The following is a 72,089-nucleotide window of genomic DNA, read 5'->3' on the forward strand; positions in this document are numbered from 1 at the left end:
CCACCAGTCCAGTGGCCCCACGCCATCAATCTCCATTGCAGTCATTCAGTGCCAGAAGCATCGCTAAGCGGGGCCGTCTCGCCAACGCAGATGCTCTGTCCTGACATCTGTGTGAAGAGGAGCAGTGTCTGTCTTTTCAGCACAGTGACTCCCGATAGCAGCTGACCAGTGTGGCAGTAGATGAGCAGCGATGACAGCAGCCTCTGGACTTCAGTGCCAGGCGGCGATGACAGAGGATGGGCATACTGTACATCGGTCCCCAGCAGCGCAGCTCCAGAGTGACCAGAGCCATGGTGCTGCTTTCTCTCTCTGTCCATGGCCCACTGTCGCAGCACTGGGTCACGAGACCGAGGCCCCCTACTTGCAGTGGCCCAGCTTCACCACCAACACTACCTACTAACACTGTACTAGCGCTACCAGACTCCCGAGGGCCATCTTGAAATCCTGCACCTTATGGCGCCTCACTGCCTGAACTCCAGTTGACTCCTCCAGCTGGTCCATGGCTCCGTGGGGGTGAACCAAACGTGTTCACATTCAATTGCAGCAGTATCTGGTGGGGACATGCATGGAATGCTCTTGACAGCCATTGACAACTTCCCTAGCACTTAAGAGCCTTTATTAAGAATGCCTGGGTCATAGTGGACAATTGACCAGTCAGGTGGGGGATATGTATGTGCAACGGGGTTGTGCACTTCTGCAAATGTGTATAATATACTGCTCAAACAAATTAAGGGAACACTTACAGTTTTCCACAATTGTTAAAACACATTTTTTGAAACCTTCCACCCTTTTCTCCATTCTCAAACTACATTCACAGAATGTTTTTGCAAAATAAAACACTCGCCTCAAAAGTTTTACTTGTGTTCAGAGCCAAACAGTTTTAGAGTACCGATCCAGTGTATGATTGAAGTGTTCCCTTAATTTTTTTGAGCAGTACACTCCATGTTGTTGTTGTTGTTGTGTGTATGTTTGTCTGTGAGAATGTTAAGGTTTAATTTGGAATCTGTTATTTGTTTGCAGAATATATATTGTGTTAGCTTGACAGCTTAACATTAGTATATTTCAGTTTCCTGATCCTTGTGTTGTGTGATAGGCGTGATAAGCGCCATTGACGCTTGCAATTCCCAGGCTGTTGGTCTATTTATCCTAGAGAATCATGTAAAGAAGATTAGAGCCCCTCAGCGACTCTACTTCTGCATCTGAGTTTCTGTGTTCCTGCCATAAACAGAGCAGATCCATATGGACATGTATATCTACATTCATACATCACAGGAAACCAAATCCATGCTCAAACATCAACATTTTCTTGCTTTGACTTATCCATTATGTATTTTTAAAGTGCATTTAATCTAAAATATAAGTTGAGCCACAGCCGCTACAGCTATAAGCAGCTCAGTATATTATCACTTAGATCCAAAATGTCTAGGTGCCTTGGTAATGCTCTGATTACTTCTTAAGACTTTAAATCTGCAAGGATAACTTGAGTACTTAGGAGATAAACTCTGGGTCCATATATAAGAGGTAAGAACTGTTAGATTAACTTTTGCATTGCACACACTTGGCCTTTCTCATTCTGTATCTGTCTTAGACACACACACACAAGTACACATATGTAGGTGTAATCATAGACATAATATACATATAAGTATATTATGTCTATGGGTGTAATGGGGTATAAAACAACTGAAAGAAGACCTGAGTGATCAAGCTGTTTGCTATAGCTGTGCTAAACTCGACCTTACCGGCGGTTACGTAAATGGAGTTGAAGTGTTCAAGGTATGACATTTAGAACCAACAGGAGAGGGAACTTCATTAAAGGAAGATTTAGCAAAATGAATCAAGAATAAAAAGTTTGCTCAGCTCTCATTATTGCTTTCTGTTTAAAAATGAAATTGAACAGCTGTGAATGGTAAATTACTTTCACTGACTAACACAACTGTTCTTGTATTATAAAATACCCAATGCCCCAAAGTTGTATTACCTAAAAAAACTAAATGTCTCTGAAATGCTTGATTTTTGTAACAGAACAATGAGGATTTATTTCATTGTATCAGTATATTCTATTGAAAGAACAATCATTTTGTATTTCAATAATGTGAAATGAGGTGAAAATACTGTCATTTAGGATACATCTACTTCTGAATAGCTTTAGATCAGACTAAGCTGAAGAGCCATCGTCCATTTACTGTACCTAAGAGTGACCTATCTACTAGCATACAGTTCTAAATGGCTGTAATTTTTGGGTAATTTTAAAGTGAAAATCTATAGTGGGCCTCTTGCATTACAGGTGCATTGCAAACTTTTTCATGGTACCTGAGTATCAAAGATCACAGCTAGAAAGAGTAATCCCCAATGACCGTACTGAATATATGGGATGGGAATGATTCTTCCTATCAAGGAAACATGATAAAAATCCAGCCTGAGAAGGCAAGTCAGGGAAACATGATGATATCCTGTTGCATTCTGTGGGTACAGCAAGGCTGTTACTGTTGTAAAATAATTATAAAAATATTATGGGAAAAACATATCACAATTTGACACAAAAAATTAATGGATGTCTGGTTGAGAATTGTTTTGTGATGACATTTTTGACTAGGTTATGAGGAGATAGGAAATGGCTGAAGCTAACTAGCTTCAGCCTGCCTGGCAACAGCTGGCCATGCAGCCGAATGAAAAATCAAACTGAGCTTCTCGTATCTACCTGATCAGTGCACCTGACACTTTGTAGCCATGTGTCTCACAGTCACTGCACATGACGCCACATCCATCTGTTAATGCTTTGCTCGACTGGTCTGTGGCACTTCCTGAAACCCAACAGGAAGTGTGCACAGGTGGTTGCCTAGTGTAGCACTTGTTAGCTTTGAGAGCTTAAAGCAAGACAAAAAGAAGACAAGACAAGATTCCATATCACAGCATTCAAGGCTTGGATATCTTGGTAATTTAAGAATTTCTTTGTCACATACTGTACTCTACCAATTTACATTTGTTGCTGTGTGTTTTAAGACTTTCATTACCATGGTAATGCACATTTGTGTACAGTATGGAGACAGGAAGCTAAGCCATAATGTATACACTTGGTATGAATAGGCTATTTCATTCAAGTGTTACCTAAATACAGTATATTTATCTAAGTACAATATAATTAGGAGGTATTTTACATAATTTTAGGAGATTGTCATTGTAACCCACCACTCATTTAGAATAAAAATAAAAATAAATAAAATGGTCACAAGTGCTCTCCTCCTGAGTGGTGTAGTGCTGTATTAGGTATTGAACATAAAGGTGGACATAAAAATAGCCTTAGGTGCAGGTGTTGAGTGCTATGCGCTCCCTCTCATGCCTCAGGTATCATGACAAGAAGAACACTCACCTCTCTACACACTTCCAAAGTTGCACTAAAATGTTTTCAAGAAACTGAAAATGCACGTCTGGCTCTTGAAACTGTCACCAATGTGAATGGAGAGATGAGTCAATCATAAAATATATAACACGTTGTTCCAGCTGTTCAGATTGTTTTTTTCCCCCCACAAAGCGATAGGGAGGAGGGGGCGAGAGAGATTTTTCTGACTCGGAGAAATCGTAGTGAGGATTTACATCAGTTGAAAAAAGTTGAGAAAAGCTTGAGGAAGTTTTCAAGGGGAGTTTGGGTCCATGGGTCCAAATTTCCCCCAGCATGGAATCAGTGGATTTGAGACAATACTTTAAACTCTATCCCAGTTACAGAGGCAGTTGCTGTTGGAAATCTTCATCCGAGGCAACAAGGCCTGTTGATTTCTTCAAAGTCTGCAAATGGCCATTAGTACACAATCGAGAGTTGGTCTTATCGAGCCGCAATTGATTTTGTACATGAGAAAAATCTTCTGGTGCTATGTGATTTATACACCAGAAGGTCCAGAGCCAAGTTTTATTTTTTGATGGCTATCAGTGATGGGAGATTCTTTTCCCCATTTATTGGACCATCAGAAGAGATCAGAGAGTCGGCCAACGCTGCTTGACCCTCCATGGAATAAACCCTGAATCACGAGCTTAGAGTATTTACCACACAGTGCATATAGTGTCCAAATCATTTCGCATAAAATGATAGAGATTCCAGGAAAAGAGAAAGCACCATGTCTACGCTGGATATGTTGATGCCCCCATGTCCTCTAACAACAGTGGATGAGAAATAGGGACATACATGTATGCGTTAGCTGTCTAAGGCTTTTTTATCAGGTACTCTTTGCAACCTTTACTCATACTATTACTTTATCCTTGGAGCTCTGACATCCAGCATAGATGAGTGTTCCCTCTGCAACAATCAATTTAGTGTTTACGGCTTTGGAGATGCAAGCAAGGATGATCATCTGTTACGTTAAATGTATTCTGGACTGTTGCAATGCACTTGTCGATAAGTTGAAAGTGGGGACGCGCAATAAACATAATTTACCCCTCCTTAGCAAAATCCCAGTTGCAATATACCCAACACTGACCTTAAATCTGGCTGAGAAAAAAAGGCATGCTGGGTTGTATATCACAGATCTTTACTTTGGTCATGAAAATATGTATGCTCGTATGATTTATGATTCATAAACAGCGGCCTCTGATATGCTGTGTTTTGTTATTGTGAAATAATGGCAGCCAAATGATGGTACATTTTCTCCACGGTTTCATTTGAAATTTCTCAAAGGACTTGGAGGCATACATGCTGATTGCGCTCTTGAGAACGCTGCGTATAGAGCTGGCAATAGAATGAAGATGCGGCACATTTCTCAGAGAACTCTGCAGCAAAGAGGGAGAAAGAGGTGGAGAGAGAAAGAGAGCAAGAGAGATGAAATATAGATGGATACTGAAGGATTACCATCTGTTTGTCCAGACTCTTTTTTGAATCTGCAGATTGTTACACAGAGCCACAGCGACAATGAGCACAGAGCTCTGGATTTGGATTTTCCAAGCAGAGCTATGCAAATATGCATTCATTTTGAGCGCAATAAATTTTAATAACCTGATCGCATCCAATTTATTAGACAAATCATAAGGAATGTACACATGAGATTATATCACTAAATATGAAATTAGTTTCGAGCTTGTCATCATTTATAGAGGATTTCCAATTAGCAGATCACAATATTTAAAACCCAGATCTTCCATGTACATATTTAATGGCAAAAAAGGGGAGAAAAAAGCAAATAAACACAGTAGGCGTGTGATAAAATGTCTGGCATCTCAGCCAGAACCTTCAAGCTTGCGATTAGACAAGGGAAAGGTGCCATTTTTCATTTTCGTTTCATTCATGTCCAAAATCGCCTTGATTTGCCATCTGCATTTGTTTGCTGTGTGTCGGGGGGGTGGATGAATCCTGTTTAGAGCTCTTTCCACAGATCAGCTAATCAAAGTGAAATTTTCAAAAGGCCACTCTTGTGAAGCACGGCTACAGTTGGCTACAGTAACGGACACGTGGCAGACTGACGTCGTCTCTATAGCTGGGGCGGGAGAAGGGCGGGGGTATACATCCATGCCATACCTCACATCTCAGCAAAGTCGCCATGTTTCCATTGATTTCCTTTTTATTTTTTTCCACTGAAGCCTCAGACATCTCTGCTGTGTTGAAAGCCTAATACGACTGTTGTGGATTAGTCTGCAGGATTTCAACTGAGCAGTCAAAGTGCCCTCACATTTATGGCGTCCAGACTTCACATGGCCTCCGAGACCATCTGGCCAGTGCAGTCAAGCAAAACAGATATGGAGATGACCTCAAGGAGGAGAGTGTCAATCAAACGGCTCCTGTTTACATGGTTACGTTTGTCTGTCCACAAATTTCAGCAGTTCCCAGGGAAGCTTCAAAAGGTTAGTGGCAAGAAATTGGCTCGTTACTATTCCGGCGCTCCAAAGTTTCAAGGTGAGGCCATTGAGGCATCAGGTTTTCTTATTAGTTTCTGAGCGTGGCCATCTTATTAGGGATTCAAGAAGGGACAAGCTCCTCGAAGAATGTTAATTAGTGTGACTTTAACAAAAGACGGCGGATTCAGCCATCTGCCTACCATAACAAGGATTCCTTGCTAATTAAAACACCTAGGCCTGCTATTTAAAAATAATACCTATGGAAGGCTAGTAGAGCAGAGGTTTGCAGGATGGGAAATATGAGGAATACCTTTTATGTGCCTAGAGAGCACTGTGCAATATTGCTTTTTGGCTTGGTAAAGCAGTACACTACAAATACTGCTAAAGTTGTTCATCTATCATTATGTAATTGGTGTTTAATATTCTGCCCGATAATTCAACATCACTCATTATCATATGTCCTCCATGACGGCAATCTATTTTTAGTGTAGTCTTCCCACACAGTAAGAAGTGGTGTAGAGCTAGCGTGGAGTTTTGTAGTTTGGGACTCACAAGTCACACTTTCAAGGTAACACTTAAAAGTATCCCAGGCCAAATCATTGTCAAGGTTACTTTGCACTCATCAAAGAGCAGCTTTTAGCATGACAAGACACCCAATATCCATCAGCCTTAATCTTTTAGTGAGGTGTGGGATTTCTCACCTCCATTTTTCTTCCATCTCACTGAAACTTAGCCCGTGCTCGGTCACCTATGAAGGCACAGCCGCTGCCGCTACCCCCCCCCCCCACCAACCCAGAGCCGCCGCTGAGGGGCAAACCCAGGCGGAGGCTGGCAGCTAAAGGCCCGCTGGGGACAGGCTTCTGGTGCCAAGCCTCTGGCTTTAATTGATTGTTGAGGGAAATATAGAAATCTGCTATGCCTGAGAAGGCAATTTGTCGAGAATGAATTTGTCACGGGGCGCTGGGTTAGTCTTTATGTGCGGTGTCAAGATAAGGGAAGAGGGGTTGACTCGCTGTGGAGTCATGATAGCAGTGAGATGTCAATCACAATGAGGCTCAATTGCACACACCCACTCTCTTGCCATGAAAGAAAAAGGACAAGAACGGGCGGTTAGCAGTTTTTAAGCGTTGGTTTACATTTATGGAGTTCAGAATGAACGGTTCGGGCCCTGCGGGACTGAAATTTTCAAACTGTGCTTCGGACGAGCTCTACAGTGGAAAACATCAAATACCAGCCTGCTCCAACCCCCACCCCTCGTGAAGCTGCCCATATCATCATTGCTCATGACATCCCTCTTTTTGTAGTTTAAAGTCATCCGGACCTCGGGCAGAGACGGCGAATCTATAATCTCTTTACCGCACGCAGCAAACGCCCTCCAGGCACTGGTTTCATTTCAGCACACTCATTACCTTTTAATTGCCTCTAAATTGCATTGTGACCCATCACATCAATAACACTATCTGCATTAAAAAACGCACAAAAATTAACTTGATGGAGTGAACATCTTTTTTTGAGGGGGCTCTTTTGAACCTAGACCTCCTTGGATAAAGAAGGAGAGTAGAGAGTGGGCACGCAGGTATTTGGGCAAAGGCAGTTATGAAATGATTTTATGAGAAGAGGTGCAGCCAGGACCGGGCACTGCTGGCCCTCGCCGTCCCCTTTTAATCCCTTTTGATTGGACGCTTTTGTTTATGACCCTAGGTTATTGGCAACTGCTGGTCTCAGCTTTGCTATGACCTTCATCAGAATATACAAACCTATTGCCTGCCTGAAAGCTTTTCTTGCTAATGCTTGATGACTAAGTGTTGGAGGCAATCTTTCAACGAACATTTTTGCGCTATTGAGACGCTATTGCTTTTGGGCTAATTAGTCATTAAAAAAGCCTTTTAATGAGGAAATTAAATACCAATGATATTTGAAATGAAATGATATACCAACACACTATGTCTAAACCTAGACTACCACATCTAAATTACCTGAAAAAAACAGAAGTTGGACTGAAAGAGAAAAAAGAACATTGAAGTGGGCCTCACAATCAAATCCCAGCCTGAACGTTCACAACATGAAGGCAGCCCCTCTTTTCTGTTTAGGTCTGCGTCTGATGGGAGTTACTGGCAGGGCTCCATTTAAATGAGTCTTGAATACTTAATCCGTTTCTTTCGGGGTCCCTGTAATGTAACGTCAGTAAGACGGAACGCGTGGCGCGGCGCTGCCTCGACAGAGCTCAGCACATTTTAAGAGGCTGGATTACTGCATCAGATGGATCCCTGAAGACTTCAGTGTTGTGCGTTTTGGAAATCGCAGCCAGAAGCACAGCCATGTGCTGCCGCCGTCACAGTGATCAAAAACAGAAGCGGAGGAAGAGAGAGAGAAAGAGGGAGGGGGAAAAAAGATGCTGAACTTGTTCCACCCCTAATTGCTTTGAAAATACACAATCTCTGCTTAAAAGTGTGCCTAATGGACTCAGTGCAGTGCGCAGTGGGCAGGGCATTTAAAGAGAGATAAACACTGCAACAATCAGCTTTATTTTCCATAGCCATTTTCCATGGCCATTAATAAGCTACGAAACTATCCACTATCGCAGAGCAATGCGGCAGCTGAGTATAACTCATCCCATCAGCTTTGTATTCAGCAGGGGCCATTTGATTCAGTAGAAGATGAATGGAGATTGCCAAAGAGGTCCTGAAGTCGACCTGATGTGCCTCTCTCCTGAAGGACATTTACGATCACCCCTCTGACTGCAAAGAAGTGCTGCAACATAAAAACAGCACTTTTTTTATCTCGGTGAGAAGAGGAGCGCATGTAAAAGAATGCCAGTGCTGATGTTTACAATGCCACGTTATTGTTATTGGCCCACAAGCATGTCACCAAACACAGATGAAACTCGGCCCCAGCCGTGGCGCAACTGGCTGTACGCCGGCGAGCCGGGTTCGATTCCCGCCCCGCGGTCCTTTCCGGATCCCACCCCGACTCTCTCTCCCACTCACTTCCTGTCACTCTCCACTATCCTGTCGCATTAAAGGCATAAAAGGCCAAAAAGATATACTTAATTTTTTTTTTTTTTAAAAACCCACAGATGAAACTCAACGTCACCAAGGCAACATCGATATACATGTCTGGATTGACCAGCCTGCTGTGATGGCTGATTCATATGCCAGCTCAGTCAATACATGAAGCGTCCACAGCTGGGAGACGCCAAGCTTTAGGTCTAGTTGGGCACCTGCTTCAAACCCCAACTGGCTTTATTAATTAAAACAGCCACCTATGCACCAACTCCCCTAGGGACTCACAAGTCATTGAATTAATTAAATCCTAACATACCCCTTGTCTGTGAAAGTGCTAGTCCTGTGGGCTGTTAGAAGTAATTCAGACGTAGCCACCTCTCAGTGGAAATGATCCTTAACTGTTAGATCCAATTAAGAGTAGGAGAGGTGATGGCGTGGAGGCAAATGAGTATGTACTGATTGGGGAGCTCTCACTTTACTTGTGTTTGGAGAGGCTTGTTTTATCTTCCAAGATCATGTGTACTTTTGATGTTAAGTTGATTGTTCTGATCTTCTCATTAAACTGGCAAATCCAAGTACTCACTGGACAAACGGCATATTAATTCAAACAGCCCTTAAGTCTCCACTGTGCACCACAGACACTGCCCATCAAAACAATAGCTATGAGAAACTCAGCAAACAGATACAACATTCTTCTAAAATTCCCACACATCTTATTCAGACGGACCCTATAGGTTTTGAACATGGGAACCCAAGAGTATATTCTTGGTGGTAGTTCGACTCACCCAAAGCCTTTACACAGGAAGGGCTGATTTTAATGGATCACAGGGAGGAGAGAAAACCTCAGATCTCCAGCCAGATTTGAAGTGAGAGAGCAGTGAAGTGAGGAGCAGAGCCGTATGCCCCCGTGCTGAGGAGAGGAGTCCGCAACTCGTGCCAAGCCTGGAGTATGGCCTCCTGTTCTCTGTCAGAACAGAGGCAGTACATGCACAGCACGCACCGAAAAGTGCAAGCTGAAAAATGCAACTGTCGATCTGTCGTGTCACAGGGAGTGTTTTTGCAGCACTGGCATTCAAGGATATGGAAATCTCTCACAGAAAAAACAAAGTGTTATCAGAAGTCTGGGCTCAAACCACATTTCGCCGTTTCTTTCCAGCACTTTTTCTTATTATTTTCTGATTCTGATGAAAGATCTATGTGTCTGTGAATAACTTATCACTAGGAGGCATGCTTGGCCGTTTTAACATGCTGAAGCTTTGAGATAGAGCCAAGGTAAAAGCAACTGTATTTGTTCAAAAGTCTGCAAGGGCTTTCATGTTTTCTAAGGAATACAAAGGTGTGGTTCAAGTCCAAAGCAGTGCATGTAATTAAAAAGGTTAGTCAAAAGGAATGCAAACACAAGCAAATTAACAAGCTTTTGGAGAAAAAACACACACTTTCCCCATTCTGGGTAGTACAGGGGTCAGTCAAACTGCTCATAGTAAAAGCTCACTGCAACGGAATTCATGGTGGTTTGTTGTGCCCTCAATACAGAATGGAATGGAATTCTTAAATGGTAAGTAGACTGCATGATGTTATGGAATATGCCATCAACTTGACTCCGCCAGATGGATTGCTTCGCATTTGCTCAACATATCCATCTGTTGGCCATCATCCGTTGGAGAACTTTTGGGAAGGGGCGGAAATACTGGTTAGCTGATTGGATAAACCATCTGTCTATCACCACCTATGTTGGTGATATAGACGGGCCAAATCAACCAATTAGATCAACGAAGCGTATGACGTACTAACAGAGCATTGACGAAAATACCACAACCTAGGCTGCCATCAGTGTTGGGAGTAATGCGTTACAAAAGTAATGTAATTACTGTAATATATTGCTGTTTGCGGTAACGGGGTAATGTAAGGCATTACAAAAAAAAATTGGGTAATATTTACTCGGTACAAACTTCAGTAACGTGCGTTACAATGCATTTTAACCCAAAATTAAGCGCTTGTTTTGGTTTGATACATATTCGCAAACACCATGCGAGAACAACAGACGAGGAAAAATCTGTGCAAAATAGTATAGAACGTATCTCCTGATACTGGTTGAAGATGACTGTGGCTGCAGCAGACTCAAAGTCGGACTCTATTTGCGGGATGGACATACGCTCATTATTTTTAGCTTGTCAGAGACAAGGATATGAAGAACATAATAGTTAGTGCACTTTGTGTGCGAAACCGAAAGATCTCACTATGCCTCGCGAAATAGTGAGTCATTTAATGAAACATCTAAAGTGGTGCCACGCTAATCTTTTTTATTCTTGATAAAACACAAACTATGTTCTTCTAGTGCATGTCAGCTTTGAGCTGTGAACTTGAATTAAAGAGAATAAAGGGATAGAAATGCAGAAAAAGATTGTGTAGCCTGGCAGTGCCACCGCTCCCACCATGCGCATCACGCACTTTGCGTAGGGCAACAAAAGGACAGAGGGGGCACCCAAATGTAACCAATGAATAGTAGCTTTACTGCAAACTGCGTTTCACTCTTCATCAATAACGTTTACAATGTCAGAATGCACTAACACCATGGAACGTAAAGATCAATGCAAAGATCAATGCTCTTTTTTCTCTTTGTTTTGCATCATGAGCACTGGGCCTATTGCATTCTTACTGTATGTTGTTAGACTTAAGCCTAGCTCAGTCATTATACTATACCACATCTCCCTCCATTGGAAGAGCAATGAGATGCATTGAGCGTAATAAACTGCATTTAGAATGGCAAAGCCATATTTCTAGATATTTTGGTGAAAGTAACTTAAAAGTAATGCAATAGTAGTGTAATGCCTTACAATTCAGAGACAGTAATATTATAATGTAACAAATTACTTTGAAATGACAGTAATAAGTAATGCATAGTACATTACGATTTTGAAGTAACTTGCCCAACACTGGCTGCCATTAACCTAAACCCGCCCAAAAACCAACGCTGATTGGCCGTTTGTTTGGTGAACGGCTGCAAATTTTCTCCATCGCAAATAGCCAGACTGATCTGCGAGTAAAATAAAATGGAGCTCATGAGATCAGGATGGTCTCACAAGGTTAATGAAACATACCAAGAAGGAAAAAATAGAATGTCAAAAATTGTTCTGATATACTTGCTCTTTGATGTTGGCATTAGTATATTAGTATTAAACAACCAGCCACAAAGCCATAATTTTGTAAAAGTGAAGTGAAAATGTAAAATATTTGCACTTAGATAACCTGTCACGAAGACTTCAAAAGCTGCTTTTTTTAAAAATGACATCTGTCGGTAATAAAAAAAAGTTTCATGTCCGAAACCTCAGACCTCCCCCTACTGTATGTCTGCCATGCATCCTCCGGAGGGTGGTCAGTGGGAAGAGTTGAAGGAATGTTCTGTCAGGTCTCTCCTTTGAGCCGGCCCTGTCTATAGCTGTATTGATCCATGAGGAAGAAGAACTTTGCTCATCAAAGCGTCCGAGGGCTCTTTGAAGGTGTGCTGATCAGTGCGCCCTTATCTCTTACCACAGACAGGACAGCACTCCAGTCGAGATAAAACGGAATAGTTCCAGCAGTCTCTCACCCCCAACCAACTCGGATGCAGCACACCTATGTTGGTGTACAGCCGTGATGAGATAAAATACTGATCTCAGATCGCAGATTGAATTCAAAAATTGAAAAAAAAAAAAAAAACAATCTCGAATTGATATCACTGGGACAGGACCTCTGGCGACTTCAGGAGAATACTTTTTTGGCACTCTAATGAGAAATTATGTCTTGCCTCTTCTCCAAGATATTGCAGACCGTTACTGGACTCTGTGGACCTCATGCTGACAGATCGATGGAACAAAACAGGCTTCTAACTCACAAAAGACAGGCCTAAGGTGTCCACCCGTCAATATAACACCCACTGTGTCAACAACCTCACATGAGAAAGAGACAAATATTGTGTGTAGGAAGTTGCCCCCCCCCCACACACACACACACCACACACACGTCACTGATGCCACCCGTAAGGGACAGGCTATAATGGTGTTCCAAAAAATGTGGAAAATCTGTCCTCACATCTTGTGTCTTGAACTGACAGGAAACATGTCATGGTTATTGTTTTTGACAAGGGCTTGGCAAAACGTCAAACTGACACTGATGCTGTGTGTTTGATGCTGTCTGTTCTCTCTGCCCAGTCATAGCACATTTAGATGATACACACACCTGTCTTTGGGACGGCAGATACTTTAACAAACCAATCAATGGAGGTTAACGTCAACAGTGGCCATGTCACGGCTATTACAACGTCAGGCCTCACTGACCCTGAAATCGATTTGGCTCCAGATATAAATTATGAGCGTAATCTTTCATTGTCTTTGTTGCCACTCCTCTCACAAAAGTTTGATTGACGAGCATCAAGCGAGATTGCAGTTAGCATGGCATTATTTGAATTGTGTTCTGACAACTTTCTGTCTGTTCCCCCGGCCGCCAACACATGCAAATCGACTATCAAAAAGCAAAAAATCTATCATATGTCAATTACAATTTTTCACCAACTCAATCTCCGTCAGTAACTGGAAAAGGGTAACTTCTTTTCTCTCCTTCCTCTTCGCTCTGTGGACTGCATTTAGAAGGTTCTCATTCAGTCAGGCATTATTCTCAAGGATAGCCTGTAATGAATGAGTGAAGTGAACATTTCAGGAAGTTACAGACGTCATGCTGTGACTAGCCTTCCATTACACTGGCTTAGTGGAAATATTACTGGCATATGGAAATATCTCCCATTTGTGGACCTCAAACAAACGGATCCTATTTATAGGGTGATGAATGGCCATCCATGGGAAAACAGCCTCTTAAATATTTTATTGATATATTCAGAAGTCTGCAGCTGACACAATGAATCCTGTTCCTTTTTCCAGAATTAGATATGAAATGTAGGCCAAAGAACCACTTTATTATGTTCCTAATGTCCCCTCTATTGTTTTATTCACTTCAAGCAAGTGCAACCCAGACACTGAGCAAAGATTTTCTACCTGATCGCTTCGCAGTGAATAAAAGATACCAAGGTTAATACATTACAGTATAGCACAGTCCACGGTACATGCTTTGCCATACGTTTCTAAATACCCTGTTATGGACACGACATATGAAAATGCATTCCTGTGCCAAGAAATACAAAAGGCTACAGGTGTTTATTTATTTATTTATTTGTTAGGCATTTGATATCACTTGGCATAATTTGCTCATTTCCATAAAATGAACAATTAACATTTCCGATGAATATTCAGCCGCATGAGCAAGCCGCTTTCCTTGCAGTTGGTCCATATTCAAACAGCAGCCGAAACCATGCAGACAAAATGGGTCCCGCGTATACATACCATATGGTCAGTTCTAATGACTGCAGATGAGCCGTCAATCATCTCATTCTCATGAAAGTCGATTTCTCCTCCTTTCATCCTGCAAAGCACAACCACATGTCATTTACATTTAGACCATCCCACTTATGCCCCCATCACCAGTACACTTGCACACATTATTCTGTTCTTTTTATTCAGTTTTTTCAACACTTGTTTTTCCAAGTGGCGTATAGGTGGTCTGCTTCTGGTCGGGCCCGGTCCAGCTGCACTAATGAGCCTCCGGTCCCCCGCGGTAGCCGGCGCACACCCTAGCAGTGCCAGAGCGATCTGTGAGCACAGGTAGCTCCTGGCCAGGTGAGAATGACATGAAATCACACTCACACTCGGCAGCAGGCTCTGATTCAGACGACGCTCCCCGCTGCTTCCACCCCCCCCCCCACCTCCTCTCCTCTACTCCCCGCCTCTTCTACTCCCTGCACCAGCCTGTCTTCAGACGGCTGTTGTTTTGTAGTTGTTATACCAAACCTAGCTAACACACTGCTTCATCGAGAGCCATGGTCCAGATGAATGATGCCCCTTGTCTTCGTCTGCGTCCTCCCCTGTCGTACAGCTTACATTACAATCTGTTTTAGTGTGCTCAATAATGGAGGGATGCAAGGTTTTGTTAGTATTGTTGTGATTCCTAGACTACACTAGTCTACCTGCCGAGACAAATCTTGGTAGACCACCAAAATGGTTTTGGTGCAAAAAATAGCATTTTGATTGGCTCTGTATGTATGCTGTTATTGAGATTGTATATGAGATTGTGTTGTTTGTGTGTTTGTGTGTGTGTGTGTGTGTGTAGCCAATCACAACTAGACATTTAGACTAATGTAGTGTGTGCCAATAAAAGCTAGAATGTCAAAACACTTGAGGGGACCATTTGGAACCAGGTGCCAGTAACTCAGATGTGAAACACACACACACACACACACACACACACACACACACACACACACACACAAACACACACACACATACAGACGCACACATACACACACAAACACACATACACACGCACACATAGGCTATGTGTAACTGCATGTAGACGTTTGTCCACGTCCTTGTGATTATTGTTCAGTACATCTATCACGATGGACTAAACATGTTGGTCTTTCTTGTGGTGTTCATGCTCAGGCTTTTGTGTCCAGTGTGGAGGAGAGCAGCAGGGGCAGAGAGAGAGGAAGAGAGCACAGGACACGTGAGAAGAACGCATGGGAAGGAGGAAAGGACAGGAGGTATGAGGTAGAGAAAAAGAGTGAGAAGTGGAAACAGGAGGAGAGGGGGAAGAGAGGGGGATAAAAGAAGAGAAGAGTAAAGGGGTGCAGAGAGGAGAAATGAGTCAAACTTCTCTCCCAGTGCCCCCCTGTCTGTGACTGGTACTAAGTCATCTGAGTCATCCGATGTACTTTCATGTCACTGGATAAATGCATCCGTCGAAGCAATAAACATCAACAGCATTACTACAGGAAGAGGAGACTGACACAAGTCACACACAGATTTCAGTCTCATAGTTATGAGTAGTATATGAGACTGTTGTGACTAAAATGTCTCTCTCTGTGTGAGAGGCGAGATGAAATCTGAATAAAAGTAAACAAATGCCCCGCAGCATTAGTCAAACGTAGTGACTGCAACACTGAAGCCAATGAGCCGCGGGTGTTACTAGCACTGCAGCCAATGATCCAGTATACACATGCAGCACCGAGACGGCGTGCTGATCTCTAACCGTGTGTGTGTGAGAATGAGTGAGTGTGTGAGTGTGTGTGTTAGAGAGAGAGTGTGTGTGTGTGTGTGTGTGAGAGAGTGTGTCATCACTGAGTCATCAGCAGAGTGAATCAGTGTAGGTGCGTCAAAGCTGCAGGGGCTGTTTCATTGTGTGCCTGCAGTCCCCCTCAGTGCATACACACACACACACACACATGTACACACACACACATGTGCACACACATGTACACACACACACACACATGCGCACACACATGTACACACACACACACACACACACACACGCGCGCGCACACACAAACAAACAAACAAACACACACACACACACACACACACACACACACACACACACACACGTACACACACAAACAGATAGACACACACACACAGTCTTGAGGCAACCGCCATATGGACCACATGCTATCCCCTGTCATGAAGCATGCAGTAGCCTGTTAACTCCCACACATCATCAAACAGTGTACACAGCAGCCTGTACACACAGTCGTGATAAAGAATCAGCCAGCCAGGCTTCCTCCTCTCCCCCTTCCTCTGCTGTCTCCATCCTCACCAGCAGATAAGTGTTCCCACAGAAGTAATAGAGCCCAGGTAATGGCTCCTATAGCGATGCAGAAAAACACTACCTGTGCTGTAAACCTGATGTGCTGTTGTAAACGTACTGCACAACTTCATCCTAATTAAATACTTTGTGTTGAGTCGTTTTGGTGCGCGACTGGAGTTCGTTCCACGCCTTGCTTTTCCTTGAGAGGTCAGCGTGGATATTGACCCCTTGGGGACGCCAGCCACGCAGACACATCAAGGTGACTGACGGAAATGTTATACGCTCAGGTGGGATACATTACGGCGCCGAAGCTCGTTTCACGACTTAATTACCGCTCCGCCATCTTTCCCACGTGCCGTGGAAATGCCGCAGACACAGCCCAGCACTGGGTTGGTGAGGGTGGTTGGGATGGAGGTGCTAAAAGTGGTCCCGTGGAGAGTTAGCGGGTTAATTACGTCCGTACCCTCGTGGCCAGTCACGTGGTCGACAATCTGCTGCATGCTGAAAATGTCACCTCCTTCAGTCCCTCATTGTGTGCAAAGAGGAAGGGATTATTTGGTGCAAAAACCTGTGCTGATTTGTAACATAAAGCAGTATTGAAAAGGCTTCAGCCATACGAGTGGAAGGAGTCGTCAAATCAGCCCCACGGTCCGGAACTGATCAATAGTCACAAATGCCTGTTCGCAATGATCAATGAGGGTTATCGTCACCCGGACAACACGAGAAGATTAGTTTTCCCTGTTGATCCTAAGACTATTTAGCAAATAGTTAGATCAATTGAGGCTAATTTCACACAGGTTTGTTGCCGAGTGAACAGTGGAGACATGAGATGCAGTGGTATTGTGAAAGCTATGCATGATCCTCCATACGGGTTCTGAGATCCCTGGAAGACATCATTGAAAAAATTCCCTCTATTAAAGCAACACCAAAGAACTTTCCCTCTGTCGCATGTACGCTATTTGTTTATCCAGCACCGGCTTTGCAAATAACAATGTCCACAGACGGTAGAATATTTTGCATGACTTATAAAAGTACGATGTATTGCGACATCAGATGCAAGTCAAATCTGTAGTTTCTTATGTCTCATTCCATCGAACTACAGATCCGCTACCCGATCTGGCAAACTTACATAGTGCGGTTTTAGCCGATAGAGGTCCGTGTTGCGAATGCAGAATTGCCGTTCACCCTGTTACGAGTTGATGAACCACTGAAACGATTTTTTAAGGTACAAAAAACTCTTTGGTGTTGCTTTAAAGGACATGGAGGGAATAGAGCTGCCATTGGCTCAGGAAAAAAAACATTGATTCAAGTGTTTTCCAGTATCTTTCTGTCTGTCTGTGTGTGTGTGTGTGTGTGTGTGTGTGTGTGCGCGTGAGAGAGAGAGAGAGGGAGAGTGTGTATGTACAGTATGTGTACACCTCACAGTTTAACACATTTTATTGCTGAGGTTGCTGTATGAAGCATACAAATATTTCACACTTACTTTTTTTGCTTTACCAAGGATATGCAGCACACTGCTTTCTTTGCTGAATTATGCTCTTGTGGTTACTCTGGTCTTGTCCATGACCTTCCCACACCATGCAGTTACTTTACAGAAAACATATGGTGGTGATCTTACAAGTCAGGTGTGGATCGTTGGCTTCTCTGCCCTGTATTAAACACTGGCAGAAGGCTTCAGATACTGATACAGGATAGCAGCTGGCAGAGTAGTGGGTAAGGCTAACACAGAGACAAGGTAACACAAGTAAACCATATAAGGAAAATAAATCATACATAGAGTAATTTCCTGGGTATTAGCCACATTGTGTATAAGCCGCAGGACAGTGTTTTATGCAAGTTAAAAGAAACAAAACCATATTACCGGTAATACCATATTAACTGCCCCCGTGTATTAACCCCATAGCTGAAGAAATTTAGCAAAATCAATGTATAAGCCAAGGCTAATAGGGAAATTACGATATCACACTCAGATCGCCATTTGGGGATTCATGCTAACATAAAGTAAACTGGGAAATGTCCAGTTATGTTATGATGAATGATGAAATAATGCTATAAAATGGATAAAACCATGCAATATATATAATAACTAAGGGTTACAGGTCTTGACTCCCATTTAATTAAGAGCAGCTCTGGAGCTCAAAGTAAATAGGCCTATAGACTTTCTTGTTAGTGTTCAATGAGCTATTATTCCCCAGCATGAGCATTCAAGAAGTGTAGTTTATCACAAGCCAATCTCTGCAATGTTGCCCCAGGTAACATACATATTGAATTACCACACATCAAAGAGTCTTCGAATGAGTAGTTCTAATGATAAAATACACTTTTTATCTCCTAATTACGAGCAACAACTCACCATAAAAAATGGAGACTTCATTGCACTTTCTTTTCTGACGAAAGGCAAGAACAGCAGGCATTCAAAACACAATGAAGTCTGAAAAATATAATGGAGGGATACTTGGGCTCCGGGATTACGTCTTAAACACTGGGGCCATGAATGCCCATTCAAGACAATGCTATTCACAAGGGTCACCCAGAATATAGCTTTTTATAAACATTCACTTTAATCCTGTGAATGAGATAACATCAGCTATCACAGATTAATCGGGTAACAAGAGCATTTTCTAATTCCCAGGAAGATAGATAGCCTACATAAACAGGAATAAACAAACCTCTGCAATGGAGCCTCAACAGGGCCAACTTCACACAGCAGTTACCGTGGTTACTGCACTTGACTGGACAAGAGGAAGTCCTCGGCAGTTACTTAGCTGTCAAGGACAAACAAAAGACGACGAACCGAGGGAGGAGAGAGAGAAAGATAGAGAGAAAGAGAGAGAAAAAAGGAAGGAAGAGAACCAGCTGCTCCTGTCATGCTCAGACGCTCAGGGGTAGCTCAGGACCCTACTGCTGTGGCCCAAGCCGCTGTGGCCCAAACCTGTGGATAACAGGAGAAGGGAAAAAAACACCTGACAAACTCACTCCTCTTTGATTTATTGTTTTACAAGGCAGGAGTCACCCAGCCCTGACGAGGAAACTCCGAGGCTAATGCAATTACCTGCCTGTGAGGGACAACAACAGCTTATGGATTTTATTTATTTATTTGATTTTGACGCTGTCCCATGCATTCATCTTCCTTTCAGATGGATCATTTAACCATCTAATTGACCACTCAGTAAGTCAATAAATATTTTGCTCCCCCCCCCCCCCATCTCAATACACCTGTGAGACAAGAGTGTGTTTGTGACATTTTTAGGTTACAGTCAAAGTCAACATCCCTCATAGACGATGGAAAGAAGTTAGGCTTGGAGAGTTAGGGCCACAATGGCTCTTGACCAGTACCGACATTTTGTTTCTTGCTTTTACGATACAAAAAAACAAAAACAGGAGAGGAAAATTAAACTAGCACATGGAAACTTACTCAGGCAGAACACCCAGGGCAACAATCTGGACCGTCAGCTAAGTGTCACGAGCCGCTGACCTGACTTGGCTAGTTTCTTCTGCCCCGGCTGCCATTAACATGCCAATCAGCCTTCCCGGTGAGAACCCAACGACCTAATCAATCACTGCGATTGGTTGTGTCACAAAGCAGCTGCAATCAGCAGGGAGGCTACACCTGTTGCTGTCACTAATCCAGCGCAGCGTTTTGCAGTGAGCACCACAATGTCAGCAGTCCTTTGCTTTTAGCCCCATTTGAAAAGGCGCGGAAGCCTGGCGGTGCTAACGCTAATTAAAAAATGATTATTCTTTTTTTTTTTACATAAACCGCTCATTTTGTTGTGCTCCTTGTTTGGCTTAACAACACCAACAAAAAAGGCCAAGCATCCACCCTCCCAAGGTGAGGTGAAAGTTACTTATTCATGCTCATCTCTCTGTGTCTCCCTCTCTCTCTGCCTTTCCCCCAGGGAAGTACGGTGGCCCAAATAGCAGAGACAGTCTGAATTGCGGGGAGGGGGGGGGGGTTAGGAGGTCTGGTGTTGCAGTTCCCTCCATCCTCTAAGGGAGGCTGCCTTAATAAATACACAAACAAAAGTATACAGACACACGCACACACACATACAGTACACACACTAACACTCTCTTTCATCTCCCAATTTATCTCACAATCAAACAAACCTATATAGTGATGGTGGAATTACATGCTTAGTGCCCAAGAACACTGCGGGCCATTTTGTGAAATGACAACAAGCCTTCACACAAGAAGAGAACAATGCCAATGGAAGCTCATTTAAATATAAATGGAAGGCATCCTAGAAGTTAACTTATTCGGGACCTAGTCACAATTTCACTGTTATTGGGGTTTTGCCATTAATGGCAGCGTCTAGTTCTCAAGCAATGTATTATGAATAAAACATAACAATAAAAACTGGTGCAATGATCTCCAAGGGCTAATTACCATAAGTTCACACCACAGGTTGGCTAAATGCGATCCTTTAAAGCAACATTGAAAACATTACACAATGAAAGATCAATACAGCCTTATGCAGAGAAATACAATAAATTAAAGATATTAATAATATAATAAAATAAATTAAATTAAAGATGTATAATGACCTGAATCATCATCATGTTTATTCTAAATCATAAAAAGAAATCAAATAAAGAAAGTAAAACTCAAAGATAAACCTTGGGAGCAGACAGCTTAAAGCTGATGTTTGTTTTGACAGCTTCCTGACTCAACAGAGATGGCACTTATAGTATGACATGTCGACTAGGCCACCCTTATCCTCCACCTCCAACTACCACCTGCTGCAACACGCACGCACGCACGCACACACACACAAACTCACACACACATACATGCACACACAACCACTCCCCAGGGACAGACAGACAGTAAGGGGCAGCTCGTATTGATCAAGGGCTGACGAGAAGGTATGGACTCAGCCCATGGCACCTCCTCCCTTCCCTTCCCTCTCTCTTCCCTCTCTCTTCTCTCTCTTCCCTCTATCTTCTCTCTCTCTTCCCTCTCTCTTCCCTCTCTCTTCTCTCTCTCTTCCCTCTATCTTCTCTCTCTCTTCTCTCTCTCTTCCCTCTATCTTCTCTCTCTTCCCTCTCTCTTCTCTCTCTCTTCTCTCTCTTCCCTCTATCTTCTCTCTCTCTTCCCTCTCTCTTCTCTCTCTCTTCTCTCTCGTCTCCACTGCTGCCTCCCTCCATCACAACTCTCCTGCTAAAACAACGCTGTCTGTCTACAGCGCCTGCCAATACGCACTGATGGGCCTTTTAGACAGTCATCAATATTTAACCTTCCCCCAGCCACAGACTCAGCAATTATGTCCTAATTGATAAGACACTGATTATCATCACTACAGGGCCAGTGAAGTCGAGAGTAGCCTGTACTCTTAAAGGAAGGGAAGGAAACGAGAAGCCTTTCCAATAAAAATATACAACCATTGTTTGGTGTTCTTGTTTATTAATTTATATTATTGTCTGTGAGTAATATATAAATAATGAATGTAGACTTCAAAGTAGGATGTTGTATGAATGGAACAGGTAGACTGTGTTTTGAAAGAGAGTGTGTTGGGATGGGAAATGCATACTGATTGATGATGAAGAAAGTAGTGTCCATGTTGGCTTGGCTAATGTTCAGAAGGGGAGAAGACAAAGACAGCAGAGCGAAATACAACAATGAGTTCATCCCTTACAATCTCCCAATCGGGGCAGCTACAGCAGGCTTGATGAGGAGGATGACAACTTGGCCCGGGCTGCAACGGCCGAACTGCCACGGCTCGACAACATACCAGAGAGCGCTCCCCGTTGCTGTCTGTGCAGACATAACGCCAACGCAGATGCCGCGCCGATGAAAGTGGTCTCGGCCGAGTTTCGCACAAAGAGGCCATGCTCTCCAGGAGCAACTCTTTGCAGACGTGCAGCGATGGCACATCAATCCAGCCCCAGCCTGGGCTCTGCGCTACCACGGCAACTGTGATGTTCCATCCCATTTCATGCTGGGCAGGGTCTGTGTCGTTTTTTTCCACCCAAAATCAAATATGTTGTTTTTTTCTCCTATTTTCCTTGATATGAAATCTATCCCCTTGTTGTGCATCATTCTGTGCCACCAAACAAGCCCCAGCACACAATCTGAATGCAGAAAGCGAGGTTGTTTTGCAAACTGTCCAAATGAGTGACAGTGAAGTATTTCCAAACAATGAGAGGAGGTATTCATGTATTGTTTTGTATTTATTTTTTTTCAGCTTTTTTTTTCTGTCATGGTTTTATTTGTATCAGAAAATGTTCAGTGAAACCCTTGAACATTGGCATCGATGGCACCTCTCTCCACACCTACACACAACTACCTCCTTGCTCCGGCACATCTGTGGCCCCCCGTTCCCCTGCTCCCCCCCTCATCCACATCTGATTCCTGAGCAGCCATGAAAAGGCGCGTTTGAAAGGGTAATCTGATAATGAGTGACTGGCCCATTGCAGTCGCAGAAAAAGCGATTCAAAGTCCTTACATAAAGGGACGCTCTCAGCGCTAAGCTTAGCCCAGACGGCCGAAGGCAGACAGATTAGCGACTGCCTATTTTTTCTTGTGTTGAAAAATAAATAAATAAATGAATAACAAGGAGATTCCTCACTGACATAGCTTTGAAGAAGACTGCTTTTTAAAGAGGAATCGGGGCCAAATGTGACCGGTCGTGGTACATTAAGCCGCTAAAATACCCATGGCTTCATTTGTTTGAGAAGTAATTATGACTTCACGAATGGCTAATTAGGAACTCTCATTAAAATTTCTCCATGACTGTTTGTAAAGCATTACATCGCACTGATTAAATGTGAGATCCTTGATTAGCCAGCTAGCAGTCTCGAGAAGCGATAGTGTTTACAAGGAGCTCTCTCCTTCACGGTATGCAAATTCTACCACTGCATTTTGTTGTTACATTAAATGAAGCATGGATGAATGAATTTGAGTTTGTGTCTCAATTACAGTCGACAGAATTTCCCCCCGCTTCCAAGATTCCTTTGGGACTAATAGATCCTGTGTGGAGGCGTGCTCGTGTTTGTCTATGTCGGAGGATATTTGTGCACTGTACGTAAAGGCGCATGTACACGTGGTCTTTAACTCTCCGCATACAGGTTTTCCTACAAACTAAAAGCTGCGTGGTGGAGTCATACAAAAATCAATCTGGGCAAACTGCTGCTGTCCCCCGGAGAAAATACAGACGAAAGATTTTTTGTAACCGCCATCACCCCCTTCTCCTCTCCTCTCTGATGTTGTGCATAACCTTTATGCTCAATGTGGTTCAATGGATTCGATTTGTCTCATTTTGCTCTCTTCATTCCCTCGCTTGTTCACACCCACTATACCAGCTATCCTTTCCTTCCTACCTGGTCTCAGAATGCAACGGCCTCTCGGCATGTGCCCAGCCCTTCCCTACCATTGGTGTCTGGCGTTCCAGGGTCATGGGCATTTATCTGGGCTATAAACAATGCCACTGCCCTCTGGCCACATCAGGCCTGCGGGGGCAATACTAAAACAAAAACAATGAATACACCAACCAGCCCCCCCACCCCCATACACACACACACACACACACAATCACACACACACACACCAGCCCCATCACTGGGAATCAGGGCTTTCAGCCTCCCCGGGTCAGAGATGGTTAACGTCTGACGTGGTTCGGCCGGTGGCCTTGCTCATCGGAGCTTGTAGGCCACCTCCCGCGGGGTGGAAAAGCTGTGACCGATGACTAAACTAAGCGTACGAAATGAAGCTCTGAGCTGCCCTACGCTTTGCATCAGTGCCGCGCAAACAAGTGCTGGGGAGCGACAAGGGCAGTCCTAGAGGACGCAATCTACATGTGGGGTATCAAATCAGCTCTGCCGGACAGCCAGCCGTGGTGGGCAGTTTTTTTCTCTCTCCCAACGAGGCAATACAAATGCGTTTCCCTCGGGGCTTACAGGTGCTGGTCGGGGAAATGAGGATTCACAACATGGGGACATTGAAGAAGACGCGGCAATCAGTGCTGTCCTTTAATATGTTGCTATCGAGCTAAATGAAAGGGCCACAGTTTGGAATTTTAAACACCTCCCGAGGCAGGACTGCGACAAGCAAGCACACTGTTGCTTGAATTTGTGCTCATTAAGGATGAAATGTACACACACACACACACACACACCATTCTCCAGCCCAATAATTGCAGATCAGTTGCTGCTGCTAAGTAATCAGATGTAGATAGGGGCTATTAAAAAGCTTGTGTTGTAAGCACTGCTGATAGCGAGACAGAAACAGACAGGTGGAGAGGGCTAGGGAATGAGATTGAGAGAGAGAGAGAGAGAGAGAGAGACAAAGAGAGGAAGGCAGAAAGAGGGGGAAAAGGGGGAGAGAGAGAGAGGCATTTAGTGAACAGACAGTTAGCCTGATTCAGCTTGGCTGGGGACTGGGCAGGCTGTCTTGCTTCATGTACCTCATCTATCACTGACTATTTCTGGAGAGTCACCCCCTTTTTCCTCCGCACAGAAAGAGAATTCAATCTTTTTCCTCGTGCCTTCCAGTCATCTCCTCAAATGCATTTGTTTGCCCTTCATGCGGAGCCTCCCAACCTGCCAATATTGGAGGGGTGGACGCCGGGGTACTGAGGGAGGGAGAGGGGGAGAGAGAGAGAGAGAGAGAGAGAGAGAGAGAGAGAGGGAAATGGCCAGAGGAAGCAGAGCTTTCTACATGTATTCTGATTTCAATCTGTATGGTTCCGTTGGGAAAAAGTCTGTGTGTGAGTGTGTGTGTGTGTGTGTGTGTGTTGGTGGGGGGATGGGGATATCAGTGGCTCTAAATGTTTTCATCGGCCTTGCGGGACTTGGACAACGAGTGGATAAGAACGTAATTATTCAGGCCCCCAAAGCTCAATTTGTCACATGGGTGTGTGATTAAATTCTTCATCAATCTGCTGCAATGGTGACAGAATAGGCAAAGAAGGAAGGGAGCAAAGAAAGAAAGAAAGAAAGACCTAAAGAAAGAAAGAAAACATGTGCATGCATGACTTCGAGCCCCATGAAGTCATGTGGACTTCTGATGTCGATTGCCCTCCCCTACTGAGACCATGCCCTTTTCTCTCAATGAGATTTCAGTACACAACTCTAACAATACAGAACTCTTATGAGTCCAGAATACTTTGGAATATCTACACAAACAACCGTGAGACATCTGTGCATAAATCCTATGTAGAAGGAATACATCTACTGAGGACAGAAGCCTCTTTTAATGAAGAGAAACAGTATATTCTGTAAATTGGTGCAAGTGGAACATGCCAGCAGATTTGGCAAGGATGAGGCCCTAGAGACTCAGAGGGTTGGCTGGAGCAAATGTAATTAGCTTGAGGTGTGTTGCCATGCATGACCAATATTCTTTTCCTTAAAAAAAAAAAAAAAAAAATCTAGATGATTGTAGATTCTGGGACGTTCTTGCCAAAAGCACATATGGAAAGAGAAGGCCAAAACTGTCACCTAGAGCATACTGCACCATTGTACTATATATGCAAATGTATTTGGATTACCGCTCAGTCCAGACCTTGGCCATTTAGAAAGAGGAGTGAAACAGACTGTACACAGAAGCCATATAGAACACAACGCACATGCAAGAAAGGCACGACTAAGAGCAGGGAAGCTATTGGAGGCTCAAATTAATTTCCATTAAACTATTAAGCAAATCATGAGGTGTAATGAAGCCAATGTGGTATTGGTACCATATTTCCCCCAAGACTACCAGTAGTCATTCATTCATTCAAGATTTCATTTAACACATATTAAACCTAGATCTTCCTCCTTTGGCTGCAAAGCCCAACACGTGTAAATAATACAAATGAAAATGAAAGCATAATCAAAATCATCACAAATGGCTAAATGGACTCTGAGTCACTGATGTGTACTCAATTTGGATTTAGCGTTGTGCTGTATACCATATCATATGGGCCCCATTCATTCAGGCAAATGTTGCAACCGTGCCAAGAAAGGGTGGGTGATTTTAGCCTTCTCAGCTATAAACAACATTCCGTTTATTTGAGAAAAGTCCATGAGACGTCTAAGCTTTGCGGTCTGTCTGCAGATCTCAGTGCAAGTTCAGAGATTCAGACATTTTGCTGGACACAAAGACAAGAGAAATGTTTAATCAACATATCTTAGATCTTAGTTTTCATGGCATGATAGGACACTGATAATTGAAATCATAGTCTTCCAGCTAGGATGCAAGAAAAATGGCAATATACACTTGACAGGGAAGATTAATCTTATTTCAAATTGAAAACTAATCTCTGAGATACATAACTTTCAACAACAACATTGTTCGTAACGGAACTATATAATTGACAGAATATACTTTTGAGCAGAGCTATCTTCACAGAACTTCTTAAAACCACTTATCCAAAGGTTATTACAAAAAATCTGCATCTCTTTACATGGTGCATTTCAAGCAATTTAAATGTGTAATCAGTTAAACAAGTGTAATCAGGTCTTGTTACTGGGCAACCCAATTTATCTTAGCTAAGAACTATTATGGGTCAAACAATTAAGAACAAAGATGAAAAAGACAAAGATGAGAATCAGGAGATAAGATCAATCTCCTGCTCCAAATTGTCAACTTGTGCAGCTCTTGTGGGATTAATAGGGTTTGCAGAACAGTTTTATACTAAGTTTGAGAGTATATGTTTATACCCTTAAAGGTTATAGCAGCGTGTGTAATGATCAATTTATAATGAGCAAAGTAATTATTAACCTAGCCAGCTCAGTATTGAGAGGTTAATAAGAAAATGCATTGAGCATTCAACCACACATGCCTTTTTCATAACAGACCAATAGTGAGTTATTTCCTTGGGGTTCGGATTTTTAAGAAACATCCTTGGTTTTCAAAGACTTAGAAAGGAGAATTAAAACCAATGTTTTAGCAGCATGACATGAGACAGGTTAAAATGTACAAGTATAATTGCACTGGGGCAATCTGGGCACATTTAGTTTGCCATAAGAGACCTAATTATTGTCCCAGAGTGCAGTGAAAATAAATCATTATCTTGGTTTTTACGGTTAAAAAAGCTGCGCTAAAACTATTGCCTTAATCAATCTAGGGCAGGTTTTTTAGGAGTTTATTGCACATTTAATGATTTGGCCTTTTGCTGTATTAAGTTAAAAAAAGAAGAAAACAAGAAAGAAAATGTCTTTCACATGACTGTGAGGTTCAGCTAGATATACTAGAGAGAGGGGGCAGAGAGGGAAATGGGCAGAGAATAAGATGAAAGGATGAATGAAAACAAACACACACGCACACACACACACACACACAGACACACACACACACCACACAATTCTGCAACAGCCCCTGCAGTACAGCCAAAAGGAAAGAAGCCTGGGAACTGAAAGACCTTGACATCCTAATGCTTCTTGGTGGCAAACAGCAGCTTAGTAAAGTCTAACCCCAAATTACACGCGAAAGGCTTTGTTGAGAGCCGTACATTTTTCCAGTTGTTTCTGGTAAAACAAAGGATTTGTTTGTTTCAATACTGCCCCCAAGTGGCCTTCAGGTGGTCAGTTAGAGACATACTCCCTCAGTCACTGCTGCTGGAACACTTGTGTCAATGAAGACACTAATTTGGAAATTATAATGATTAGTGGAGAGGCTATTAGTGACTTTACAAAGGCTATTAGAGGCTATTAGTGATTTTACAAAATATAATATTTTTGTGAATACATTCGTTTTTCATGACCTAATTTTCCTGTAAAAAAAAAAAAAAAAAACAGGAGAGAAAGGGGTTTGATGATTTGGCTGAAACATTAAGATTGTGGTCAGTCCCACAGCTGGTTTGTTTGTTTGTTTGTTTGTTTGTGTTTATTTACTCCAGCGAGAGATACGAGGAGAAGGGGAAGCCACAGCTCAGTGCTCTCCCAGTGTCAGTGGCTTTTACTCGGAGAGTGACTGTGTAAACTGGTGACCTCACCTCTGGAGTGTGTGATAAGAGCCTGTTTATTCCCCAGCGTGTGTGTGAACGGGGGCTCCTCACCAAGCCAGGCTTAATGTGTATGTCCCTCTGTGTGTGTGAGTGTGTGTGTCTCACTCTGCCGCTCACTCTCCACTCCTGTCTCCCACTTGCTCTCTCTCCCTCTCCCCCTCTCTTTCTCTCTCTCTTTCTCTCTCTCTCTCTCCCTCTCTCTGTCTGTCTGTCTTAAGCACACTCTATTTCTACTCTCTTAACACTCTGTAACACACTATAGCGAGCAGTATGGCGTCTGCCACCAGGCGTAGAGAAAGTGATGGAGATGCTGGCGATGACGATGATGCTGCTGAAGAGGATGCAGGTGTCTCGGCATGAGTGACGGGTGGGTGAGGAGTCTGACCCGCTCCGCTGACATGCATGACACTAATCAGTAGGTACAGCTCGCGCTGCAGTGGCTGGGGCAAGCCTTGGGAGTGCGGCTAAATAATTTAGCAGGTGCAATATGTTCAGGCAGGAAGGGGGAAGGGGCAAAAAACTTATCTTAAAATGGCCGCCCTGTCCTCTGGTTGTTAAAAGTCATCAAGTGATGATGGAAAATGACGAACCGCTTGCCCTCACAGTAGCTTCCCTCCAGTCTCGATTCCCAAGATGGCCAACACCGATGTTTTTACTTCTTCTCTCTGCTCCTGCTCCTCTTGTTCTTGTCCAACAATTTTTTTTCTTCTTTCTCTGTTCTTTCCCCCCATTTTCTTCCCCACAGAAGACTGTTTATTGTTTGTTTTTTTTAGTCATCAAGCATGGGTTGCCATGACGACAAAGTGGAATGTCATGCTGCATTTCACCTTTGCTGTCTCACCTCATGTGGCGTTCCCTTTCCCTGTGCAAACGCGACCGACGCGGCAGCCATACAGATCCCAGATTTAACCAAGGCAGGGCAGTGGAGGCGGTGGCGGTGGCTGGGGACTGACCTTGGGGAAGGTGGCCCTCCTGAGGTTCCGTGTGGACTTGGGCAGCTTCATTCACAATCTGCATCATCCAGCCCAAATGGTGAATGCCAGTGCTGCACAGAGGGGCAACCAGCGGCACTTTACACTGCAAGCTTGCAAGCTGATGGCTGTCCTGAGAGGAATAAGAGAGAAAAAACAGAGAGAGAGAGAGAGAGAGAGAGAGAGAGAGAGAGAGCTAGAGTGAGAGAGAGAGTGAGAGTAAGAGAGAGAGAGAGAGAGAGAGAGAAATAACAAGCACTGTCTAGTGTTGCAGTGGACATATCCAGCTGCTCTTAGACAGTCTTCTGAGCTTAAACATCTCATTACCAGTCAACATGGGACTATTCTGTCTATGATGAAATTATGAGCAGACTTACTGTAATGTGCTTTTACATTCTGTTGCATGTTCTTCAATGGACATAGAAAGACCATACAAAGGATCACACCCAACTACCTAGACCATCTCCAATATTAGTAACATTCAGCAGAACACGCATTAAAGATGTGTGGAACATAATATTGCTTTATTTGACATACTGACCAGTGGTACAGTATCTAGCAGTGTCCACACAATGGGCAAGCATTACAAATATTCTGAAAAGTACCCAACTTTATATGGAAATAAGGCATAAATATTAAAACGGGAGCCTCTAAGGTATAAAAGGTAATGCACACAGCGTCCCGCCCCTCCCACCTACTCACCCACCCACCGCCACCATCTCTGAAAATAAACAGATGCCATCTCCCCGTCACTGCTGAGTGGCGGAGCACATGAGTAATGTCCTCCTGAGAGTCACCGTTTTTTTCGGGCCCACTTTCCACCGAGAGGTGTATCGTGGGAAACCTGTCAGTCGGCCAAACAATGGCAGGCCAGGATGTGTGTGGCATAACTGACAATAATGGGCTCCACTGTCGCCGCTGACGGCTGTATTATTCAGCTTGACAAATGTGCTTGAATGGGTGGAGAAATGGAAGCCATAGATCACACACACACACACACACACCCACACTCCTGCAACCCTATAATCCTAGCAAGCAAGCCCTCCTAATCCTTACCCTCTCTCCGAAGAGAATAAAAAAATGACGGACAGGTCCATTATGGCACTGCAGAGGCGAGGTCCCATCCACAAAAGTAAACTTGGCAGGAGAGTTAAGCGATGTAGGGACCTGCGCCTCAAGAGCAGGCAAGAGCTTTTGACGCGTTTGACATCTTATTGTTAGTGCGGGGACGAGCCGGAGCTGGAGCCGAGGAGCAGTAATCAAGTGGATCGCGCCAGCCAGCGATGCTATTGCACATCGGAGAATTCCACCTGTGATTCATGAAAGCCACCAGGCGTTTAAAGGAGCGAGCATTTGTTCATTTCCTCCTCCCCGCCACTTCGCTTTTTTCCTCCTCCCCAATCCCTCCCTCCATACAGCCTAATGTGTTGTGGGTAAACAAGAGTCAAGGCTATTTCCGCGATTTATTGATGTAAACAGCCCAAAAGAGCTTGCAGTAGGACATTTTATTTTACTTTTGAGGTTTCATTTTTTTTTTTTTAAAGGTAGGTTCGACAAACCAAACATAGCTGAAGGGAGGATGGCTTATGTTTTCCAGAAGCAAACAAGCAAAGCATGTCTTCTTACCCGCAAAGCAAATGTTTGGAACAAGTTCAGTCATTTGTTAAACATCACCAGCTAGTGCATTGATTCCATGCATTGATTAGCTTTAGAGGTTTACCTCTTGGATTTCCTCTCCTTTAATCAGACGCTCAGAGAGAGGCTAACCTCACAGCCAGGGTCACAGTCAGTGGTGAGTCACACTTCTCAACACAGCTATCATCTAGAGAGAGCCATATGACAGGTCAACATCTATTCAGGGCTATGCTTTTAAAAACGTATTCATTTGTTCATACAGATTCATTACATTGCATTACATTTGGCTGACGCATTTTTAGCCAAAGTGACTAACAACATGGTAAACAGTTTAAGTTTTAAAGCAATTCTCAACAATTTTTGGACAATTAAAAAAAAAACGGTAGAGTACAGTAAGAATAAGTGCATCAGTGAGTGCTGTTTTTAACAGTTACGTGTCAGTTCAAGACGGCTGGTAAGTGCTAGGATCAGCAAGACTAGTTGTAAGTGGTGCTTATGAGAGGAGATGTTCTCTAAAGAGCTGGGTCTTCAGGAGTTTTTTGAAAATGGAGAGGGATGTCCCTGCCCTTGTAGGAACTGGCAGTGTGTTCCACCAACGAGGGACAACAGATGAGAAAAGTTTTGATTGGCCTGAGCGTACCGGTGGTAGAGCTAGACGTCGTTCGTCTGAGGAGCGCAGCGGTCTAGAGGTAGCGTATGTCTGTATGAGGGCAAGTAGGCGGGAGCAGAACCGGAGACTACTTTGTAGGCAAGCATTAGAGCCTTGAATTTGATGCGGGCCGCCATAGGTAGCCAGTGTAGCTGGATGAGCAGCGGGGTAACATGTGCCCTTTTGGGTTGGTTGTAGACCAGGCGCGCCGCCGCGTTCTGGATCATCTGAAGGGGTTTCACTGCCCAGGCTGGGAGACCTGTCAGGAGGGCGTTGCAGTAGTCGAGTCGTAAGATGACTATTGCCTGAACCAGAAGTTGGGTAGCATCTTGAGTCAAGTAAGTCCTGATTTTCCGTATGTTGTAGAGTGCGAAACGGCATGACCGGGCGACTGAGGCAACATGATCTGAGAAGGTTAGTTGGTTGTCGAGAACAACTCCTAGATTTCTTGCAGTCCTGGTAGGTGAAACAGACAGGGAGTCAAATTTGATGTTGATGTCGTGGTGTATGGTAGGTTTAGCTGGGAGAACCAGCAGTTCAGTCTTTGAGAGGTTCAGCTGGAGGTGGTGTGCCTTCATCCATGTAACTATGTCTGAGAGGCAATCCGAGATCCGTGCTGAAACCAAGGGGTCATCAGGTGGAAAGGACAGATAGAGCTGTGTGTCGACTGCATAGCAGTGGTATGAGAAGCCATGCGAACGGATAATCTGTCCCAAGGAGGTGGTGTAGATAGCAAAGAGAAGGGGGCCCAGCACTGAGCCCTGGGGGACCCCTGTGGTGAGATGGTGAGGTGCAGATAGCTGTCCAAGCCATGATACGAGCATCCTGTGGTAGGATTCAAACCAGGAGAGAGCAGAACCGGAGATGCCCATGTTAGCGAGTATAGAGAGAAGGATACGGTGATTAACCGTGTCAAAGGCAGCCGATAAGTCAAGCAGAATGAGTACTGATGACCGAGGGGTCGCCCTGGCTTCTTTTAAGGCTTCTGTTACAGACAGCAGAGCCGTTTAGGTAGAGTGGCCGCTTTTGAACCCAGACTGATTTGGATCCAGAAGGTTGTTCTGTGAAAGAAAGTCAGAGACCTTTTTGGAGACTGCTCGTTCAATGGCTTTGGATAGGAAAGGCAGGAGTGAGACAGGGCGGTAGTTCTCGACTTGAGCAGGGTTGAGAGAAGCTTTCTTAACCTTTAAACACTGTTCGTTGCTACCCCCCTTAATTTACTGTTCGCGGTCAAATTTGACCGTACAGTTTTAATTGCTCTTATTTGTAGGAGTGCATGTATGGAGATGTCTTAAGGGGCTATCACATTGTACACGGTATGCGCTGCGCTCACCGCTAGGTTGCTCTTGGTTGAGGTAACGTCCCAAAGATTTTTGTTGTGCTTGCCGCTGGGCTCAGCGCAAAATACCAATGACTTACAGCGTGCCGCGGTACAACCTGAACCTTGACCGCGGCACGCGCAAGGGTGGCAAAGTGTCAAAACTTTAACATAAATTAAAAATGTACACTATAAAAATAGTAATAATAATATTTTTTATGTATATATTTTTAAGATTTGTTGCCTCAATAGATGTTGGTATGGTAGTCAGGGCACATACTCAACCATAGCGCTGGCATTTTGTAAAACTTCATTAAGCACACTCATGCACTTCACACAAACAGGTGCCCCTCTTCCATCCTTCCATCCACTGTTAATCACAGACACAGGGTGCCTCACTAATGCATCACCTTTTCATGGGGGCCCTCATACAGGGGTCAACCTGACCTAAGGGTCCCTCATACAGCTCTTACTTTGAGCACACTTCCATTAGCTTCACAGCAAGCCCTTTCACTTCTGGCATTATGTAGCGACAGGAGAAAGCAGTCACCCCACCTGGCCTCAAACCCTAGTACAAAACCTGCACTCTGATTGCATTTTATTTGTAGAGCGCTTTATCATGTACTCAAAGCACTGTGACTGAACATTGTAGGATACAATGTAGCAAAATGCCGCTTGTGCTGCGCTTTGCTGAGCGCAGCGGCAGACCAGTTTTTGCGCGCACAAGCCATTGACTATAATGCATTTCATAGCGCATGTCGCGTGTAATGTGTCTGGCCCTTTTCATCTCCTTGATAAAAATTATACTCTTTCGCATTAATTTCCTATGGCGGTCATTTTTGACCGTAAACAAAAAAAGTGTGACCAAGTTGAATAAATCACTCAAAATTCAAAGAAATTAGTCACAATAAATGTCATGAGTTCAAATGCCTTTTGTGAAGGATATCATAGGGTCTTGAGGCAATTTGATGAAAAATGCCATATTTATGGTACAGGGAATGTGTAAATCGGTCATTTTTGACCAGAACAGTGTTAGAAGGTTAAGTAACGGTGTTACCCTGGCCATTTTGAACGCTGTTGGAAATGTGCCGGAGGTTAGAGAGGCATTGATCCCATGTGTGATAGCTGGTGCGATGGTCGGGCTGATGGACTGAAGTAGGCTCGTAGGTATAGGGTCCAGCGAGCATGTTGTAGGACGGCTACATGTCAGGAGTCTAGATACTTCACTCTCAGAGAGAGGCGCGAACGCTTAAAAAAAGATGTTCCAGCAGCCCCTAGAGGTTGTAGGAGTGTGGTATCTGAGTCTGATGCGTTGTATGCGCATGTAGAGAATTGACTGCTTATTGCCGCCACTTTGTTTGTAAAAAATGAGGCAAGTGTATCCGCAGTAAGGCTGGATGGAGGAGGAGGCAGCTGAGGGTTGAGTAGCGATTTGAAGGTTGAGAAAAGTTTTCGAGTGTCTGTAGCGCTGTTGATTTTGTCATTGTAGAAAGCCATCTTAGCAGCAGTGATGCTGGCTGAGAAGGATGCCAGGAGTGTCTGGTAGTTTTTGAGGTCATCAGTTAGTTTGGATTTGTGCCATTTCCTCTCCGCGGCTCTGTTTGGTGCGCTGCGATCGGAGGGTATCATTTAGCCATGGATGAGAGTGTTTGGATCGAGCTGGCCTTGTGGTAAGAGGGCACAGCTCGTCTAGAAACGAGCTCAGTGTGGAGCAGAGCGAGTCTGTGGCCTCATTAACCTCCAGAGAGGAGAAGGTGTTGAGTGGAGGTAGACCGGAGGCAACCACAGAGGAAAAGTGCGTTGGAGACAGGTTCCGGATGTTGCGGCGGAACGTGACCATCGGCTGAGGAGCCGGAGGCTGTTCTGTCAGGCTGACGTTGAACTGGATGAAGAAGTGGTCAGAAAGATGGAGAGGCGTCACCATGAGCGTGTCTGTGCTGCAGTTCCGAGTGAGGATCAAGTCAAGCTTTTTGCCAGCTTTGTGAGTAGATGGACTTTGAACCAGTTTGAGGTCAAAAGAGTGGATCAGGGCCAAAAAGTCCGCTGAGCCTGGGGCGTCTAAGTGGATGTTCATATCGCCGAGAATGAGAAGCGGACAGTCATGCTCAGGGATGGAGGACAGCAGAGTGTCAAGTTCGTCCATAAAGTCGCCTAGTTGGCCTGGAGGGCGGTAGATGACCAGCAAGTAGAGTTTTGCTGGGGCGATCACTGTGATGGCATGGAATTCGAATGAGACATATTTGTTTGAAGGCAGTAGCGGGGTGAATTTCCATTTGTTGGAGATCAGCAGGCCCGTCCCACCTCCTCGTCCAGATGGGCGAGGGGTGTGGGATAGTGTAAAGTTAGTGGAGAGTGCAGCCGGGGTGGCAGTGTTCTCTGGTTTGATCCAAGTCTCAGTCAGAGCAAGGAGTTCCAACGAAAGGTGGTTGGCATAGCCAGCTATGAAGTCTGTTTTGTTGACTGCGGAATGACAGTTCCACAAGCCCATGGAGAAGGAGGTTTCTGTAGGTGAGGACCGTTTAAGTTGCTGGAGGTTAAGCAGATTTCTACCCTTTTTGGCATGATGCCGTTTTCTGCGATGGCCAGTGATAACAGATTAGCCTGACGTAGTCATACTCAATTCTAGTCAGAATTTGAGTCTGATACTGCTCCATAGAGCTGTGATTATGGGGCGTGTTTCAAACGAACCAGGAAAAAAAATGCCTCTGCACTCAATTGGATAGACCTACAACCAATCAGAGCAACGGAGTGTGTGACGTATGTTAAGCGACGCATAGTTGATGTCAACAGAACTCAACTGCACGCTAGAAGAAGAAAATGTGAGCGATTTTCGCAAGTTTAAAAATAATGTAAGGATACACGGAGTTCTTCAACACACGAACCTCATTTTTGAGAGAAACAGTAAAGGTGAATGCATATACGATCAAGTTATCCGTTTAGGATTACAACTCCACAACACTGCAAACAAATCGCATCGCATTTGTCGGTCCTGTCAGAACTTTATAACACGGTTGGAACGCGACATGCCCGTGTTTAAAAAATGGACAGAAGACGAAGGAGACCAGCCTGAAGAACCGTGTTCATCTGAGGCATCAGAGACGCCCCGGACTCTGAAGAAGTTCTGCCCCAATCCGTCAACTCCAACCGGTACAAAAACGCGAAGAAGCATTACAGAGGTAAGCTTGTTAATACATTTCTACTTCTTATGATATGACTATGAGAATAACCTCGATTGCCACGTTTCACATGAGTTAATAGTGAGTCGTGATTATTGTCCAATGTGATAAACACTGTGCATTCCCACACTCCTCATTTCCGTGAAATCTATCTATGATTAAATCATCTAGTCATATTTTGACATGCCTAGTATTCTGGAAGCCAGCCCGAATTTCAGTGTAGTGTGAGCAAATGTTACCAGGAAAAAACTTGTACCTGATGTGTAAGTTGGCCTCTGTCACTTTGTCAATATGTAGAAACTTCATTTAGTAATGGACTAGCATGTTATCCAACCCCCACTTCTGTGCTCTGCACCTCTGTGGGGGGTGGGCAGTGTTTCTCTGACCTGCTCAGCAATTGCATCTGGTGTCACCATATTTAACAGTCTGTATTTTCCAATGTATTGTCAATGCACGTTATACTTATTAGGCTATACTGTAATTCTTCACACTGATGTGTTCACTTATATTTCAGGTTGTCACCCATTTTCCATCCACTTGACCTCCACCTGGAACACCTAAACAATTTTCTCAAATCATTTATGAGAGGATTGGGACCAAACATGTCAGAAATGTCAGCAGCCAGAATCAGTAGGTCCATTGGCATCGTCAAAGAGCTAATGGACAAAACGGACACAGAGCTGGAGCTGACAAGGCCGGCTGGCATTCATCATGTGGCCCGAGAACAGGACGTTTTAACACTGGTAAACGTTTTCAGGGAGACACAACTTTCCCAACAAAAATCACCCAGGCAGGCAGTCTCATGCATTCCCGAATTTCAAGAGAAACTTATTGGCAAAGCTGAATTACCAGGAGAAAATAATGGACTGGCAAAATGTGCCTATTTAAATAATTAAGTAAATGTGAAATGTAAATGGTGATGGTAATTTGTAAATATTGTTTTCGTAAATGACAATGTAAATAATTGTTTTCATATAATAGTTTAGTAGTATCCACATTCTTAAAAACATTTTTGTGTTTTCTTATTGGTTGTATGTTCAAAGTTCAGCGTATATCTTCAAACATTACCTATTATGTGTAGATATTAAAAATCTTTATTGACATGTCTTATTGTTTGTCTTTAAATGCAGAAACATCACCAACCAGTAGAGAAGTATAAACCATTTTAATTTTATTCAAAAATATTAATGTAACAGAGGTAAAAAAAAAAGGCATTTGCACAACAACAGGACCCTGAAGCTACAAATTTGAGCCTGAATTTGAAGCTAGCCTGAGATCTTCAACATTGACAAGCCTGATTCCAAGTTACTTGGGGATAATTGTATCTTATCATCCTCATCCTCGTCATCAAAGTAACCAGTGTAATCCATGTCAACCTGAACACGGTCATCCTGAACAACAGTCATCAAACAAATTAGTTTGACTCTGTTCGATGTCATCAAAAACCTCATGCATAATTCATAGTATCTCTTTTGCGCTCCAGCTTGTATGTAGGGAGATTATGGATAATGAAGTCCAGGTCAAATATCTGTGTGCACTGTTCTAAAACTGATCAATGAGTTCATCTCCAAAACCAGTGCAGGCTGTGTCGACTGTGTAAAGTGGTATGTTTTTATGGTCCTGAAGTAAACTACTCCTGTAAGTTTGTAACAGTTCCCTGATCAAAAGTGTGCCCTTAGGTGTGACTATTCTGTGTTTGTGGTGTGATGAAACCTCCCCTTGAAAGTGTTCATATTTGGGGATTAGCTCCCCACAACCTTCAGGTTCACAAGAACAAACAGAATGGCAGTGAGTGCAGCACAGATGTCCTAGATCAACAGATGTGGTGTGTTCCTCAAAATGGCAGTACAAAGCTTTACGCAGACAACTAGTGACTCCATTAAAGTACCGTCTTAACTGCTGGGTCAAGCTTTGTACTAACATCCCTCACAATCCAGTGTAGGCACTCCAGTGTAGGGCCAGGTACTTTAATCAGACCCACTCTGATGTTTGTTCTGTTTGGGCTCAGGGCCATAACCCTGGCTCTGGATTCCCGATCAGCAGAAGCGGTCAATGTCAGCACAAGTGTACCTGGAATATATAGCAGTACAAAAAGCAACCAATAAGTAACAGTAAAAATAAGAAATTATGAGTAGTATCATTTAGTACTTTTTAATGACTGTACTGACATCTAAAAAGAATACATCACTTATAAGGGGTACAGTGACTAGCCTACCAATATGGGTATGGTGCTTGAGTACATAAAGCAACACCCAAATGCCCTTCTGCCCTTTTGCAGCCTGACCACTGATAGAAATAAAACAGTAACCTACATTAGAATGTTTTAACAGCTAGTTCGCTACAATCACACTAACGTTATGATTGTACCAAGTCTGAGTTAGCGAACGTACAACGATACCTAGGCTACTATGTTTACAACATGGGATTCATATCACGACATTGGGAGTTATTTACTAAGTCAGACAGTTAGACTCTCTTACCATTTGTAAGTTAGATGAACTTCGTCCATGACGATACCCATTACGTTGGCTTGAAAAACATTGGAGCCTAGCATGTCCCTCCACTTGTTGTTCAGCAGCCAGGATTCCGGGCTTCAAAAAAGGATCTGGCAACGACCGCTGGCTATATCCACCTCGTCGCGCACGCCGAGTTGCATCGCCGTGATGCCCATTTCAGTTGCTTCGGCAAAAAACATATTTCTTATCAACAAATGCCTTGATCCCGTTACTCTGTTCCTCTTTTAAAATTAATTCGCTGTCGATATCTTCTAGAACAGACCTGATAGCAGAATCTACACATCTCAATTCTCCAGCGGCAGCCATCGTTGTTGTAAACGAATTCAACCCAAGCGCTCTTTGGTGACGTGGTGGATTACGTTACTGTTGAGCATCTGTCCATCATCGTATAAAGCCCGCCCTGACAATTTGATTGGCCCGCCAGTATTTGGGCGAGCATACTCGCGCCACTATTGATTAATGCCAGACCGAACTTCCCGACCTCAAACGTTGTGGGCGGGACTAAGTTCGGAATGGCACCCAGGCTAATAACAGATATGGTGGAATGGCACATTTCACAGATTCACAGCATAGTGTGAGAGTGGGATACCCTTTCACAAAATGAAAAAGAGCAATCATGAATTAGAAATATTTAAACAAAAATAATGTGGCAATATTAAACTGACATCATTTGACTATGTCTTTTTTGTAACATTATGGTAATTGAGTTATCCATTTTTTATGAAGGCTATAAATCATTTGACCTGTAACAATATTTTTCAACAGATTTTTCAGCACAGATATGGTCTCATATGCCTAGATCCTGACTACATATAAGCAGAAACATTGGCCTCCTACTCTTAGTAACATAATTAAATGGACATGCTTGCTAATTACTAGCATATAAGGACAACCAACATATGTCATCTCTTGGCCAAATATGTTTATTTTAGCTGAATTATGAGTAGTCAAGTGCGTGCTGCAATTAATTATAATATGTATCCTTCCTCATACTCTGATGAGATCTAAAAAATGTTTTCTGAACATCTGTGCTTATTCCAAGTTGTACCAAGTTGTAAGTTTGATGGTTACCGTAGTGTTGCCAACTGAATGAGCAATATGTGTAAAATAGTTGAAGACCTTGAGGAAAGGATATCTGAGTCATTAACTGGATTTAGTGTAGAGTAGAGTATAGCTGATTAGATACATTCCACTTACTTTTGCATCTACAGTACACTTAGAAAATTCAGACCACTTTTTTTGTTATGCTGTAGCCATGTTTAAAATTGTTTAATTATGTTTCCCCCTCAATCACCATTCAATACCACATAAAATAGGATTTTAGAATTTTTTGTCAAATATAAGTAGATATATAAGTAGGACACTTGAAATAGGACGCTTGAAATTTAGCTAAGAGGCCTTCCATTTCTCATGATCATCTTAGAGATGTTTGTTTCTACACCTTGATTGGAGTAACCTTGTGACTGTGATCCTTTCAATTAACTGGACATGATTTGAGAAGGCACACACATATTTAAGTTCTCACTGCTGAAAATACATACCAGAGCAAATAAGAAGGTAGAAGGAACTGTCTGCAGAGGTCAGACAAAAATATGGGGAAGACTAAAAAAATTCTGCCCCATTGAAGGTTTCCACTTCCTAGAGCTGTCTAGCTGACCAAGAGGTGATCATGAACCTAATGGTCAGATGGGAGAAATTTCCAGAAAGACACCATTGCAGCACTCCACGGATCTATGGCAGAGTGGACAGACAGAAGCCTCTCCTCTGACAGACACACGAAAACCCTCTAAAGCAGCGGCTAAAGGACTCCAACCAAACCAACCAATGCAAGCAGTAACGAATAATTGTATGTTTACTGAACAACTAATCAGGGCTGAGGGGGATCTGAATGGAGTTAAGTACAGAAAATATTCCAGAGCACTGAGGACCTCAAACTGGGCCGAAGGTTGACCCTAAGATGACCCTAAGAACACAGCCAGGACAATACAGGAGTGGCTTAGAGACAACTCTGTTAATATCCTGGAGTGGCCCTGCCTGAGCCTTCACTTGAACCAAATCGAACGGATCTCTGGAGAGACCTGAAAATGTCTGTCCACTGACAGTCCCTATCTAACCTGACAGAGCTTGAGAGGATCTGCAGCGAAGAATGGCAGAAAATCCCCAAATCCAGTTCAAAGCTTGTCGCGTCACATCCAAGAAGACTCAAGGCTGTTCTCACTGCCAAAGTTTGCCTCAACTTGTCAATGAGTAAAGGGTCTAAATGTTCATGTCAATGTGATTTTCAACTTCCCCTTTTTAATTGCAAGTGTGTCTCAACCCCTGCTTTCCTGTTGTCATTACAGGGTATTTAATTGTAGATGCATTGTGACTGTACAAGGACATCCTCTTTCAAAGGTAACGTTGCTAAAAATGCTCTGGCATTACAAAGGGGGGAAAACAAAGCAAACTCTCTCTCTCTCTCTTGCTCTCTTTCTCTCTCTCTCACACACACACGAATACACACAGAGTCAACAAATATACAAAACAATGAAAAGATGCTCGTTCTCCAGCTGAAGTCATGCTCGGTATTTCATGAGGAATATATTTCTGTCAGTTTGGATAAAAAAGAGGAGGAAGAGATTGTGGACTATCGGGAGGCCTCAGGCGGCCGGGCTCCTGTTAGAATTCATTAAGCCAGATGCCCCTATGGATTATCAGTGTTTCATGGGCTGGCATGAGTCCTACCGCTCTGACAGGTCATTATTGCACATCACACTGGGACCCACTGCTGAGAGAGCACTGCCAGCTCCCTCGCACACACACACACACACACACAAAGATCTCTCACACACACCTCAATGGTACAGGATGTCCTGCTGCTCCTCTCGCATGAGTAATACCTGATGCGTGTCCATCATTCCATTCCAACCTCCATTCTCCTGCCCCAACCGCCCCCCCCCCCTTCACTCCTGCAAGCACCCACGCTCCCACGCTTGGCCTTCGTTAGTGTAAGAACACACGCTAAGCTAAAACCCAGAGGAGAGCGGAGGGAGTATTTACCTGCTGTTTTTGCCCAGTTGGATACAACGTTTTTTAATCAAGGCTTACGCAGGGGTGGCACTCCTTGCTGACAGTCCAACCCGTGACCTTTGTGGTGTGGTGAGATCTACATGGACGATCGGTTAGGTAACAGGAGAACTTTGTCGAGCGACGGAGCGAAAGAACTCACAGAGGAGAGGTTACCGCCGCGGCGCATTGGTTGTTGACATCTTATCGACGTCTGCTTTATCGCCCACATCAGCCTTTCCTCCCTCAGATGAGCTCAGATGCTTATCTCTACCTTCTACGGATCAGCGTTACACTGGAATATTAAAAGAAAACCTGAAAAAAAAAACACATACACATTAAGATGGAAAAATAGAAAAAGATAATAAATGCCCCCTTATAGTCAGCAAATCAATATGACTCGTGTGTGGGATGATATTAACAATTGACAGTGTCAGGGTGCTGGAAGCAGTGCAGCAGAGAGAAAAATGGGATCTATGACAGCAGATGGTATTGATTTGTTCTCCTGTTTAAACAAAGCTCCATAATGCAATTCCGGGGGTAACTGACGACCAAGGAAAAGCTATTATTTCTCAATATTGCAAAACAAATTGTAATTAGGCTTTGGGGCCACAGACAATTGGACAAACGGCAGCAAGCAGAGAAACTCTGAGAAAATTGATCAGGCCGGTTCCACTCGGCCTGGTCATAAATGGCTCAGATTATCACGGCATGGATTATGAAGCCACCGTGCTGCACTTGGCGCTGTCACCGAATACCTGATACTGCAGCCCGGAGAAGAAAGCACAGAGGCAGTGACAGAAAGCAGAGATAAGGAGCGACTAAAAAGGCCTCTCAAAATACAAAGCAGTAGCCGATAGAGATGAAAAGGGAGAGACAGACGTCAAAAGAGAGGACAGAGGCTTAAAAAGTCTACTCAGAATAAAGGAGTTCAAGATGATGAAGACGTAGATAGACATAGACAGAGAATAGATAGAGATAGAGAGAGGGCGAATGAGTGGTATAGAGAGAAAAGAGGAGAGAGTGAGTATGAGTCCTGAAATGGATGAGCACTAGAGATCTGACAGGAGACAGAAGCCAGAGTTAGAGGAGAAGGGGGGGTCAGTGCTTCCTAAATGAAAAGGCCGTTTAACCCATGGGCAAATATGTGGGCCGCTGTGCCGGCCCCGTCTAAGCAGAGGGGATTCTGGGCTGCTCCGCCGGGCCATCGCTTTAATAATGAACCAGCGCCCACTGGGATTTATGTGGGAGGGTCATCCAGAGTGCAGCCCAACTGAGCACGCTCAATAAGCCAGCAGTGGAAAAAGGGAATTAGTGGCGACCTACACCTCCTCAAATATCTAACCCAAACCTCTCTCTCGCTCTATCTTTCTCTCTCACTTTCTGCTGAATGAAATTTGGTGAGGCAGATAATATTAGAGTGAAACCAGCCAACATGGAAGCTATTAGTCCTCCGACGATGCCGACAGTCTCCAGTTATTCAAAAAGTGACCTCCAACTGATTAAAACATTTCGGTGATTATCAGCTAATTCAAACGCAGAGTGTGAAGCCGGTCAAGATTATGCAGATTACTGAGGACAGTCCCCATGAGTATGTTCACAAATTGCATTCCACCATCACAGGTATTTTAGCTACATCACTGGCGATAGGGACTTAAGGTTGTCTTTGAAACTACATCTTCAAGAGCAGTCCTTTCTAGGTTCCTTTTAATTGCTCTTGACTCAAGGATTAAGACCAAATGCCAACGGTTGACTCGCCTGATTCGTTTGATATATTATCATTGCCTCACAGGAAACACTGAGGATTACTTCAATTTGACCAATTATCTTCTTGGATCATCGCAGATAGAACACACTGCCGCTGTGCTTACTCCTCCTATTGATATTGCTGGCCAACATTCAGAAGCAGCAGGTCCCTAGTCTTATGATCTCTCTTAACAGACAGATTGTTTTAGGAAATGTGAGACTGTTCAATTATGAAAACCCATCCTTGTGGAATGGAATTTTGTTGTCAGTCTAGTGCAGATGACAATTTTCTTGGTTTGATCTATTGGGCTTGATCTATTAAAGAATTAGAACATTTCTACTGGTCAGAAGCACTGATTATTGAAACACTTGAGGTCTCAACAAGTGGTATTGCTCATTAATCAAAAGTCTCATCCATGAACTGGTGAAACTCACATCCAGGCCCTACTCCACCCATCAGCCTATTCACCGCAGTCCCAAAAAAAAGAAAAAAAACGTATGATGAATTTTACATTAAGTCACATGTCAATTAAATTTTTATCATAATTACTAATGTGACTTCGATATCAAAATCTTGACAGGCTAAGCGGTCATGGCGCGGTGATGGTGAGGAAGGGCCGAGCCTCTGCTCTCTAATGGTCAGGCCCTCTCACTGGCCTGACACGCATTAGTGGGTCGAGAGCCCCATCAGTATTTATAATATTCCACCTTGCTCACACCTTCCTCTCCCTTCGTCTCTCACTCCATCTCTCCCTTCCTTCCTCACGTCATGCACCGTCTCATCAGAATGCACGGGTGGTCTCCTTCTCACTTTCTCCCCAAGATGCGCTCCTATACATTTGAGCGGAATGACTTTAGATTAGCCGGCGTATTATGTTCCATTATTCATGACGTTAATAATGGAGGCATTTGCCATATTAGAGTTGGGAAAACATTATCGCCTGCGTGCTGTGAGATCATATGCCTGCCAATCTTATTAGAGGCACATGTATGGAATGCCTCTCTGTGGTAAGTGCAATGTCTGACAAGCTCTCAGATTCATTGTTCCAAGAGAATTCACACTCTGTATGCATGGCGAAATGTGAGATTTCACCGTTTTATTTAACTCAATGAAACTGCTTTCTATTAGGGAGTCCCATTGTGTAACTAAGTGTGCCGTTTGAATACACACTCTACTTACAGTTGAAGGCATCCATATGTATGACATGGAACACTGCAACTGCTGAATTCCATCATGCGCCAGCAGTTATCAGATGGACCCATGATGTAGGCTTCCCAAACATTGGCTTTCTGCTGCCTCTCGCTACACACACACACACACACACACACACATTGGAGCTTCCATTTGGTATTCTGTTTACACCATGTACACAAAGTCCATGTCTTCCAGCCTCCAACTGTGGCCTAGCACATACTGGGCCAAAGGGCTTTCCGATCAACATTCCACCCAGCTGAAGACATCAACCAGCAGCCTTCCTGCTCCTCCTAGTCCCTGGGCTGCCTACACTCGTTTCTCAGCCTCTTAGCAAGCCGTGTCCCCTGCTGAGTTAGTTCTCTGTCTGTTAGGCCTGGGATAATGGCGTCCGACGTGCATGAGACAGATCGCGCCCCCACCCCGGCCCCAGTGCAGATTGCAAAGATGCTGAGGACTTAGAGCTTCCGCAGCGGAGGCATTACAGCCACCGCTGCGCTGTCTCCCGCCTGCTTGGCATGCGGTCGGCAACGGGGAGGAGCGGAACCGCGAGCGCGATGCATTAGTCCCCGAGAGAGACCTCTCTGGGGCCCCCCCGCGCCTCTCACACATTCCGGTCAGCGACCGCACTTCTCCGAGACGCCCACTGTAGATTTAGACATTTATCTCGGACTCGTGTCTTTTCCGCCACCGCTTCCGCGGCCATAAATTCTCCCAGCGCGCCACACAAATGCTACTGTGGGGAATAGGCAAGGTTACCAGGAATAAGACGAGGCTGAGATTTAGTTGGGGGGATTTGGACAGCGGGACAAGAGTAATGAGAAGAGGCCCGGGTGGCATTTTCTTTGGCGTTAGCCATCGCACCACAGCCCCCACCCCCCCACGGCACATGTTAACATGAAACGTGGTGTTAAGGGCCCCCACCACCACCACCACCACCGCCACAACCCACAGCACCCATCCCCCATGCTTTCAAGCATGTCCTTGTTGGCCGCGTGTGAGCATTCACTCACTACAACACAGACAAAACATCAGACACTCGTTACTAATTCATGTCCTGTCGGAGCGTCTAGTGTGTTTCCAAGAGCTGTTTTCGTTTTCCAATCTATTACTTCCGAGTCCACATTTACCCAATGCGAGTGACAATATTTTACAGCCTCGACTTCTTCTGCTGACATCAGGTGTATGTCTTTGAACTTTCAGATGTTAAGGCTGTTTTTTTCCCTCTACTGGACCAGAGGGACCACCTTGGATGATCTACTTGTTTTTACAGCATCAGCACTTTCAGGTGCCACTCGAAGCATGGCAATATAAGGCTGCTTTTTTGTGAGAACAAACTGATGACCTTCGTAGTAATTCTTATCAAAGACATCACACATGAAATATTAAAATAAATTACTTCACTCCAGGTTTTAAATGTTACTCATTTGGACAACTTCATGAAATTTGCAGTGTTCGAATGCATGAAATATGAATGGCAAAGCCATCACTTGCTCTATAATGAATAAGCGCACCTTGGAATTGACTCATTTACTTAAGGAGAGCGCTAGGAGCGTCATGGACTGACAGTTATGTGACCAGAGATACTGTACAGTGTCTGATGTGTTGCTCTCTGTTTTATATGATGAGCGCATCATATTAAGTTACATTAAATGAAAACAGCAGTTGAATGAATGTTTAAAGTCATTCTGCATTCCTATCGCAATATTTTATGCTCAAGCTTAGCGATAATTGGCAGGGGCGTCTAATGTTTAAAGAGATTACGCATTATGTTTTGTATCAAACTGATGAAAAGGCATTCTCTATGATTCACAGACTATAATTTATTTATATGAAACGGGAAGACACAAAGCTTCAGTGCATGTCTATGTAGATTTGAACAACACCAAGAAGTACGCCTATTTTCTTATACTCACTGTTTTGAGCTGAATCACAGTTGATTTTAATGCTCCCTCTCAATGTAAACCAATCCTGTGGATTAATGGAATGGATACTGGCATGTTTGAACTTCAGTAATACACAGAAGTTTCATGGTTTCATTGCAATTACCTGACTGAAATAATCTCTCGAAACTCACAGTCTGGTTTCACTACTTTCTCTCACTGACTCGGGCCCACTGTCTTTCAAAGCTCTCTTATCCCAAGCCAGAGTGTCCCATTTGATCACAACTTTGAGCCTGAGTGGATGGCAACAAAGGGGTCCTCTTCGGAGGCCTTGATGGTAAAATGGGCTCTTCCATCTTCCCCTACGGTGATCCGCTTCCCTGTGCAGCCCGTGCCGGCAGCAGTCCTCTGGCCAGAGATCACATCGCAGTAGCACCCGGCAGGCATGCCCGTCTGCAGCGAGGCATCCAGAGTGCTAATAATGAAAAAAGATTAGTCACAGGTGTTAGCCTAATGAGACTAGCACAGAAAGGTAAGTGTGAGTGGAGATGTGTCGCTTCGATCGCAATGTACCATGAAAACATAACGCTCTCAATTGGGCTTTGTGCAAAGGAACGTGCTATGTTATGGCTATTGGGTGTAATGAAGCTTTCATGCCTTAGGTGGTGCACATGATCAGACATGGACTATCAGTTTTGGTGGCATTCCAACCATGCATTCCATTCTAGAATGGCTGCACGCCTGCTGTGCTTACCAATCATCGTTGTTGATGACTATGAATCCGCGATCTCCTCGCCCAAAAGCAATCTGGTTCTCACCATTGTCCCACCAGTTGGATAACGGCTGCCCATGGGCCACATTCCGGAAGGTGACCATATTCCTTCATTCAGACGGGAGGGTGGGAAATAAGGTATTTACATTTCAACATTCGATTTCTTTCACTTGGCAAAAAAGGTTTTGTTTATCTCCAATCGCATGAAGGCAAATGGAGAGAAATTGGCAGTCATCATCACAGAGCTATCACACCGTACAATTCTGTCCCCGCAAGGTCAACCCAAATATTTAGTTGGCGGAAAACAATTGAAAGTAATGAATGTGGATAGGCGGCGAGAGAGGGCCGACCGGCCGGATGCGTCCACTCAGTCACCTGATTTGATGCCATCTGTGTTCGCACACCCAGTCCCCTCCACAGCTGCCGTCGGGGTTGATGGGGACGGGCTTGGTGGAGCCGTCCGGATAGCTGGGAGGGCCCATCCAGTCGTTCTGATCCTGAACGAAAGGGAGGGAGAGAGAACGAGAAAGGGAGGAGGGGGGGGGGGTGTGGTGCAGAGAAAAGAAGGATGAATGAAAGAACAGAAGGACAGACAGCACAGACAAAACAAAAAGGGAAGTGTACCCATAAGGGAACATAAGAGAGCCTGCTCTTGAGAAAAACACTGCAGAAATCCGTCAGGGCAAAAAAAAAGAGAGGGGAGGGAAGAGGAGAGGTGTAAGGGGACACAGAGTGCCTGAGAAAGTGCTGAGACTAAGGCTTCAATTCGCACTGGCGGTGAAGACGCGTGGCGTTGGGGGGGGGGGGGTGGTGCCCCGGGGCCTCTGGAAGGGAAGGCGTCCGCAGTGTTTATTTATTTATCTGCGTCTGACACATCCTGACCTAGCGTGGCTCCGCAGAGGACAACACCTGACAGGAGCCACCCACCTTCCCGTCCAGCAGACGGCGGTCCCAGCGGTAGCTCGACATCAGTCTGGTCACGCCGTAAGGATGAGCCAGCATGAAGGCCACGGCCATTTTGTACATTCTAAGAGAGAGGAAGAGAGGGGAGGTGGCAAAGTGCACAACGCAGTTCATTAGCACGTTGTGATTTCTAATCACCTTCACTGGAAGGAGGAAAGAGCCACATAACTGTCAAGAAACTCAAGGAAATTTTCAAAGTAAAAGTCTCAGAGCATCTGGTAATTTGTGCCTTCTCTTCAACTGCTTGTCAGTGCTTAAACAAACAAAATGCCACAGGCTCCAATGATAGATGAGCCATGCAATCATTGTCTCTGTAGCACAGTACCTTGGCTCCCAGAACGTCAAAATAGATGTCCCTCCTGCTCCATGCCCTCTCTGGTTGTCATGGTTATCCACAAACACCAGGGCTTGGTTGGAAGGCATCAGTCCCCAGCTTTCTCCAAAGGTCCTGGAAATCAAATATGGCAGAAATTTCCTCTCAATAAGTAGTTGAGCCCTTTCAAAAAGTCACATGAAGAGCGGCATCTCCTCATTGCGGAGGCCCTGTCTGTCTGTGTCCCCAGGGCATGGCTTACTTAAGGTCAGCGAGCTTGTCTTTGTTCCATCTGCGAATGACAGATCCTAGCTTCGCTCCGTATTTGAACTCTGTTACATGGCCAAGCCCAGAGTATTCGCTTGCCTTTATGGGTTCCCCACCAAGGTCAATGACCTAAAAGAGAAGATGTATTTTGTATGTGGTTTTCACAAATATTGTGCCACTAGTGATTTTCACAATTCACAAAAGTTCCAGCAGTAAAGTTCATCTTGTTTTTCCACAAGTCCAAGACATATTACATTCTTACACTAAACTAGGCCAATATATTTCACTAGACTTTAACTCACCTCTTGGTAAATGAAAGGTCTGGAACCTTCTGGAAACCACTCCGTGTTGAGATTGTGCAGTCGGCCGTAGATTGCGTTCAGGTCCTGCGGCCACATGTGCTTGCAGGCATCCACCCTGAAACCGGCCACCCCCATATCCAGTAGGGAGTTCATGTAGCTGGCCACCCGCTCCCTCACATGTTCCTTATGATGGGCAAGGTCCAGCAGCCCCACCAGACGGCAGTCACGCACCTGCACGACACTTAGATGTGAGCTACAAGCCAAGGCCAGGTGTTTCTCCCTCTCTTTTATTGCACCACCCATGGTTCGCCGACACACAAAAAAAACATCCCTCAATTATGTGCAAATCATGTCTGAAATTTCATTAGGGGAAAAAGTCACCTCTCTGGGTGTTGAAAAAAAAAAAAGGAAAAACATCTCCATTTCCATCTGTACCCGATGTTATTCGTAGAGGACCTTTCATCTTTTTACTCTCCCCACCCCACCTAAAATCGTACCTGATAAATGTCTTGGTAATTCTCAATATTTCCATTCGTGGTGGTGCATTTGTCATCGTTGAAGTGGGAAGCTGAGTAGGGCACAGATGGGAACTCCTCTTTGCTGGCATTGAAGTATGATCCACAGGTCGAGCGCCTGCCTTCCCCTGCGCTTGCCGAGCACATGTGATTGATGACTACGTCCGCGTAGATCTTCACCTGCACAAGACATGTGCTGGATCATTACCATAACCGCACATCGCCTCGCAGACATCAACCAAGGCAGTGAAGAAGAAAAAATGTATAGATGTCAAAGGGCATTTCTATAAACATCGCTTATGGCCAGAGGCAACCGAGACACTATTGATAGACATAATTCCTCTGCCCACTGAATTCATATCACATGCATGGCCTATCTTAGCTCTAAAGAACATTGGACAGTTCAGAGAAGTTAGTTGTGGAATTTTCATACAAAATGGTGTGACCTAATATTGCATCTGTATTGTAGCTCTTAATATTTTCAATTTGTCAGAGCTGGCTGTGCAGTGTGGGTAGCTGACCCCAGCTTTGTTGCATCTGGAGATCATGTCCCGTAGCTCCTGTTCCGTACCCGACCTGGAGCAGAGCTTGTAGCTGATTGGCTGATATCTCTCCCACCAAGGTCTCCACGGCTGGGCCACCACAACATTCTCACTAGGAGGGGAAATCTGATGCGGAGGCATTATTGATCGTGCTCACATTTAGTTTAGTTATTTCATTACCAAGTGGATTTTTGCATAGCCAGTGCTACAGAAAATGAATGCACGCAATGAGACAAGTCATCTCAAAAGCACTCTGCTACAACTCTGAGAATATTTGACAATCATTTAAATGATAATATGTTCTTCAGAAGAAGGAAGAGTAACACTCCTGTACACACCTGCACAGCATCAAAGCCGTTAGGACCAAGATAGTTCTCACACTCTTCAGTTATGTCTCTCCAGCGCCATTCAAACAGATGGACAATTGATGTTGTCCCACATGTGGTGCTGCAGTGGTAGTGAGACAGGCCAAGGCCAAGACCCAGTGCCAACAAACACCACCTGGCCTTCAGCTAAGCAGCAGAGAGGTAGCACAAGTAGCCTACTATGAGTGGTTTAATTTCATACTTTTCTGAACTGTTTGTCTTCAAAATGGAAGCAGCCTGCTTAACTGGCTTAAATTCTTTCAGGAGGAAATACTATTATGCATAATGCAAGATAAGACCTGTCATAATATCCTAATTTTAAAACGAAAGTGTAGTCAACAAACAGGTTTTTATAGGAATGTACACATACTGACAGAAGTCATGTTTGTATACTCTGCTCATGAATCTTTCTTTACTCATTGGCACCACCAGAAACTCACCTTCATTTGCTCAATTCAAGGCTGTAGAGCTTTTTCTGGACATAGAAGTTGCCCTGTTAGGGAGAGCTGCAGGAGCATGCAGTGCTGCAACATTCACTCCTCAATGGGACTGTTCCGAGGAAAGGCCATAAAGCAGGGGACTGTGCCAGCTCACACAGCCATAGACCAATCAGCATGAGGGGGAGACGCTCAAACTAGCAAGCCCTGGATTGTGGGGGTTAGCCAAAGCAGGAAGTCATGCTAATGGCTAACACTACTACCATGGTTGCCAGTAGGCTACAGCAGGCTTGAATGCATCACTGAGCCAATGAACTTAAAACTAAACATTTAATTCCATGTATATGGTTACATGTATGTACTTACCCGACAGGAATTTAAATAAGATAAGATAACAGTCCTTGTAGAGATTCTTAAAACCTTATTTCCTCACAGGGAATTAAAGAGCAACAACGAAAGTAGGAGGGTCATTCTACAGAAACGCACACTTTTGACATGGCAAGATGTCTGAAAATTTCTTTCATTTTCTAAACTTTAAACTTAGACCACACTATTACTTAACTTATTGGCTGTAAGAATACACTTAAGGGACACCTTAAATATTTTTTTTAGCTTTATTGAGCATTTATTTAAAGATTTCATGCACCGTCTATTTGTCACTGGTGTTACCTTACTCATTTTGGCAATAATTATAGATTTTTTAAAAGTATTATCTCTCAACCTCTTCAGCACATGTAATAAGAGCTACAGTACAATAATGATAAGGCAAAAAACAGGAGATTATTGATTTATTTATTTTAATAATGATGGTTAAAAGTTTGTTTGAATGATGTTTATTCAAATGTGCAACCATGTATTCTCTATAAAAATATCATAAAAAAAACAGTTATAAACAAATAATATTGCAATTGTTTAAATGTCATCTCTTAAGTCTAGCAAAATTAAACTAGAAAAGCATTTCCTGAAGGAAATACAGTGCATGAAAATGCAAAAAATATGATGTAAAATATCATACAGAGTAAAAACAAACTATATTGGTTGCTAGGTAGATGAGGTTTAATATAGTTGGAGTGACTGAACAGTTAAATAGGTGGATAGTTTATATGGTTAAATGATTTGCTTGGAAGATAAGGTTTAATAAAGTTGGAATGATTGAACGGTTAAATAGGTGGACAATACTTAACTTAGTTAACTTAGCTAATGCATTTTTAGTAGTTAGCAATGCTAACATGCTAACTATGTTAACCATGTGACTTAGCTAATCTAGCTAATCATTTTTAGCAGTTTTGCTAACTATGCTAACTAGCATGCTAACATGTTAGCATGCTAACTATGCTAGCATGCTAACTATGCTAACCATATGACTTAGCTAACTTAGCTAATCATTTTTAGCAGTTTTGTAAAAAATGCTAACTAGCATGCTAACATGTTAGCATGCTAACTATGCTAACCATGTGACTTAGCTAACTTAGCTAATCATTTTTAGCAGTTTTGTAAAAAATGCTAACTAGCATGCTAACATGTTAGCATGCTAACTATGCTAACCATGTGACTTAGCTAACTTAGCTAATCATTTTTAGCAGTTTTGTAAAAAATGCTAACTAGCATGCTAAAAATGCTAGCATGCTAACTATGCTAACCATATGACTTAGCTAACTTAGCTAATCATTTTTAGCAGTTTTGTAAAAAATGCTAACTAGCATGCTAACATGTTAGCATGCTAACTATGCTAACCATGTGACTTAGCTAACTTAGCTAATCATTTTTAGCAGTTTTGTAAAAAATGCTAACTAGCATGCTAACATGCTAGCATGCTAACATGCTAGCATGCTAACTATGGTAACCATGCTAACTAGCTACAGTGGGTAGGAGTAGTCATAGTTGATGACAAGTAACAGTTACAATGGCTGAACAGTTAAAAAGTTCAGTAGTTTAAAGGGTTAAATTGTTTAACAGTGAAATATTGTAGTGAGGACTTTTATTTTGAAACAGTTTTTGGCAGAGGAAGCAGTTGGACAGGATGTGTAGTCTTAATAGGGCCAGTTTGTATGCTTAAAGCCTGAGACTGGCAGTTGATGCAGCTGGCCCGAACACCTGCCATAGGATTCTAATTGCTTAACGGCTCTATTGTGATGTCATCAGCCCATGTTAAGTCTATGGGGAAATTTTGAACAGTTTTTAATTAATAGTTTAAAAAGTATAAAAGTTACAAAGCTGAAAAATACAAAGCACCCATGTCCTAAGTAAGACCTACGTAACATAGTTTGAATGAAGTTTCTACGTTAAACGGTTGAAGCTGCATTAACTGCGTTAGAAGAAGAATAAGAATAAGAAGAATAAGAAGCCTAGGAAGAACAGTACAGTGCATTTTCATGCACTGTAATGAATATGAAATCATTATCATGTCGAATCTGACATTTGTCTTAATGTTCCTGAAAACACACACAGTAACACCAGTGACATAATGTAACACCAGTGACCAAAGATCTTGACTACTCAACTCTAATTAAGTATATGACACCACATGTAGGCTAATAAAATCACATTGACAATAAGTGAAAGTATTTAACAAAGTATTGTAAACAAGAATTTCATACATGTGTTACTGACAGTCACTGGTGTTACCCACATGAGGGTACCAGTCACAACTCTCAAGGAAAATGAAATTTACAAAATGGCTGCTACAGGGAATCAAACCACATGTTGTCATTCATGGTATACTCACTAAATGATGTATATTAATCCATTTGTAATCTTTTTTTTTTTACTTTCCAAAGAATAAAATAGGTCATACCAGTGACGTCAACTAAAAGCTTCAATGGAAAACTTAAGATAAATGAGAATATTTCTCAAAAATGAAGAGTCAGTGGTCTTATCATGTCTTCTTTGATCTTCAGGAAGGAAGTAAATAGATGTCTTGTGATGTCATCAGTCTGATTTTTTATGTCAAAATAATAGTCTTTTCTAATGAGGTAACACCAGTGACATGACTCCATGGGACATACATTTTTATCATTTTATTTGTAATATTTAATTGGCATTTTGTATTTTTATCTAATGCATATAATATATTTGATAGTTATGTATATATTATTGCAATTTAACTGAATAAAAAACATGTTTTTGACTTAAACATATTGCCCTCTGCCTTTGTACTTGACAGTTGGGACGGGCATTTTTGTGGTGCCTGGGAATTCATAAAATTGTTTAAAACAAATACTGTCATAATGATGGCTCAATAATGTGTAATTGTTCAGGAAACATATTATTTTACTTTAAAATATAAATAAATTGCAACAGTAATATGTTTTTAAAATGTTAGTCCTCTAAAGTCAGGGGACAGAAAAGTGTGCATTTCTGTAGAATGGCCCAGGAAAGTAGCAACCAAATAGGAGAGATTAGTGTCACTCTGTGCTCAGAAGGTGCTGCTCTCACTGAATAAGACATTTCAAATGTTCTGGGTGGCTTGAGCCTGTCTCTCATTAGCAGGCTTCTCCATGCAGTGCATAAAGGGGGCTGGTGAGGAGCTGGGGGAGGGTGGCTCTCCAAAGAGCAAAGTACAGACTGCAGCTTCTGTTTCGCTAGATCAAGGCCAGTTATTCAGCCAAGGCTGCCATCCACACACGTCCCCCCCTTTGTTTGTTTGTTTGCATGTTTGTTTTCCCTCTCTGCCAGTCATCGCCAGTCTCACGGCGCTGACACCACCATCTGTTGCTTAGCACCCAGGAGCTGTGATGGATTTCGGATAGCCTGCGTTGACTCACTTCATCTCCGTCACCACATGTGTGAAAATGATACACAACCACACACTACAACGGACGGGCTGGAATATTAATAACACCTCGGATGAAAAACAAAATGAGTAACTGTCTAACACGGTCATGTGCGTCACAAAAATAATGAGACAATAGTCAGACTCTTTTGGATTTTATTATAAAAGAAACATTTATTTATTTAAATCAAGGTCTTCAGTCAAGGGTGGTCAGGTCAAAACGTGCAGTCTGTAAAGGCAAAGACGTGAGAGAGAGAGAGAGAGAGAGAGAGAGAGAGAGAGAGAGAGAGAGAGAGAGAGAGAGAGAGAGAGAGCAAATGTTCAACATAGTCAGCAGGCGCAGATAAAAGTTTAAATGTGGGCACAGCTTATTTCAGACATGTTAGGAGAAAAAAAACAGGAGCTGTCAATGCAATTAGGGCTAAGCAGGGGTGAGAGGAGATGGGAGGACGCAGAGAAATGTGCAACTAAACGTCAGATCTCTGCAGTGTGACTCACAGGCAAAGGTATCTATTGTAGTATCTCACACACAGGTTTTTTCATCATTTTGCAAACTGAAACTAAGGTAAAGGTAGTGTGAAACTATCTCTATTCAAAATATCACTCCATGTAAAGTGGGTCTTTTGAGTGTAGAAGCCTAAATGTCACAGTATGAGGGTACGATGAACTAATTGTTGAACATTCCCGTTAAAACCAGTATCTTGAAAGGATATGCCATGATTAGAAGGATACAACATTTCCCCATCGATCCCAACAGAGACGTTTTTTTTGCCATCAACATCTTAAACAAATGAAATATTTCACTGGATTAATACAATGTCTTCTAATATTTCTAAGATTATGTTTGCTTTACGACTGGGGGAAAAACATGAATTTTCATAATTAGACTTTTTGATTATTTGTTGATTTGTTTTCCTGATAGATCGATTGGATAGTTGTTTGGTCTATAAATAATATCGGAACATGGTGAAACATGTTGATGTCCTCAAATTGAAATCCTCAAGATAATGTCAACTACTACTGGTAAATTAATCAATAAATCGATTTGTCGTTGCATTTCTAATAAGCTTACCCAGTTTTACACGGCTTTTAGTGCTAAATATTTTGAATGGTAGCTGGACATCTTAGAAATCCCTTCTAAAATATCCCCAAGGAGACAGGACTGTAGCTTACCCTTCTAAGACCTCTTTGGTGGTTTCTTTGCATCTCCAGCATCTTGTTTGGGTCTGGCTGATCGGGCAAATTGCTGTGTTCTGGGTCAAGGACTCACAATGCAAGCAATGGAATAATGTTTGTTCTCTGCTATGCAGACACCATTAACTAGCATGGTGAAGACAATAAATTGAATCCTACCTCACTGGGTGATCGTTCAATGTGTCTTGGCTAAGACAAAGTCTGCATCTTACCGCCTCACCAAACGAAGTGCCCCAAGGCTTGGTGCTGGGGCCCCTTCTCTTTAACATGTACCCCACTTCGCTGAGCCTGATTATCCGCTCACACGGCTTCTCAGATCACTGCTACGCAGATTCTACCCAACTCTATCTGTCATTCCCACCATCTCGAAGTAACGTCATCTGGCACTGTCGCCCCTACGCACGGCAATCCAGACTATTTTCATTTGTAGTTCCCTGTTGGTAGAATGTCCTACCAAGTGCTACCAGCGCAGGGACATCCCTCTCTATCGACAGGAAACTCTTGAAGACCCAACTCTTCCGAGAGTACCTCCTCTCCTAACATATTTCCTTCGACCACTTTGACTAGTACTTAAACTACTTCCTAATACTTCCTCTGGTAGTAGTACTGTAATAATATGTATTGTTACCTGAGGTCTCCTTTGTATTGTAGCTCTGCTACAGTAGTGTCTGCTAAATTAATAAAAGTTTATGTAAATAAATACTGTTAAAACCTCTCACACAAAATCGTTCCATAATTACACAAGGCCATTCACAGCCACTTCCTCCTGAATAAGAAAAGAAACGTCAATGTGACACGCAAAGGATACCACCACGAGTGGCTTGTCGTTGAGCACATATCCATTGGTGTCCCTCAAGGCCTTCTCTGCACTTTTCTCGCTGGGCAGGCCAATGAAAGCTTGACCTTTCATTCTCCCCTCCTTCATTAAAACTATATCAAACCTGCAGGGGAGAACGGCACACACTGAAGTAATGGAAACCACATGGCCCTGAGACTCAGGCTCAATGCACAAAATGTTCACAGAACTGTCTGGCTGCATCAACACAACTGATTTTAAGTTTTTGAAGGAGACAAGAGATCTTAAAGAAAAAAAATGGCACTTACATATTTCTCTCTGCCTCTGATGTGATGTCGATGTACCTGCCATAGACGTACTTTAAGTCCTAAAGATGACAAAGGCAGCAGTGAGAACCAATCCAATTACATTTTAATCGATGAACTCCTACACTTCAGTCTTCGTCTGCTGCTTCAGTGGGAGTCTTCCCATGGTGCAGGTACTTACTTTTTCTTCTACTTGCTTGGCGATGTTCTTCACGTACAACCTGCAGGTCACTTCGCCGGGCTCATAATTTTTAAACACAGACATCCTTTTCATCTCTGTTTTAGAGGGGTGAGAGAGGAGGATGTTGAAAGGTAGCAGGAGACTCAGGAGGAGAACAAAGTCAGCAAGACACGAGACTCAAATCAGCAGACGGCTTTTTGATACACAAACACAGCATCAAACACACACACAAAAAAATGCATTCTGGTGTAAAACAAGACAGACAAGAGCAACGGAGGTGTGCATTCTAATTGATGCGTGCAAATCCTTCAGCATCACACCAAAACAGACACACCTTCATGCAGCCCTAGTGGATTGTCAGTCACATGTGTGAAAATTTTAGCTTCACAATAACACAGCGAGCGCTCCAGAATTTTAAAAATATATAAATTATTAATCAGAAGATGGGTCTCTTCTATGAAACCGAAATGCTGCTCATATCCAGTATATTTGATGCTGTTTGATGTGGAGTGGTTTACTCAGTGTGTGTGTGTGTGTGTGTGTGTCTCTCTCTCTCCAGGGACGGTGGCATGGGGTATCCCTTACCGTCCCTGGAGAGACGTCCCTTGTCTAGCTCCTTCCTGGAGATGAAGTCTGAGGGGATGTCCTCTTCCTCTCCACTGTCCTCCTCCTGCGTTGGGGGGGCCTGGACAGCTGGGTAGATCTTGCCAAAGCCATCCGCCACCTCGTCCGAGGGACCTTGCTGGTCATCTGTCTCTGCTAGAGCGAGAAAGAGAACGCGAGAGGGGGAGAGAGAGAGATGAAAGAGATGAAAAGAAAGAAAGAAATGAAAAGAAAGAAAGAGAATGAGAGAGAGTGCTTAATGAATGGTCAGACCTGCCAGAACTTTGTTTCCTGGTTTTGGAAATGGTAGAGATGAAAGTCCGAAGCATGTTTAATGTTGAAATGATTACAATTTCTCACACAAAAGAGTTTGTTTAGGTGTGTGTTAGCTACAAAAGATAATGAGAGGACCAAATTAAGATTTTTAACCAATACACACACAAACACACACACACATTAGAACCACTTAAATCACACAGACCTAAGGTCACATCCATCCAAGCATGTCCCCTCATTACCAAATCCTCAGCAACGCTAAAGCCACACTGTGTTTTTCCTCTTTACACAACAGAGCAGGCCACGTTCAAGCGCGCCGTGCCTCTCTCTCTCGTGTGAGCCCCTCGACAGGGAAGCCGGGGCAGGGCAGGGCACGACTGGCATCTGGCACATGGGCACGAGAGGATAAAAGAAGAAAGAGTGAGTGGTGTGTGTGTGTGTGTGTGTGTGCGCGTTTGTGTATGTGTGTGTTTGTGTGTGGTTGGGAGGGAGAGGGGCAAGGATGATGGCGCGGCAAGCCGGCGCAAATCCTCTGCAGCCTTGTCGTTCAGATCTGGACGGGTGCATCCGAGTGAGAGAGAGAGAGTGTGTGCGTGTGTGTGTGTCTGTGTGTGTGTGTGCATGTGTGTGTCTGTGTGTGCATGTGTGTGTCTGTACGTGCATGTGTGTGTGTGTATCAGAGCAGAAAGCCAGGCTCTGATAAATTCGCCTGTGAGAACTCTGTTTTTTTTTTTTTGGTTTCCTCCTGTAATCTGAATTATCCAAAACCTTATCATGCAGCTTGCGCTCCCCTCCCTGTGTTGAACTGTATTGTTTATCTGCCCGAAACGAGATGGAGAGAGAAGGAAAGGGGGAAAACGGCCTTGTCAATCTGGTCTCAGGGAGGCTGAGAAAAAGAGTGAGACAGGGAGGGAGGGTGGCAGCCTTTCATATTTTCCTTTTAGTGAATTTTTTTTTTTCTTTCTACTTTGTTTGGGTTGAAGAGCGCAAAACAAACAAACGTAAGATTGAGGCCAATTGAGAGGAGAGGCTTACAAGTACTGTGTAAACACAGACAGACATGCACTCACACAGGAATACATGCCTCACACTTTGTGAAACACGGATGTAAACCTATATGTGAACTTGCATTGGAAAGATGAAGAGACATTGGGACCCTTCTAAATATGCATTGCTAAATCCAAAACGCAAACCAGCCTAGCTAATAAGGCTAACACACACACACAACCATCCACAGGCATGCAGAACCTCTCAGAGAATAGAACTAATAAAAAAGGGGTGTTAATTAATAAACTAGACTGCATTTCCGGCAGGAACTGCAAAAGTGTGCTTGCCCTGGTCCGGTCACCAACGTGAGCAGACAGTGGCATACGCTATGCTGAACCTGGCTTGATCCAAGCATTCTAACAGTGCCTTTCAGTGTTGGAGCAGTGGCAATACCTCAAAAGCTCTATTCAACTATTGCCTTGCGGGGTGAATGCGGTTCGTTGGATTTTACCTGTGGCCTGCCTTCGAATTTAGCTTCTATGACTAAAATCAAATCAATAAAATAAAACAACAGCAGTGATTGGCTGCAAAAATAAATAATGTCACGTGTCTTGCACCTCTCAAACTGGGCTATCAGGTAACCTAGAGATCACTGATTTATTTTAAAAATATGAGCTATGAGTGTGAATGTTATATATTCCATCCCCTAATTCTGTTTTACTGGTTTATTTGACAAATAATCTATATGGATTTGCTCTATAAAGACCTTATGTCTGTTGATTGTTTTGAGAGCCTATTGATGTATCTCAGAATAAAGGAATGTCCACAACATTAGTGATGTTTTTTTTTTGTGTGTGTGAATGTATTTTACTTAACTCATTGAATGTAGCTGGATACTCATGAACGCATGTCTCTAATAGCCACAATAGGAGTAATTTTAGCAATACCGTATTTTGTGTGGCCCATAACGACCCAGTGGATGATGAAAATGTGCCAAAATTCACATTCCTTGCTTGTTGTTGGTACATTAATCCCATTCAGATTGCCACTTATCTGAGATGTAAGAGTTCAGTATAGGTTTAAGGTCTGGGGCAGGGATTTGACATTCTGTGACTTCTTCATTGAGGGCTTGCTTAGCAGCACTGTCCGCTTTCTCATTTCCCCTCAGACCAACATGGCCTGTGACCCAGCAAAAAACTACACTCAAGTTCTGGTTCTTTAGACGTTCTAGTTGATCAAGCTCAGCTTTGGTTGTACTTTTTGCGTGACATTAAAGCCTACTGGAAAGATTTTTAATTGCAATTTAATTGAATGCAATTTACTTTTACGATTAAATAAAATTAATTTATCCCTCTCACCCATAGTTTTTTATTTATTTACAAATGTACATAGGCCTACTGTAATTACATTTATACATAGTTATTCTACTGATCTTTATACTATTCATCCTGCACATAGACTTATTCTTACTACTCTTATAATGTTGTTTCTGCACTACAATGACACTGTTTCCACACTACACATAGCTGTATGTTATGTACATATCTGTTATATATTTGTCATATTGAATATCCATATTTATTCTGTTTTATTATATTCTGTTAATACACTGCATATATCTATATTATTATTTCTACTATTATAATGTTACTGCTACATCTACATAGCCTACATTATTCTACTTATTGTATGAGATAACTGCTAATACACTGTACATATTTATATTTAATTCATATTACTCTAAACCACATTCTGTAAATCAACTGTATACTACTGTTTACACTGCACTATATTTCTTGACCTGTCTCTGTATGTTTCATCACCTTTCTATACTTTACCTCACATTGCAACACAGCTCAGATCTTTGGTTGCTATGAAGGCCAGTTGTTCTAAATGGATGGTTGCTATGGCCAAAGGCCAGTTCTATCTCTGCTGTTGTCAAGCCGTTGTCAAGCGGGCATATCGTAGAATTCTGATTAACCTTATCTTATTTAAAACATCTCTATTTTACTTAGCCCACTTCCATACAGTGGGTCCCATTAAGAAGTGGCCACTTCATTCACCGTGATTACCGTGATTCACACAGCAGCATTATTAAATTAATCTGTCACCATACGCCTATGCCTACGTTTGCAAAGAAAACATTTTAATTTGATTCACATGAAACGTTACATTTCATGTACATGTTGACAATGAGTAGGCTAGTTTTGGTTGTTGGTGGTGTTATTGCATCCCTTAGTTATGCCTACAATGCAAGTTCCCTCGCGATTGGAAGCTCCTGTAGACAATAGTAAACGCATTTCAAAACATCGCGTTAGGAGTCCTTGCCACTTCTTTTAAGCTGTCACAGACGTAGGTGCTACTTTTAAGGCTAAAGTGCTTCGTGAATTACTGTTAGTAAAAAAAATAGCAGTCCTAAAGTTACACGTGACGAAGTTACGAGTGCAAGCATCTCATATCAAATGACCATGGCATTACCTAAACAACATAAATCCCAATTAGCAACATACATCTCCTCCCTATAGCTAGCCACACAAGAAATTAATGATACTAAATCTCTGCTTAGCATGCTTCTCCGCTTAGCATTCTAATAACAGAAGGGGCACATTTATGTTGACCACTACAACATGACTCATTATGTCTGTAACGTTAACTGTATAAAACACTTACTTTCATAAAGGACGCACACCATCCAGCACATGGAAACCGATATTTTAGGTTCTTGGCCACAAACTCAAAATGTGTCTCTCTGAAGCCCTGTTCTAGAATCTTTGCTCTGAAGGCTGTGTTGCTAGGCGACATCAAATAAATGAAATGATAGTCTTTCAGTAATAAATGTGTACATGTGATTCCGAATGGATGTGTGTGGTTTGCAATTAGGATAAACAAGAAATAACATTTCCAATAATTTCCCATGATAAATTACATAATATTTGCACCTTCCTTACTTGTGAATCTCACACCGTATTTCAAGTAGGCTACACTAGTGAAATGTAATACAACGCTGCCACCTAGCGTTCAGATAGGTAGGCTATTTAACATTAACGTGACGCTTGTTTATTCTTTCATCAACTCCATGCTTTTAGGAAAACAATCTTTTTATCATAGTTCCCTCTTCAATGGCGATTACCAGCTCGTTTTTTTTACAGAGATAGCTGTTTATTGTCCCTAGGTTTACAGAAACACCTATTCATATTAATACAGGAAATCAAGTTAACGCTGCCGACCACTGCTTTGTCTATTACATGGCCCAGAATGCCTTGCATGTCTTTACAACAAAACAACACAGTAAAACCTAAATGCCCGTAAACATATGCATTTGCATACTTGTAACATTTTTAATAATACTATCCCATCATGATATGTAACAATAATGAAAAATGTAATTTGAATACCGTCAATGTGAAAACAACTCTATTATGTAAGCTATATATAGCTACTGTTCTCCTTGCTAATTCAGTTCGTAAGTCCATACTATCCCATGGCAGAGCAAGGATTTCATGATTGGGCAAGGTTGCCTGGAGACATGGCTGCCCAGAGACATTGTGCATACATGGAAGGCATTGTGATAGAAGGTGAATGGTGAAAAGTGAATGGTGTGAGTTACCAAATACCAGTGGGTGGTTTGCCAAATGATGAAAACTTTTGGAATATTTCTTTTTTTTTTTAGCTTATGCACCCTCACACTGGAGTCCCCAGTTCATATACAAAATTTGGTATCGATATGTGACAGTGTTCCTGAGATATGGACGACTTCCTGTTTCGGAGCTTCGCCGCCAATTTCGTTTGGCTGTGACGGGCAAACGCTTTCGAAAATCAAAAATCCTTCCGCTAACATTTGTGAGGCTTGGTCCAAGGATAATGTACGTCAAGTTTCGTGGCGTTCGGACCAAATTTGTGACCTGTGAAAATTTAGTTTCGCTTTCTGTTCAATCCAATATGGCGGACGAACGACACGCCCACCTGACGTTATCTTCGCGACCAACTTACACCGGTACTGACCGGACGTTTTAAAGTTGGAACGGTGTCTCTGTCTCAAAGGGCCTAGGCGCTAGAGCTGACAAAAAATTAGGGAGATGGGAAAAATAATAAAACTTAAGAAGAACAATAAGTGTGCTTGCAAGCACACTTAATAAATAAATAAATAAACAAACAAACAAACAAAATTGTGCCAGCCAACAACGATATATGTACACAGCCACCTGTTTGGACTCTCCATTTTGGTGTAGCTAAGAAAGGAGAGGCAAGATAGAGAAAGAGAGAGAGAAAAAGAGAAAGCCAGATCAGGAGAAAGCCAACAGGAAAAGAGAAAGCCAGATCAGGAGAAAGCCAACAGGAAAAGAGAAAGCCAGATCAGCGAGACAGACAGAGTTAGACAGCAGAGAGAAGAGACAGCGGTGGGAGAGGAAGAATTGGATAGGGGGAAAGGGATAGAGAGAGAGAGAGAGAGAGAGAGAAAGAGAGAGAGAAAGAGAGAGAGGGAGAGAGAAAGAGAGAGAGAGAAAGAGAGAGAGAGAGAGAGAGAAAGAATGGTAGGTGGGTGAGGGAGGACAATAGAGACTCCGTAATTCTCTATGCACACCCACTGAGCCCCAATTCACAGGGCTAACCGGTATGTTAATTAAAACTCCAGTCTCTAGGTAACACTGGTGTGTATGGGGAGTGAGGTGTGTGAGTGTTTATGAATGTGTGTGTATGTGTGTAGGTGTTACCTGTGTACAGTGTGTGTGTGTGTGTGTGTCTGTGTGCGCGTGTGTAGGTGTTACCTATGTACGGTGTGTGTGTGTGTGTGTGTGTGCGTGTAGGTGTTACCTATGAACGGTGTGTGTGTGTGTGTGTGTGTGTGTGTGTGTGTGTGTGTGTGTGTGTGTGTGTGTCTGTGTGCGCATGTGTAGGTGTTACCTATGTACGGTGTGTGTGTGTGTGTGTGTGTGTGTGTGTGTGTGTGTGTGCGTGCACGTGTGTAGGTGTTACCTGTGTTATCCTCTCTCTCCTCCTCACTCTCCTGCTGGTGAGCCTGGTCTGGGGCTTCCAAGATGGAGGACACCTCTGGAGGGATGTGGAACTCAATCTTTTTGGGACCCAGGGCCTGAGGCTGCTCAAACACATCTGATGCCTGGAGAACCGGGGCCGTAGCACTACGGAACACAACAGAACAGAACAGGAGCACAGGAGGGAACCAAATGTCAGAACATTTGATCATTTCTAAGCTGCTCTGGATTGAGACTGTAACAGAGATGTTTGAATGCAGACTGCTTGGAAATGAAATGTTTTGACTTTGCTCATTTTTATTTTATTCCCCTCCACGACACTGTAGACAGAGAAGCATTCAAGTCCTTCTGTTACAATCTTTACAGCCAGTATAAATACACAGTATGAATATGCAATCACAGACAATTTAATATTATCTGCACAGCAGTATCTTCCAGAAAACGTGTTGCTTCATGCCAGTACCTAATCTTTTCTAGTGCTACAAAAACATGTCAGGCAGATCAACTTAATCTGGCACAGCCAGTGGCAATGTAATAAAATACCCATAATATGCAGAAACTAGAATCAATGAAACCTAATCCTGGGCGATACACACTAATGAGACTACTAAAATAGCATCATTGCAAGCAATATATAATAATCAAATATACATTTAATATCTAGATCGTATAACTTATGAGTTCCACAATCAGGAGCAGCAAATTTATTGCTATTATACTAGTAAGCAACTAACCTTTCTATATGTACTAATTATTGCATGCTGATATGTACTACTGCTATTTTCCTCAGAGCCAGACTGGCCTATAGAGGAGGATATGAGAGGAGCGCATCTTTGCCATACGCTCTGTGCGCACAGACCGACAGACCACTACAGAATTAACCTGAATGCAACAGTTGTTAGCAAATTAGCATAGCGTGGTTATGATGCTAACCAGATTTAAGCACAATTTAGTACAACCTGGAAAATCATTGTGTGGTGGTCAATGTTTATATTGTGGTGGGCCGCCACAAATAAGTCAATGTATGGGAAACACTGGCTCTAAGCCCAGGAGTGGGACTGGCAGACATCCAGAGACGTGACTATGCTGAGTCACCTGTGGGGCTCCGGCTTGGGCGCGTAGAGCAGGTCCTTCAGCTTGGGCTTCTTCCTGGTGGCTGGCGCTTTCGTCCGGGCCGGCCTCTTGCACGGCTGGTTGACCAGGCCCATCAGTCTCACCATCCTGGGTGGGAGGCAGGGTGGGAGAGAAAAAACCAAGAGGCAGATGTAAAGTAAAGTAAATAGGAAGAGATGGGGGTTAATCTTTCATGTGTTCAGCTGTCGATAAAACTCTAAGACTGAGGAGGACGTGTGTTTAGCATCTTGAAGGTCGGCACGACGGCACGAGACACTCTCGTCTCCGCAAGTCTGAGCTTTACTAACTCACAGCTTTGACTCCCTCTTCCAGTTTAGATGCTGATAGAACTGCCTAAGGGCCCCACTCGATTTGTAGTAGCCAAGGTGGAGGAGTTAAATTGACTACTGTGAATGAGTTGCGCATAGCTGGTTGTTATGGCTTCTGACATCCGCGAGCAGATGTAACCTGGAGGTGGAGACCCGCCCTGGCTAAACAAAGAGGGAAATGGGAAAATGGCCGGGGGGTGGAGACAAAAGCAGAGCTGGTTGTGTCCCGTCGACACGTACCTCTCTTTCTCCTCCTCGTCACCCTCGCTCTCGTACTCAGACTCCTCCTCGCTGGCGTCGGTCCCTTCCGTCGGCAGAGGGGGGTTCTCCGGGGGGTACGGGGGCGGCACGGGACCCGCAGGTACGTGGTACATCTCAAACTGGACACAGACACCAACAAAAGATTCAGATGTACAAACAGTATGGTCTAGATCAGTGTTTCCCAAACTCTTTCTTGCAGCACCGTTTACTGTAAGAAAATCTAACGTCATACCACCACGATATCATACAAAAAGCCGCAACGCCATCTGCCTGTTGCCTAACTTGAATGATCTTTTTTACAGTTGAAAATGGGGTGGGGCAGGTTCATGGCCAGGCATCGTTTTTAAAGGAACATGTAAGCCTAGCTGGAGCTAGTATAGGCGAACTGGTGTAACCAACTTCCAGGGAATTATGTTAAACTGGACTAACAGTGTCAGACCGCAGTCTGCATCCTCTGGGGTACACGCCAAAAAAGCAAATTCCCCCAAAAAGTTGCCGTGTTCCTTGACTTTCAGCAGCATGCCTTTTTGTTTGTTGTTATAGAGCGTTTGAGGTGTGATTGATTGTTGGTTGCTCATGAGTATAACATTCCTTGACTCAAGAAAGACGAATGTGCAAAACAACTGTGCAGATTAAATAGTCGGTCAGGTTCAGAAGCAAATTTGTGAAATGTGATTTCAAAAATCTACAATTTCAGGCAAATTGTTCATGATTACTTAGGGCAAAGAAAAAATAAATTCAATATGGATTTTTTTTAAATCTGTACCAGGCTTGCGCCACTCTCATAGCACACCAGCGTGCTGCGGCACACCGCTTGGCAAAGATTGGTCTAGAGATCCACAGTGCAGTCTAAATGAACGGTACCACTGTGGTGCTGTGGTAATAGGAAGTGTAAAGCTTTGCGATGGGGCAGCTGAACTGAAGTCTCACCATGGGAGGTCTGGGTGTCAGGGGGCCGAACGGACACGGCAAGTTCATCTTGTTCATCAGGTGGAGGACCTGAGAGAGCCAGAGGCAGAGCGAGAGAGAGCGAGAGAGAGAGAGAGAGAGAGAGAGAGAGAGAGAGAGAGAGAGAGAGAGAGAGAGAGAGAGAGAGAGAGAGAGAGAGAGAGAGAGAGAGAGAGAGAGAGGGAAAAATAGAGTAGGGGGGAGACAGGGAGCAAAAAGAGAGATGGATATCAAAGGCACACATGAAAAAAGAAGGGAGAGGAGAAAGGGATAGGTAGAGAGAGATGGAGGGAGAGCGAGCCACTGAGTCATAACCTTCTACCAGCGAGTGATGCTTATTATAACTGCCAAGAGTCCGGAGTGTATTATGAAGTCTGAGGCGCAGCACAACAACCACTGTTGTGTGTGTGTGTGTGTATGTGTGTGTGTGTGTGTGTGTGTGTGTGTGTGTAAATATATGAGTATGTGCATGCAGGTGTGCCTCTTTCCCTTTGTCTCTCTCCCACTGAACTTCCTGCACCTGCTGTTGTGCACCACGTCGACAAGCAGTAATTGTGACCTCGCCCCCATATGCAACCCAGATGCAAGCCGCACGTGGATCGGGAGCGTTTAGGGCTGTGACTGACAGGATGAGGCACAGCGAGCCTCGTCTGCGACCACTGCCGAGACGCAGCCTCTGCCACAACACAACAGCGCCACCCAGAGGCCACTGGCAGTTCATAATTCAAAGGCAGGGTAGAGGGGAGAGAGGCAGCTCGTGGCTGCAGGGGGAAAATGTTAAGCCTATAAATCATTCGCACCACTTAGGTTCATTATTAATGCTCTTTCTCCCTCCTGAAAATTTAAATGCAAATATTTGCTATTTGATCTTTTCAGGGGAAAAAAGAGGGGGGGGGGGGGGGGGCCAAAGTGATGGAGAGAAAAAAGTCTGGATGTGTTTCAAAACTGGCAAGTGCCAATTAAAAAGACGGCAGAAGAAAACAGCACTTCTTGTTTGTTTTCCTTTATAGTTTTTATTCAAATTACTGCTTTGGCTTTTAGAGGAGTCAAGTATAGTCTTGCGAGACCAGGTAGCAGACAACAACAAAGGAAAAACAAGAGACACATGAACTTGAAACGAGCTGCACGTGCTTGGCATGGTTTCCCTGCGTCAACTGCTAGATAGTGAGCAGAGACAGTGGAGGATGAACACTCCGCGTGGCGTACTCACCTGAACGTAAAACTTGGGCACGCTCAGCAGTGCGTGTGTGATGTTCGTCACGACGGCATTACTAGGGGGAGGGTATAAATATTTCAGCGTCGGGTTCGCTTGGAATTTCAACCTGTGGAAGGGAAGAGGAAGTCCTTGAGCATTATGAAGCAAACATACATGAAGACCTTTGTTGACACAAAAGTAACCTCAATGGCCGCTCAAAATAATACAAAAAAACACCCTACGACAACAGGGCACCTAAATAACAGTGATGCAAGAAGTCGCAAGAAGCTGACTTCGAGGGCTCTGGCTGTCTGGTTTTGTTTTCGTTTCGTTTTTCTTTTTAAGGGAAAATGTCAATCTGTGGTTTGCCCGAGAGGAACTCGATAGCCGGGCTTCATTCAGGCACAGTGGGGGGAGCTGGCATGCAATCCTGCCGTCTATTCAGCCTCTACACGAGCACTTTCGACAGGCCTGCACTGCACACGAGGGAGGCTGAATCAAACCCTTTTCAACAGATGTCTGCGCCTGCCTCTGAGGGAACAAAGTAGGGGACATGGCAGGGCTCCTGCCTACTGTGTTAAGGGCAGCCTCCATGTCTGACACAAACTATAAGACAGCACTCAACTATTTCCAGGACTGAGCCTGCGGTATACAAAGGTACAGCAGAATTGCCAAAGCGGAAGTCGGGGCACAAAATGATTGATGTCTGCCTGACATTTCAGCTTGAAATAGCAACAAAATGCTAGTTCAGTCAGTGATCATACCCTTGTCGTATTTCAAAACTAAACTAGTTTTGTGTGCATGTAACACAATTGTGAATCCTGCTTCTACCGGCAGAGACATCAAATGAACAACTGTAAGATGAGCCAAAATATTAGGCCCTGGGACACTAAAGAGGTTGCCAAACAGACGAGCGCACACAGGTTGCAAAGGGGTGCTGATTCCTACCCTCCAACTGCCCCTAGAAATGTCTTGCATCTTCAGATGCCTGTGAGGATGTAGGCTATACACAATTATTTACATGCAATTTAATATACATCATATGCATGCAACTACTTCCACTATGGGCACTAGATATCAAGACTGACAAGTCCAAAAGGAGAACCAACTCACAAACAGACAGACAGACAGACACTTTATTGAGCCCCAGGGGAAATTCAAGGTCTCAGTAGCATACAGACATCACACACACATTCACTAACAGCAGAAAAAAGTAATTAAAAGTATATAATATAAAAAACACAACTAAGCTATAAGGACAGTAGAAGATAAAGAATATACTAAATATACTAAAATACAAATTATACTAAATAACACTAAATCTAAATCAATTCTAAAAACAGTAGTGGGTGATTAATCAAGAGGCGCTTGCAATGACTGAGGCAGGGACTGAGCCTGTGATTCTCTCTGTATAGTAAGGTAAGGTAAGGTGCTCTGTGTGAGGGAGTGTCATGGTGATTGTGCAAATGAGTAAGTCCAACAGTGCAACAGTGCAAGAATAAAGTCTAGAGACCAGCATAAAATAAATATGGACATATCAGCGAGTAGGCAAGGTAATATAAAAAAAATATATAGAAAAAAACTATATCTATATATATCTATAAATATATATAACTGTATTAAGAAAAGAAAAGGTATAAGTGTGGCCACAAGATATACATGGTCAAAATAGATTTCCCAATTTCCTCTTTATTTGCAGACAACCAAGTAAAAAGTCTTGTGCCATATGCTTTTCTTTTGTATGACCAAGGAAGAGGTAGCAAACAAACAGATGAATGAAAGAAGGAAAGAAAGTAAAGGGGGGGGGGGGGGGTTGTCGGTGGGGCTGCGCGTGATTGAAGGTGAGGTGACTAGTACTCATGGTGAATTATATCATAGCCCCGAGCGTCTCTATCAAAGGCCACCTGGCGCCGGCACATGGCAGTGGCAGCCGGCCTGTCAGACGCGCGGGGCAGCGCAGCCAGACGGGGCCGCGTAATTGGACATGAGACTGCCCGAGACAGCCTCTCATCAGCGCTCCATCAGCCCAGGGCAGCGTCAGGGTGCTCGGAGGACGACAAGGGCCAACGCTGACAGGGCCAGCCGTGTGTGTGTGTGTGTGTGTGTGTGTGTGTGTGTGTGTGTAGAGAGAGTAGTGAGAGAGTAGGTTTGTGTGCATTTCTATGAGTGACAGAAAGAGGGAAAAAGGGTACATATTCTGAGAGGTGCCAGCAAGCACCACACTTCCACAAATCCAGTCCAAATCTCTGACATCTCTGACAATACATGTAAACACGATCAGTAACGGATAACACACACAATCGTAAACTTGCCCCTGTAGTAGGTCTATACGCTTTTCCTCACATGATCTAGCAGGTGGATACTTGCAAAGTGTAGCGCTGGAGAAACATTCCACATTTACGCACAAAGTAAAGAGGAGCTACTTACCCCAGGTTTGGAGCAATGCCAGTCTCTATGAGAGGAACATTCTGCGGTAGTTTACTTTTCTTCCCCTTCTCCTCAGGAGCACTGAAACAGGAGAGTCAGACGGAACAGTCCGCATCAGATAGTAGATCTCTTAGGAAATGCACCTTACTTGGGGTGTTTTGAGGTGATATTGGGTAAAACACCCAGATGATCTCATTTCTGGGTGGATATATTTTTGCCCTTTAATAAAGTTTTGTTCATTTAAGTACAAATTTATATTCTTATTAACCACTGGAACAGTGTTGAGTGAACAGTTAAAATGAAAATATAAGCCAAAAACGGAAGGTATCCATTATTAGATTATAGTAAACTATTAACTATTAGCCTAACTAGTCCTATGGTGTTGTTCTGTTGATCTGGTAAGCTGGTCTGTTCTTCTCCAAGGTCCAAGAAAAATTAAAAAGTCTGCAGTTACATCATGGAAAGATAGAAACAGCACACTGGCCCCCAAAGATACACACAGGCCCACAGATTTCTGAATGTCAATGAATAGATTCAGCTCAATATTCCAACTATCTCTTTAATTTATGCCACCCCTGATTGGTGAGAACGCTACACAAGAAGCACAGCACCCCCTGACCGACTGTGAAGCTCACCAATCAGAATTTCTGTGCCCCTCACACACTACGCACATTCACCAACCAGAAGTAGCATATTCAAGGAGGATGAAATTAATATAAAAGTCAGAAATGTGACAAAATTAACTGTGCGTGATTATTTGTAGATTTTGCGATTAGGCAATTGCGTTGATACATACTGCGATTACAATTGTGATTATTGTGCAGCCCTACTGAAAACACATTTATTTCTGAAAACAGATAGCCTTGAATTATTGATTCTTTCTATCACGTCTGTTATACAAGATATTAACAGCGCAATAACGCAATAAAAGCGATTAAGGTATTTGATATCTTTAAATTTTTGTGGGTGGGGTAAATTCGGGCTGGATTCCAGGCTAGGTTGAAAAACGCCCCGTAATCAAATCCAAATGGCATGTTCTATTTTGATAAGAACTTGAGCTGGCTACGCCAGGCTAAAAAACAGGATCCTGAGTGGAGTGGACCCTTGAAAAATCCAACGTCATGTTTTGAGTGTGGATGGACAGAAATGGAGATTTTACAAAGCAATCATGCAGACTCCCATTTTTTCTTCCTGAATGGGTCATATCCGTAACTACTACCCTTGCATGATTTGTCAAGCTTCTGTCATATGACCCTTTTCCAGAAGGAAACAAATGGCCAGTGTAGGTGAATGGTCATGTGATATCCATTTTCAGAGGTATAATATGGACTGGGATATCCTGCCCCTTCCATGGCCAAAAGTCGACATGTGAATACATTGTGCCAATCATGTGGTGTGTTGTGAATACACAATTGTAGTATACACATGTGTTGTGATCTCGCCGATGGAGCAAGGTTGGTGTGGTGAAGCCTTGCACACGTGCAGTTCTGGCCGAAATAGATGCCTGATAAGTGCCCAAAGTGCGTTGCAAGGACTTTGTTTATGGTGCTCTAGACTGAAAATTCTAGGGAGATTCTGAAATCTAAGGGTTTTGTGCCATTCTAGCCTTTCTGGCTCTGTTAAACACCTGCACAGTATGGGGGGGGGAGCTGTCCCATTCGCGCGTAAATCGCACTTCAGTTAC

General features: G+C 43.4%; 2 protein-coding genes and 2 long non-coding RNA genes across 6 annotated transcripts in view; 1 reads left to right on the forward strand and 3 right to left on the reverse strand.

Annotated features, from left to right (window-relative positions):
- The first annotated feature begins 35,675 nt into the window (after positions 1 to 35,675).
- LOC143131606 (uncharacterized) lies at positions 35,676 to 37,275 on the forward strand. The gene is made up of 2 exons (XR_012988135.1): positions 35,676 to 36,169; positions 36,684 to 37,275. It is a non-coding gene; the product is annotated as an uncharacterized LOC143131606 (long non-coding RNA).
- A 44-nt stretch (positions 37,276 to 37,319) lies between these two features.
- LOC143131605 (uncharacterized) lies at positions 37,320 to 39,180 on the reverse strand. The gene is made up of 2 exons (XR_012988134.1): positions 38,650 to 39,180; positions 37,320 to 38,239 (listed from the first exon to the last, which is right to left on the reverse strand). It is a non-coding gene; the product is annotated as an uncharacterized LOC143131605 (long non-coding RNA).
- A 7,271-nt stretch (positions 39,181 to 46,451) lies between these two features.
- LOC143130908 (alpha-amylase-like) lies at positions 46,452 to 51,584 on the reverse strand. Of its 2 annotated transcripts, XM_076290187.1 has the most exons (12): positions 51,394 to 51,584; positions 51,031 to 51,234; positions 50,564 to 50,737; positions 50,205 to 50,351; positions 49,666 to 49,863; positions 49,169 to 49,399; positions 48,862 to 48,995; positions 48,612 to 48,734; positions 48,251 to 48,350; positions 47,699 to 47,820; positions 47,306 to 47,431; positions 46,452 to 47,026 (listed from the first exon to the last, which is right to left on the reverse strand). In XM_076290187.1, the coding sequence occupies exons 2-12, from the start codon at positions 51,034 to 51,036 to the stop codon at positions 46,831 to 46,833; spliced, it is 1,557 nt and encodes a 518-aa protein (XP_076146302.1). In that variant the 5' UTR covers positions 51,037 to 51,234; positions 51,394 to 51,584; the 3' UTR covers positions 46,452 to 46,830. The 2 variants fall into 2 exon arrangements, with proteins under 2 accessions (XP_076146302.1, XP_076146303.1); XM_076290188.1 differs by having other exon boundaries at positions 51,031 to 51,584.
- Positions 51,585 to 54,926: 3,342 nt separating this feature from the next.
- rnpc3 (RNA-binding region (RNP1, RRM) containing 3) overlaps positions 54,927 to 72,089 on the reverse strand; it is a 19,736-nt gene continuing 2,573 nt past the window's right edge. The window contains exons 5-16 of one of the 2 annotated variants that reach the window (XM_076290190.1): positions 70,406 to 70,486; positions 67,994 to 68,105; positions 66,766 to 66,834; positions 65,815 to 65,954; positions 65,228 to 65,353; positions 64,116 to 64,279; positions 57,861 to 58,034; positions 57,276 to 57,370; positions 57,098 to 57,156; positions 56,802 to 56,934; positions 55,973 to 56,045; positions 54,927 to 55,028 (exon numbers count right to left, since the gene is read on the reverse strand). In XM_076290190.1, the coding sequence (XP_076146305.1) occupies positions 55,977 to 56,045; positions 56,802 to 56,934; positions 57,098 to 57,156; positions 57,276 to 57,370; positions 57,861 to 58,034; positions 64,116 to 64,279; positions 65,228 to 65,353; positions 65,815 to 65,954; positions 66,766 to 66,834; positions 67,994 to 68,105; positions 70,406 to 70,486 (1,222 nt within the window). In that variant the 3' untranslated portion in view covers positions 54,927 to 55,028; positions 55,973 to 55,976. The other variant, XM_076290189.1, reaches the window with a different exon arrangement.

This window comes from Alosa pseudoharengus, unplaced genomic scaffold, assembly GCF_046254945.1.
Source record: "Alosa pseudoharengus isolate Yale_2024_CS ecotype anadromous, Long Island Sound unplaced genomic scaffold, YU_APseudo_1.1 YU_APseudo_1.1_scf_18, whole genome shotgun sequence".
Taxonomy (NCBI): domain Eukaryota; kingdom Metazoa; phylum Chordata; class Actinopteri; order Clupeiformes; family Clupeidae; genus Alosa; species Alosa pseudoharengus.

What these genes read in the sequence shown, in the direction of transcription:
- LOC143130908 (XM_076290187.1), bottom strand. An exon ending in ATTACCAAGACATTTATCAG is followed by an intron (nt 49,400 to 49,665) that starts GTACGATTTTAG and finishes AGTGTCGTGCAG; the next exon opens with GTGCGTGACTGCCGTCTGGT. An exon ending in GCCGTCTGCTGGACGGGAAG is followed by an intron (nt 47,821 to 48,250) that starts GTGGGTGGCTCC and finishes CCTTTCGTTCAG; the next exon opens with GATCAGAACGACTGGATGGG.